The 69479-nt window shown below is 36.4% G+C and overlaps 9 protein-coding genes and 1 non-coding gene across 18 annotated transcripts in view; 6 read left to right on the top strand and 4 right to left on the bottom strand.

Annotated features, from left to right (window-relative positions):
* TRNAP-AGG lies at positions 2381 to 2452 on the bottom strand. The gene has a single exon. It is a non-coding gene; the product is annotated as a tRNA-Pro (tRNA).
* On the top strand, positions 8426 to 13459 carry LOC18771951 (MLO-like protein 3). Its single transcript, XM_007206603.2, has 15 exons — positions 8426 to 8802; positions 8917 to 8974; positions 9120 to 9331; positions 9486 to 9602; positions 10556 to 10616; positions 10779 to 10873; positions 10981 to 11055; positions 11154 to 11245; positions 11630 to 11679; positions 11764 to 11804; positions 11915 to 12088; positions 12194 to 12229; positions 12482 to 12549; positions 12675 to 12735; positions 12925 to 13459. Exons 1-15 carry the CDS (start codon positions 8668 to 8670, stop codon positions 13300 to 13302), a joined length of 1653 nt encoding a protein of 550 aa, XP_007206665.1. The 5' UTR covers positions 8426 to 8667; the 3' UTR covers positions 13303 to 13459.
* LOC18772269 (auxin response factor 4) lies at positions 21082 to 28128 on the top strand. 2 transcript variants are annotated; one of them, XM_020565141.1, is made up of 12 exons: positions 21082 to 22131; positions 22266 to 22322; positions 22563 to 22745; positions 22831 to 22915; positions 22992 to 23082; positions 23540 to 23704; positions 25192 to 25311; positions 25391 to 25460; positions 25955 to 26120; positions 26197 to 26942; positions 27029 to 27219; positions 27663 to 28128. In XM_020565141.1, the coding sequence occupies exons 1-12, from the start codon at positions 21784 to 21786 to the stop codon at positions 27844 to 27846; spliced, it is 2406 nt and encodes an 801-aa protein (XP_020420730.1). In that variant the 5' UTR covers positions 21082 to 21783; the 3' UTR covers positions 27847 to 28128. The 2 variants fall into 2 exon arrangements, with proteins under 2 accessions (XP_020420730.1, XP_007204943.1); XM_007204881.2 differs by having other exon boundaries at positions 21215 to 22131; positions 25385 to 25460.
* Positions 28761 to 35377, bottom strand: LOC18774142 (isovaleryl-CoA dehydrogenase, mitochondrial). The gene is made up of 14 exons (XM_007205217.2): positions 35129 to 35377; positions 34622 to 34763; positions 33938 to 34062; positions 33818 to 33862; positions 32737 to 32785; positions 32502 to 32611; positions 31611 to 31687; positions 30933 to 30983; positions 30770 to 30834; positions 30049 to 30203; positions 29910 to 29950; positions 29728 to 29782; positions 29550 to 29606; positions 28761 to 29352 (listed from the first exon to the last, which is right to left on the bottom strand). Exons 1-14 carry the CDS (start codon positions 35234 to 35236, stop codon positions 29206 to 29208), a joined length of 1227 nt encoding a protein of 408 aa, XP_007205279.1. The 5' UTR covers positions 35237 to 35377; the 3' UTR covers positions 28761 to 29205.
* LOC18773673 (transmembrane protein 209) lies at positions 37654 to 42159 on the top strand. Its single transcript, XM_007207171.2, has 7 exons — positions 37654 to 38028; positions 38560 to 38615; positions 38712 to 39583; positions 39794 to 39989; positions 40097 to 40282; positions 40986 to 41362; positions 41554 to 42159. The coding sequence occupies exons 1-7, from the start codon at positions 37850 to 37852 to the stop codon at positions 41692 to 41694; spliced, it is 2007 nt and encodes a 668-aa protein (XP_007207233.1). The 5' UTR covers positions 37654 to 37849; the 3' UTR covers positions 41695 to 42159.
* LOC18774799 (pentatricopeptide repeat-containing protein At1g09220, mitochondrial) lies at positions 42252 to 44425 on the top strand. The gene has a single exon (XM_007206696.2). The coding sequence runs from the start codon at positions 42468 to 42470 to the stop codon at positions 43956 to 43958; it is 1491 nt and encodes a 496-aa protein (XP_007206758.2). The 5' UTR covers positions 42252 to 42467; the 3' UTR covers positions 43959 to 44425.
* Positions 44966 to 48992, bottom strand: LOC18774344 (DEAD-box ATP-dependent RNA helicase 51). Its single transcript, XM_007207848.2, has 12 exons — positions 48609 to 48992; positions 48306 to 48491; positions 47823 to 48008; positions 47394 to 47477; positions 47105 to 47146; positions 46867 to 46935; positions 46397 to 46696; positions 46212 to 46250; positions 45947 to 46051; positions 45683 to 45751; positions 45467 to 45592; positions 44966 to 45310 (listed from the first exon to the last, which is right to left on the bottom strand). Exons 1-12 carry the CDS (start codon positions 48972 to 48974, stop codon positions 45128 to 45130), a joined length of 1755 nt encoding a protein of 584 aa, XP_007207910.1. The 5' UTR covers positions 48975 to 48992; the 3' UTR covers positions 44966 to 45127.
* On the top strand, positions 49212 to 55259 carry LOC18772247 (U11/U12 small nuclear ribonucleoprotein 65 kDa protein). 6 transcript variants are annotated; one of them, XM_020566752.1, is made up of 12 exons: positions 49212 to 49529; positions 49613 to 49684; positions 49787 to 50011; positions 50531 to 50612; positions 50749 to 50922; positions 51526 to 51702; positions 51793 to 51963; positions 52596 to 52683; positions 52952 to 53010; positions 53574 to 53639; positions 54353 to 54437; positions 54656 to 55259. In XM_020566752.1, exons 1-11 carry the CDS (start codon positions 49357 to 49359, stop codon positions 54434 to 54436), a joined length of 1371 nt encoding a protein of 456 aa, XP_020422341.1. In that variant the 5' UTR covers positions 49212 to 49356; the 3' UTR covers position 54437; positions 54656 to 55259. The 6 variants fall into 6 exon arrangements, 5 of the variants coding, with proteins under 5 accessions (XP_020422341.1, XP_020422342.1, XP_020422340.1 ...); XM_020566753.1 differs by having other exon boundaries at positions 54619 to 55259; XM_020566751.1 differs by having other exon boundaries at positions 54353 to 54464.
* LOC18774985 (general transcription factor IIH subunit 2) lies at positions 62822 to 65945 on the top strand. Its single transcript, XM_007205191.2, has 4 exons — positions 62822 to 63207; positions 63602 to 64063; positions 64359 to 64734; positions 65379 to 65945. Exons 1-4 carry the CDS (start codon positions 62932 to 62934, stop codon positions 65525 to 65527), a joined length of 1263 nt encoding a protein of 420 aa, XP_007205253.1. The 5' UTR covers positions 62822 to 62931; the 3' UTR covers positions 65528 to 65945.
* LOC18773843 (E3 SUMO-protein ligase SIZ1) overlaps positions 66354 to 69479 on the bottom strand; it is a 12841-nt gene continuing 9715 nt past the window's right edge. Inside the window, exons 16-18 of one of the 3 annotated variants that reach the window (XR_002272392.1) lie at positions 69082 to 69479; positions 66836 to 67304; positions 66354 to 66717 (exon numbers count right to left, since the gene is read on the bottom strand). The exon at positions 69082 to 69479 is cut by the window's right edge and continues 818 nt beyond it. Coding sequence is in view for 1 of the 3 variants with exons in the window: in XM_020567575.1 (XP_020423164.1) it covers positions 67162 to 67304; positions 69082 to 69479 (541 nt within the window). In the remaining 2 variants the exon portion in view is untranslated. Of the gene's footprint in view, positions 67305 to 67404; positions 67611 to 69081 lie in introns of all 3 variants that reach the window. The other 2 variants (XR_002272393.1, XM_020567575.1) reach the window with 2 other exon arrangements.

Raw genomic sequence — 69479 nt, 5'->3', positions numbered from 1 at the left:
GGTCCTTTTCAATTCAACTATAGTTTCCCATATCTTCCATCTGCTTGCTTCTCATATACTGTTGAGGACGGAGAAAATTACAAGAGTCGAACTCTTACTGTGAATAAAGACTCTGTCACGGCCGTGGGTCGCGGGGCTTAGATGTATAAAGCTATAAGTCTCCTGACATTGTCAATTATTTTTATATACTATGAATTATAGCTTGTTTTCCGTTTCAGAATTAATAAAGGATGTGGTGCACTATTAACTGCTTCTGCTCAATCAGAAAGAGCTATACGCGTACCATCCTAATTGTGAGCCACACAATCGTTGTCCTTGTCCCAAAAATTCAAGTTCTACTGGACCAAGAAATTAAAGTAGGGCTTTTTTCTTTCTGTTTACATTGGGAGGAAAGACAACCCACCATGGGAAAAGTGAAAAGGGGAAGTCACAAGTTCACAACCACTGTGGTGGAATGGAACCCATTGGCGCCGCAATAGGGCTTTCACCTTGCATATCCTTTGGCTTATGGCATTCTATGGTACTACGTCGAAACTTCATTAAATGTGCTGAAGCTGAAATGCTGATAACAGAAATTTGTACGTGGAATGGAAGAAAGCTCTTGTCAATATGAATGTGGACTGGAGTGGAGTGGAGTGTTATTTGGGCGTGGACATGGCGTCGCCTACAGGAAATTACCGGATGAGTTGTTGGTTTCGAACACATAACCTCTAAAATTCGAAGCTGTCAAAAATGGGTTAATAATGTATCTCAGAATTTAAATCATCCATGCAAGTGGGCAGTCCCGGAAAGATACTAGAGCAGATGCCATGGTCTTTTTATATGTTTATGATTTTCTTCAAGTAAATATTTTTATTCAAAATCACAATAAATTATCATCTATAAAATTTAAGCTCAAAATCATTCCAACAAGATATCACTTGACCAAGCAATCGTATAAGAAAATTAAGTAATAAAATAACCAAATTGTCTATGAGTTCATTCCAACAAGATATCACTTGACCAAGCAATCTTATAAGAAAATTAAGTAATAAAATAACCAAATTGTCTATGAGTTCTCCTCCTAACAGAACATCCGTTCTTTCTTAACGAATATATGGGTCAAGAGAAACTCCTTCTCACTCAGTTTTCCTAAGCTTTGATTTCATTTAGTTTCTGATGGGTTAAACATAAAATTGAAGTTGTGCCCTAAATAATCAATTATGTCATTCTATACTCATCAAATATGGGCTTGTTTAGGAGTGATTGTCGATAGACCAATAATCACTTTTATGGAAAATCACTTCTCCATATAATCACTTTTAGTGATTTTAAGTGATTTTATGGAGAAGCACATGGAGATAGGGCTAGGCATAAAAAAATGGAATACTGAAACCGAACCGAAACCATGCCAATCTCATGTCGTCCCGTTTGGTGTTGAAGTGTAAACGGGATGATACCGTGTCATCCCGTTACTGTTTGACACGACACCGGTTCCACATTTCTGATCCCGTTTGGTGCCATACCGTACCGAACAGTATTTTGTGAGTCGTGATATTTCCGTTAGGTTTTTTTTTTTTTTTTTGGGGTTTCTTTTCTTGGTTTGTAATTTAATTTGTAACCAGCATTAAGGGTTGCTGAGTTACTTTGATTTGTAAATTTTATTTAATTATATGAGATTTCCATTTTCTTGGTTTGTAATTAATATGGCAAGTCTTGATTCCATTTCTTGGTTTGTAATTAATTTGGTGGCAGGTCTTGATTGTTGGTACTTTGTTTGTAGTTTGTATGAGATTTTCCTTTCTTGGTTGGTCTTGAATCAAGACTCTTGATTGTTTGTTTTGTTGTATTAGGCTTGATTTGGAAAAGCCAATGTAAATGTATTCAATGTATCATATAATTTGGCAGGTCTTGAACAAGACTCTTGAATCTTAATTGTTTGTAAACTTTGTATCATGCTTGATTTATAAAAATTGCAAGATTTCAGAAATTTTGCAAGATTTTTTATGGTATCAACATTGATACCGAATCATATTGGTCCAGTTTGGGTTCGGTATGGTTTGAACGTGTTCTCAAAAACTCTCATCCCATAGTCATCCAGTCTCGATTCCCCTATCCGGAATTGACACCGGGATGACCTTCATCCCATATTATCCCGTACCGTACCCAACCCTACATAAAGATGCTTCTTTCCAAAAATAATTATGTCCCATTAAGAACCACTCCCAAACAGGCTTAAAGGTCCATTATATCAAAATGAAAGAGCACCACAAAAAAAAAAAAAAAAAAAAAGGGCATGTGTTTTGTGCCCATTATAACGATGCCGTTTGTTGTGTGACAAAAGAATGAAATGGGCCAAACATTGAAAAGTGCGCCCAATCAAAATGAAGACAAAACAAATGGGGCATTCCGAGAATTGAACTCGGGACCTCTCGCACCCTAAGCGAGAATCATACCACTAGACCAAATGCCCTTGTTGCTTTTTCACGCAAAGTAATATTATTATACTGGAATTTACTTTAATGGTCGTCTAAACAATGGCATTTTAATTATATTATCGAAGTAATATTCATTCGAGCGAGCGACCAAACAATAAAATAGTTTCATAATACGCGTGTTATGGGTTTATTATTTATTTTGTTTTTAGTTTTGTAAATTTTGAATAAATTTTCATTAGCATTTAGGAGTAATTGCTAAAATTTACGAAGTGGAGTTTCTTGGGGGTAATAGTTACTTACTAGGAAGTAGTATATGCTCTGCAAACCTGAGTTAGTGGAGTCTTGTTGCAGTCCTATTTTTCAGATTATTAGTTGTAAATGTATTTAAGGAGAAAATTTTACCTATATATCGGGATATCATTATGACGCTATTTCAAGTCAATCACCTATTATGTATTTTAACTTTTCGACATGACAATGTGTAATAGGCTTGAGATACCATCATAATGACATCCCTGATACATGTAAGTTCTTCTCCTCTTTAAGTCCATGTAGACTTGAATAAAGAGAATAAAGATAATTAGAATTGTTTAGTCAAATACTTTAGTTATTTGGAGGTCAAGAATTACTCCATAAAAGCCCAATTCCATAAAAATTCATTGTTTTTTCCTTACACCTTGGATTGGACTAATTTCATTGTTTTATCATTTGACCTTCGATTGGACTTGGGTTTCATCCTGACCTTGGAGTTGCTTGACCCCGACCTTGGCTTGGATTTTAGACCACACCCAAACACAAAGGGCTCGTTTGGTACACATGACTGTCTTGGCATGGACTATGCTTAGGGACTGGTTTGGCTTGGCTTTGCTTGGTCTAAGTTGGATAACACTTATCCTGCGTTTGGTGTATGTTTGGACTAGGACTATAATTTTTTTATTTTTTCAAAAATATCTATATATATGTATATATGTATTTTATAATATATATAATATATATGTATATATACATACATATAATATATATATATATATATATGTGTATATACATGTATATAAGTATATTATAATAATATTATATATTTTAAATAATATAAATCTACATACATATATATAAGTGTATATAGGTGTATATATGTATATTATAATATACATGGGTATAATACATATACATATATTTATATATATGTATGTATATTATAATATATAATATATATATGGGTATGTTATAATAATAATAATAATAATAATAATAATAATATACATGTATATACGTGTATATATGTATATATACATATACATTATATATATTATAAAATACATATGTATATATAATATATGTATAATATATGTATATATATTATATATTATAATATACGTATATACGTATATACATGTATATAATATATGTGTATATAGGTGTATCTATATATTATAATATATACATGGGTATAATACATATACATATATATGTATATTATAATAGATAATATATATGGGTATGTTATAATAATAATATACATGTATATACGTGTATGTATGTATATTATAATATACATATATACATATAGTATAAATATACAATGTATATGTGTATATACGTGTGTATATGTATATTATAATACATACATGGGTATATAATATATATATCACATATATACATGTATGCTATTATTATAATATTAATATGTATGTGTATATGGGTATATTATAATAATAATATATGTGTATATATCTATATGTATTTATATATATATATATTATATGTATATATGTGTTTATATATATATATATATACATATGTGTTTATATATATATACATGTAATAATAATAATAATAATAATAATAATAGTAATATATGTTATTAGTATTACAATATAATATATGCATCTTATACATTGGTGAACATAGGACTAGCTAATCCTCCCTTTCTACATGGGCTTAGTAGTCCCCTCCTAATGAGATGTTTTTGGTGGGCCCGGTATTAGCAATCCCATCTAAGACTAGAATTAAATGAAACAAACATGGTACTAAATTTAGTCCAAGCCAGTCCAAGCCAAAACTGTGTACCAAACGACCCCAAAGATTACTCCATAAAAGCCCAATTCCATAATTTCATTGTTTTTTCCTTAGTCTTCCCCTCTTGTCCCTATAATCGTGAGACATTGGTTCTAGATTGAAAGAAGTTTGCGATGGCCATCATTCATAGGAACGTGAACGAAAAGACATAAGCTATGAAAACATGAGGAAAAACCAACGAAAGCATCCAAAAATATGTATACACTAACTATTTTGAAGTATCAATAACAATTTTTAAAAAATAATCAATCAAATATAAAGTGGTTTCATTATTTTTTTTTTAAAAACTCTGATAGTAGTTAAAGTTACAATTAACAATCAATTCTACAGGGGGAAGCCACCTATGACAAGACCAAAATATAAAATCCTCCAATTATTAGTCGTGACTCGTGGATTGGAAGCATCCCCTTCTCCCAAAACATAAATTTCTTTAGTTTGGCCAATTAATCAAAAAGGTCATGTTCAATAATTAATATATGATAACACATCAAGGGGACTCCGAATCGAATTTGCCTTTCAAGAAGGCAACTTAATTGACTTGTTGAATTACAGTGATAAAAATCTCTACTCTTTAATTAGACGGAGTCTCATCAAGCCTTCACATATATAAATATATATATATATATATATATATACCTGATAATTAACCTAATGCGAGATTTGAACATTAATCATACTATTTGTACTATATTTATTGATTATTTAATTAGGAATACCACTGCGGCGCTATTCCGAGCCAATTACTAATTGCCATGTATTTTAAATTTTTGACATGGCAATATGTGATAGGCTTGGGATTCCGTCACGGTGACATTCCCGACGTTACATGTAAGTTCTTCTCATCTAATACAAATGGGCCCTACTCATATTAAAGAGATGATCAACAAGATGGTCAGTAAATGTGGTCCAAATGGCAACACTCTTTGAACATTCCTAATAAGACATCTTGGTTCTTCCAATATGGTTTGAGTTTATTACTATATAATAAGACATGTAGCTTTGTATCACATGAACTTTTCAAAATTTGAAAATATCCAAGCGTGACTTCTAAATGGTCTTTAGAATCATCACAACAAGCTTAAAGAATTAACTTTCAACAGCCTATAACAGGGACTTGCTTACACATATTAATAATATAATTACCAATAAGTATATATTTTTTATATTTGTCTAATTTTGTATGCCTGCATTAGCAGTACTAACTTCCCCAGTTAAACCCTTATGGAATTCTAGTTCAACGTTGGATGGCTGGTTCTGTATAGTGGTCGAGGTCACTGTGTGCGTGTGTCACCAATATTAATTCATAATAACACTTAATTAAATACTTAATCTTGTATAAATAATTATGATTAGGATCTTTTTGTGACACGTAGATGTTAATAGAACAAATAAATAAATTATAGGAAAGAACATAACTTAACTTTAGCCAACTCACTGACCAGTGTTTAACAACTTTGCTCATAATTAGACCAAAAATCCAATAAATAAAAGTATTTAAACCAATACGTTTCGTCTTTCCATTTTTTCCAATAAACGTGGACCAAGAGCACGATTAGATTATATAATTCAAGTTGAGGAAAATAGATTTGGTATTAACATCCCACAACCTACAGCCGGAAGGAATAATTCAATATTAGATAGCTGCATTTAGGGTAAAAATTGACAACATAACACCTACACAACAAATAAGAAAGAAAGAAAAAATTGTTTTCATGTCATTTTTTATAATATAGTTGATCGATTACCTTAACATAATAAGGTGGGAAAACTAGATTAATAATTTTAGGAGGACTTGGATTCTCTAGAAGAGTAAAGTTTTTATAAATCATGAACAGTTCAACTCTTTTATGGATCCCTTAATACTATCATTAAGTATAAATTTATGATTTAATTATAGGTATTGGTGTCTATTATCTATATGAAGATAGGAGAGTTGTATATGCAAAATTGCTTGTATTTGACCTGAGATTGGGCTAAAGGTCTTGAAGTGTGGCATGTTCTGATCAGCCGCCAGGAGTCGTAGTCTTTTGCTATCTTGACATTAAATGTATGACGTGACATTAATATTAAGAAGATCGGTGATTAATTTACTAAATCACAATTAATTTTTATAAAATAAGTATATATGATATGCACTTGCCCTCAGAACTTATATATCTTTTAAATAATCACGACAAGTGCTTGCCCTTTAGACCAAAGATTAATCAGCCGACTTCCGCTAATTAAGTCATTTGGGACGAAATCTTGTAGAGTTGCTTTTTCTAACTAAGCATATTGTGTCATTGTCATTATCTATTATGTCCTTAACTTTTCTGACTTGTCGTCGTATAAATTCTAGGGAGGAATTACAATATCTTTTTCTGAACTAAATATTTATTCTCTTTGAAAAGTCATCTAATGAAGAAAATCACAAAATATATTTAAGAATGGAGAAATTTCACATGAAATAAAACGGCGACTGAGAAGAACTAACGAAAGTGACAAATGCAGTGTATTCAAATGTAGTGAAGTTCAAACTCAGTTAGGTTTTTTCTATTTTGTTTGAATACTCGGCAGGCTTGGAATAAAAGGGCTTCAAATTAGGGGTCAATAACCATTTCTTCTGGTTGTTTTGGGTCTCCCATGCTCCCCAATTGCTCTTAAATTCCCTACCACTAGGCTAGGTTGATGTGTGCTAGCTGCTAGTTGTCAAAGTTTTCCTTGTTATGTGCTTTATTTTTCCCATTAAACTATAAATTCTAGCTTTGCTTCTTCCACAATTATGTAATTTTTTTTTATACGAGTATAAATTATTCTAAAATTAATATAATCTAAGAAAAGAGATATTCAAATTTGAGTGCAAAAAAAAGAATTCACTGTCTTAATCAACTGGCGTACATAACTCTCGTCTCATTTGCACAATCATGTATAGTTGTTGAAAAGCATTAGTACATGAGGAAGAAATGAACATCCCAGCCATGACTAACGAGTGAGGAGGGGCTTCTAGAGGAGAGTATCCAAAGAATTTTATTAGGCATTTAGTTGAGTTGAGGAGGGGCTTCTAGAGGAGAGAGGAGAGTATAAATTAATGTGTTTTGTAAAAGTCTGCATGGAAGTTATAAATCGCAACGCAAAAGTCACCATAAACGGAAAACAAAACAAAAGATGCAACGCAATGAGAATCACTTTCTCTTATATGGCAATATAAGAGAATCAGGCAGTCTCTTGTGTGCGGACCCAATTTAAATATGTTCAACAAAGTTCAAACCCCACAAAATTCAGACGGGAAGTTATAACTGTAGTCCTGCGCATGCATTAAATTGTGACTGTGAGGCCTTTTGCAAATTGATCGCTACAGTATTAATTTTGAAAAGAAAAAAAAAATTAGCCATAAAACTACCTGAATTTTCCACTCTTTCGTAATTACCTCCTCGTGGACTAAATTTTTTTTTTACAATTAATGAATCGAATTTCACGATGTCTTACAATTTGACATATACGTAAGTTCAAACTTTCATCTAACTTCTATTAATAATGGACAAGTTAAAGCCCATTTTCATTGAATTAGACTTCATTGACGGATCAGATAAGAGAAACACGAATATTGCAAAATATAATGCTTCTTCAATAAATAAATTCACACAAGTGTCAATCAAAGAAATAAGAGATAAGGGAAGAGGGACATGTAAATTGGGGATAGGAGATCCCGACTCGAAATATATGGACCAATTTGCTCTTCTAATCCGATTATCATCTTAGTCTGGTCAACAGAAGCGAATGCGTGACAACAATAATTTGACTGTCCTAAAGCATTCATGCAGTGATAAAGAAGGTTGCCCAAAATAAATGGAACCACCTGCTCTAACCACCCACATTTGGACGTTTGCGCATTGCGAAGTTATGGTTTTCAAATGGGACCAAAAACCGTGTCAAACCATGTTTAATAGATACGACCTTCACAGATGCAGGTTTTGCTTAGAACCTTTGGACTTGGAACGCCCAAAAAAAGTCACAGCAGCACAGAAGATTTGAACGTTTCATCTTTCAACTCTGATTGGTCCCCCCTCCTTGGCTTTGCTTCAAGTATTTCAATTCAAGCACCGTTCTCCGTGGGTTCTTCAGCTCATCTCTTCTTTCATTAATTCCTTTCCTCCGTTGATGCTGACTCTTTTTCCCTCAAGAACACATAGCAAGTATGGCTTCTGGAGGATCAGCATCAGCATCCAGCCGCTCACTTCAAGACACACCCACTTGGGCTTTGGCAACAGTTTGCCTCGTCTTCATTTTTCTCTCTATCTTTATAGAGCACTTGATCGATCTCCTTAGCCAAGTATGTATTTAATGACCCTTCGTAAGAAATTACCATCATATTTGTGTTGAAATTGATTTCACTAATTACACCCTCCCTTTTTTCTTCTTTTTGTTCATGTATTTGATGATGCAGTGGCTCAAAAAACGTAAAAAAAATGCCTTGTTCGAGGCCATAGAGAAGCTCAAATCAGGTAAGCAAAACCATCGAACCCATGACCTATCCTAATTCCGACCAATTTTCCCGAATGCCTCATCACTTGGACAATTTTGCAGAATGTATGTTCTAATTGATAAAATTTGCTGAATTAGTTTTTTTTTTGTGTTGGGTGCATGCAGTGCTTATGCTGCTGGGTTTCATGTCCCTAATTCTGACAGTGTCACAAAGGTCCATATCCAAAATATGCATACCCACCAAGATTGCATATACCATGCTTCCCTGTAGAAAAACTGCACCCACTAAAACCACCAAAGCACTTGGTTTAGAGCCCATTCAATTCATGGAAAGAAGACTAGCAGCAACTTCTTCTGTGGATCACTGTGAATCCCAGGTAAGTACATAATTTTTTGAAAAAGTTTTGGCTTTTTTTAAAAGTGAAAGTCTTTTTTGGGTAAAACCTAAATTTACTTTTTAATTATTTTGTTACTTTAATTTCATTAATTTATTTTTTTTATAATTCTATTAAAATTGAATTGAATTTGCAGGGGAAAACCTCGTTTATATCACAAGGGGGGCTCAACCAGCTTAACAATTTCATCTTTGTGTTAGCAGTTATGCAGATTGTGTATAGTGTTCTCACCATGGCTTTAGGAAGGGCCAAGGTATGCTTTTTTTTTTACTTTTTTTCTTTTGGTTGCTGTAATATATTTTGTGATTGGACAAAGTCTGATGGCTCTCACCCCACTAAACAATACAAAAGTATAACTTGGATGTATGCAATGCATTATGTTTATATAACAGGACTTCTAGATTTGTCTTTTTCGTTTGTCTGCTCGAAAGCTCGCAGTGGTCACGATAGTCGTTCGTCAAAGAATTATTCGTAGGAAACTAAAAACGCCTTTGGAACTGGGTGGGGTGTCCAGAGAAAAAAAAAAGTTGGGTGTGCTTAGAATCACCCAAAACAAATCTGCATAAGTCTCAGCCATATAGGTGATAAGCCCACCCCAGTGTAGTTAACTAACTGCGAATCATTATTTGATCCAACGATTGAGAGATAGGACATCATCTAATAAGACCCGCACTATAGAATTCTACTACTAACTACACCCCTATCAACAACCTCAACGACCATGTTTCAGCTAATGCAATATTGAAACTTCTAGAAACTGAATTTTTGAACCCTTTTGGAGTACCTTCCAACCTGAAGCATTTAACAGTGTTTTTGTTTACATTGAAAATGTTGCACTTGGGTGTGTGAAGTCAATTTACGCCACCCCATTGAAAAGTTAGATTAGTAGGTAACAGCCCAAAAAGATGCATTAAGATTCGGATCACACACCATTAGCCCAAGTGTCATTCCAAACTAGTCAAAGAAAAATAGTATGTTAAATTTTTAATTATTGCATGTAGGCTATTGGTTTGGTGTTACATATTATTTTATTACATGGTCATAAAATAATATGTGGTGGTCACTTGTGAGTTACACGATTTAAGAGCCACTTAATTTTTTTTATTACAAATTGTTCATCCAAATAAAAATTACAAATTTAACTCCAATGGTACAGCACTTCTATGCGTTAAATAATTTTTTTTTTTTTTTGTGATTTATTGACAGATGAGGCGTTGGGAAGCATGGGAAAAAGAAACTCAGACGGTGGAATACCAAGTCGCAAATGGTAATTTAAAATAATAGGAGAGGACGTTCGAATTTGAAACATCGTTTAACACTAATAACATATCGTTTAATTCAAACAAACAAATAGTTTTTCTGGCATTTATATTTCAATGTAATACAACAACTAATTCAACCTTTTCTCTCTTTCTTTTTTTTCCTATAGATCCTAATCGTTTTAGGTTTACAAGGCAGACCACATTTGGTCGTAGACATATGACTTCTCGTACAGGAACAGGGACATCTATTCAAATGTGGATTGTGAGTTTTTTTATTTTATTTATTTTATTAACATATATGCAGCTCTCATGAATCATGATCAGTTTTTATTATAATTAATTAATTATTTGTTAATTATATACATGCAGAGGTGCTTCTTCCGGCAATTCTTCCATTCAGTGGAAAAAGTTGATTATCTCACTTTACGCCACGGTTTCGTTTCAGTGAGTATAAATAAATAAATATATTTATACACAAATTAAAATATCTCATTTTTATTTTTCTTTCTACTTGTGATCATTGTTGATAACAAAATTTTCAGACTCATTTGTCCACAAACAAAAATGCATTCGATTTCCAAAACTACATTCAACGTTCGCTGGAGGATGATTTCAAAGCTGTTGTTGGCATCAGGTTGGCAATTCTATCCATAACCCTAAAATTATTTCTAACACATAATTCTGATCGCATCGTTCACATAAATATACGAATCCTACATTGCGTGAGATGCATAGTTACAATGTGATAAATTATAAATGTGACTGAGTTGTATATAAATCCACCGTATTACTGACTACATCTCTCCTAGAGATTAGATTCAACTTCTACGGTCTATCCCTATAAAGTTAAATCTAATTAGTAATGCGATCGGTAATTAAATTAAAATGATACATGTAGCGTTACTAGAATTATGATTTGTGCCCATATGAACCAATCTTACTCCTTTTATAACAACTTAATTACCATATTATTAAATTAATTCATGTTGGCTAATTGTGTGCGTACATCATTTGACAGCCCATTCATGTGGTTTATAGTCGTCATCTTCATCTTTCTGGACGTGCATGGTAAGTAATTAAGCACCATCCAAGTCATTTACTTCTTTAATTAATAAAAATAACTGAATTAATGGTATTAACTTAATTAAACAGGTTGGCAGGTGTATCTCTGGGTTTCATTCTTGCCACTAATTGTATGTACCAAGTCTAAAGCTTAACTAAACTCTCTCTTGCTCGTTCTGTTCTTACTTAATTACTATTTGTTCTCTTAATTAGTCGCTAATTATGTGTTATGTGTTGGTAGATAGTGCTGGTTCTTGGAACCAAACTTGAAGTAGTAGTTGCACAAATGGCTCATCAACTTCATGATCAGAATAACGTGATAAAAGGAACTCCTTTGGTGCAACCAAAGGACAGTCACTTCTGGTTCAGTCAACCACAGTTCGTCTTGACCCTTGTACATCTCACTTTGTTTATGGTATAATTGGTCTTCTTCGTGATTAACTCCATAACTAATGCTTGATTACCCTAAGTTAATTATTATGATCCGATCATCCGACTAATTTGCTTTCATTTTTTCCAGAATGCATTTGAACTTGCTTTCTTCATTTGGGTCACGGTGCGTCCCTATTTCAACTTGAACTAATCATGTTCGTTTTATTTAGTATTTTAAAATGTCCCTTTGCAAACATTATGTTATCATATTGTTAATTTGAACCAAACTATTAATCATGTGAATTTTTATATGAATTTATGTTCGGATTAACAATGTGACAACATAACACGTCAAATTGTTTATTAAAAGAACATTATTCGTGTTTAGTTCACTTAAAACATTTTCTTTACCTCTCTCTTTTCTTATTAACTTCAGCTACAATTTGGGATACACTCTTGCTACCATGAACACATACAGATTATCATTATACGGGTGGTCTTAGCGTAAGTGCCATGCTCATCTTCCATGGTGTGCTTTAATTACTCTTCATTTACATATGTTGCCACTACACAGATTTGGTAAAATTTTAAATCAAGCTGCCTAATTAATTGTTAACGAATTTCTGCAGGGTCACTGTTCAAGTGATGTGCAGTTACATTACTCTTCCACTCTATGCCCTAGTGACTCAGGTATGCATTCCTACAGACATGAACAAATAAGTTTTTTCTCTTGTCGGATAATATGTTACATTGTGTCCCCAAATGATTAATTTGAGCCTCACGTCCCAACAAGCCCTATATTGCCAATGGTTAAATTAATGGTTTCGATAACATAACATGTCAGATTGTCTGATAAGAAAGCGTTCTTATTTCCTGCAGATGGGATCAAATTTCAAGAGTGCAGCAGTGCTTGAAGAGCAAACAGCAAATGTTATGAAGCAGTGGCACGCTGAAGTGAAGAAAAAGAGGAAAAAGAAACAAGACTCTTCACAATCTGGCCATGACGAAGATTCTACTACTGTAGGAAGCAGTAGGGGAATCATGAACTCCCCGGACTCCTCTTCTCATCGCCGGCAGCTAACTTTTGCGGAACTCACCCAAAATTTTCCTGGAAAAACTGAGACTGTTGATGACAACCAAGAAATTGTGGAAGATCATCAACAAAGAGTAGGGCAAAATGAAATTGAACTAGCTAGTAATGTTTCATCTAGTGAGGTATATATGGAAATGCCGGAAGTGACCACAACACAAACTTGAACAAAAACTCTTTTTTTGTTGACAAAATACCCATATAAGCAAAACAAAAGCACATCAAAGCAAGTATGATAAATAGGATTATTCCATTAGAGTATTGAGATTTCTCATGTCAATTTGACCATACCTATATAATTGCTAATGTTTTTTTTTTTTTTTTCATATTTCGAGTAATTCATTATCTACATGTATATATTTTTTGTTATATTGAGAGGAAAGAAACCTTGGGGTTTCAATCTTGGATGCCAAGGGCGGAAGGAGGAGGGCCACAACAACTATGGTAACCCCCGTTCGACTTATCCATCTGTATCTTTTAATTGATGGCCGAGTCGGTAACTTTTATAAAATAAAATAAAAAATCTTTAAAAAAGAAGAAAAACTTTACTGCAGAAAAGAATTGTAATTTTTATCCTGGTTCAATGCAAAGAAATACATGAGCAATTGAGCATGTTGATGGGCTGGGCATCTTCCCACCAAATCAAACCAAGAAGAAGCCATAGAGTTAATTTTAGGGATTTTAGCTCATAAGACTGGATGAGCTTTGAATTTAAGATTACTGATCTGTAAATTATGGTCATTTTTCACTAGACTAGATCATGTCATGTTGACAATCAATTGATACAGTTTAAAAAAAAAGGTGTTTGATATTTATATATTAAAAAAGAAATGATAAGTAAATAAGATTAAAAATCTTCACAAAATTAATGACATTTGAAAAAGTGACCAAGGCAAGAAGCATCAATCTCAAAAAAGAAAGCTGCTAGAAGAATCAACATGCAAAGCAGTACAAGATATGAGACAAGAGCAGTGCCCATTTGCCCATTTGCCCATTTGCAGACAATCAATGGAGAGGCCCACAGGCCCAAAGGCAGATCGAAAGCACCAACCATTTTGGTGTGAAAATCAATCAATCAATCAATCAAATTTGGTGCGACAAAACATAGTTAAAGTTGGAGACCCACTTGTGAAGAAATTATTAAAAACATGTTGGAGCTTAGTTTTCAGCCTTATTTGACTCAGATTGTTCATGTTGGGGCACCCATTGCTGCGACAAACTTACCTTAAGCTTTGGTGGTCAGAAAGTTTAAGAAAATTGCAAGAGATAGCTTTTAAGTAATTGTCTCTTTTTTTGGTGTGTTTATTTTATCAACCAATATTTTAAAAAGTAAATAATAATTTAATTACTCTGCAGTCATACTTCTATTTCATTGCCAGTCATGGAGTTGAATGTGACTCCAAATTCAGGCACTGGAAAAACCTTGGTGTAAAGATAGGGATGGACAGTTGGGGAAGAGATTAGAGAAGTGGGGGTTTTTAAGACTTCTTTTAATCATTTGAGCTACGATTTCAAGTTTCTTGACAAATTAAAGTGATTTTAAAACTTAAAGATAGATGTTTAGATCTTTTAATGTTAGAGAGTGTGAAGACAAGAATTATAGCGTGCTCTGAACCTCTAATAAGAATCGACTGAGACAATCGCTTTAGATCAAACCCTATATATTGCCTCAAGTTTTAAACTAAACCCATCATCCAAATACTCCATAACTCTCTATTTTATAAAACTTCCAAATGATTCCATTTTATTTATGTGAATATGCGTGAGTCCATTTTAATTTTTTTTATCTATAAGACATCGATATCGATATTTTGTTCATTAAAAGATCATTGGAAATTTACATCTTCAAAAAGGATACATATTCCCAAAAATCTCGAAGGTGATCGACTCTAAAATAATCAAACTTTTGCTATAAAGATGGGAATAAGTATTCTAATGACTTGAGCTAGAAGTCTTCTACGAACATAATTTAACTACAAGCTTAGGATGTGTGAAATCGAACGAGAACATGCCATGTGATTCGAAGTACTTTTTGGATTTTCTTTAAAGCAGTTAATCTTCAATTCTAAATGAGATTTGTTGTTTCTAAATATATTCATGAATCATGACTGAGTCTCCCTCTCCTGCCCACACATCTCTCAAATCATGGTCGCATAAGAAAGGGCTCATTGGTTCCTACATGTCTGGTGAATTCCAAAACACACACATATATAATATATATATATATATATATATCGAAGCATAAATAATATTTATTTAGGGTTAATTTGTTAAGTACTATGTAAGGGAAAGGAAACAAATTCTTTATCATACCTTATATATGCTGGAGCATCGTACCAAAATGTGGCTTTTGGTTGCCTGCAGCAGACCGGACCAGCCAGACCAAATTGGCCCCTTGATTCAACCTTAATTAAACTCTTCCTCTAAAAATTATAAAAGGGATTAGCTGCCAACAGGCTGTCCTCTCTCATTTACTTTTTTTTTTTTTAAAATATCAAACTCTATACAATTTGCTGCTTGCCTGTTAGTTACTGATACATATGACAATTTTTTGAAGAAAAAAGAAAGAGAAACTTGGAAATTTGAGAGATCTTTTTCGGGAGAAAAATTTAGTTGTAACAATGGGGATAGCACACCCGACCGGTCAATAATGTTATGCCATGTTGGAAGTGCTATATGATGTGTGTCATAGCATTATTGATCGGGGATAACAAAATAATGTTATCTCCTCTTATGAAAGTCGTTTTTTTTTGTAGGAGGGTATGTGTCGATTAAAATAAAATAAAAATTAAAGAGAAGAGAAGTTATTACGACGTTGATTTTAGTTTTTGAGTTGCTGCACATCAAATTATATATCAATTTTCATCTACTACTACTCGTAGGTTTTGGAATCAGGTGATATAGATTGGGTGTAGGCCCTACTTGGCTCTTGTTTAATCTTTCTTTTATCAATCATCATTAAGTGATAATAGAGAGAGTCTAAACAAATCTTAGCTCCAAACAACAATATCTTCTTATCTATAATTGTGTTTTAATTAAATTTAGTATTATCCATAAAGTATGATGACTCTGTGGTCACCTTTTCTTTCTTTTTCGATTGTTATCCGTGACTCTTGTTGTGATGCCCAAAATGCAAGCTTGTAATCATGGCATGGGGATACCATTTGCCTCCCTAAACCCTTTTGTCTTTTGGATGGAGAAACGAACAAGTAATTAACCAACAGATCTCTAGCTAGAGCCCTTCAAAATATATAACATCTCCAACACCCAATATACATATTTTACCTTCTCTCTCTCTCTCTCTCTCTCTCTCTCTCTCTCTCTCAAACAAATGATTAAATGTCAAAAGTTAACAAATTAATACCAAGCAAATATAGCATACAAAATAATTTATAAATACTTACGTCAAACACATAATAAAAGTGTAACACATTAAAACAAAAAGCATATTTCATAAAAATAATATGCTACTATAACATGTTAAAACGTGATTGAAGAGTACAGTACGTAACATGACGCGTTAAGTTAACATAACATTGAAGGAATGTTAACCCAGATAGTTTTCCTTTCGCTTTTTGGATCAAAAGCTAATAGTATTCTAAAAACATGTTTTTAGTTTTACTTTAAGTACTTAATACAGTGAAGGAATGAGAAGGTAATTCGAATATTTCCGAAAGCGGAAAACCCCACCAATTTTGGTGGGCATGTCAACAAGCTCTCATCTTTGGCTGGCCCTTGCTAGCTACTAGCTGCTAGTAGGGTCACACCTGTGTCATTATAACAGAGAGAGAGAGAGAGAGAGAGAGAGAGAGAGAGAGAGCAGACATGGACATATGAGAAAAGGGTACGATGAATGCGGGAAACAAAGAAAGAAAGATGATGATCATGAGAAGCCAAAAAGCTAATTAAAGTTAAAAGAAAAGACCAACGACATCAACAGACAAACACAAATTGATTAAAGTCGAAAAACAAACAGTAACAGTACTGATGTGATGACCATACTGAGAGAAAGAAAAGAAAAGAAAAAAGATGTAATGGATGGAGTGAGTTAATTTGGTCAGTTTTTTTGAATCGTGAGTAGTACTTGTCAAGCTGTGAGTGGAAGCAGCAGAAAAAGCAACCGGCATGACTCTCGAGGGTTTCTTTTTTTCTTTCTGCAAATACAACAAGTAAATCGACTGCTGCCCTAGCAACTGATGAGATGAGCCTGCCTGATGACACACAAATATCAAACCCTAGAGGATGACACTTTGGCTGTGCCTTTTAATAAAGTCATTCTAATTATATTAAGCGACAAAACCCTCGCTTTGACATCTCAGTATCTGAATCATCATGTTATCCAGCTTTTCTTTTCTTTTCTTTTCTTCTTTTTCCTTTTTACACATTTAACACACTCACCATCTATATATTATTCTATCAATTAATCATCCTATTCCTAGCTACATGCTTTTTTTTATATAAAAGTAATGAGGTTTGGAGTTAGTATCTTAACCCTAAGGTATTCACCTAAAGTATACTTGTGCATTTGTTGTTAGTATTTTAACCCTAATGCTAAATGATGAATTCAAAACACGGCGCAAATAGTGTTAATTTATTAATATGCCACAGTAGCATGTCACGCGGTGCATCAAATACACTTAAATATTCTTCTAATTAACTTATGTAAAGTCAAATTCGACCAATTTGGCCAGTTTTCGGACCCAGATGCCCAGCCTAGTACAAACACATCAAACATTGGGCAAATCATGTGTAGCAATAATGGAGGATGGGGCAATCGTATACTCCGCCAGTGGAAATGATGGTTTTTTTTCCACAGTAGTTGTACATTTTTTATATTATCATAATCACCGTAGAAACGTAGGTCATGCAAACTCCTGATAAATTAAGCGGTTTATAATTGTATTTAGATCCACCTCAGGGTTCCAGATATAGTGCAAAAATATACAATCTGAAATTGACATATATGTACCTGCATCAAAGTTACAAAAGGTAAAGATCTGGCTGTAAATTTATTTTCCGTTTAAGGTTCTTTTGGCATATCCTAATTCGGACCAAGCCGAACAAGTCTGATATGTACATATTCCCAGCCCAAACGGAGAGACAAACAGTCTATGTGATGTCCATTTCAAAATTGTCTTTTATCCTTTTCTCAACACGTGAACCCATGAGAGAGAGCATCTCCTGACCTGAAAAAAAAAAAAAAGGAAAAAGAAAAATGGTAAGCTTCTCAAAGGCATTCAAGGATACACTAGTTTGATTATTCTTGTATATGGTTTTGTAATTTTTCCTCTTTCGTATTTTTCAGATTAAAACTCGACATGTTCGAAAATACAATCCGTCGAGGATCTTCTTCGCGATACCACTTTGTTGTTAAAAAAAAGGAACACATTTTGTTGATGCCTATACAAAAAAAGGGTTAGGTAACTTAGGTCCCAAAATGAAATGCATCATGCATCTCATCATACTTTGAGACAATGGAGTAAATACGAATGCCCATCTATTTTGAGATGCCTTAAATGCATGCATGCTATGGTTTCCACTGTTTTGGTAATAATTCTATTCTCAAAAAGGAAAAGAAGCTGTGGCTGCAATTTTTTTTGTCCATACTATTTTGTCACAGCACTGTATTTGTTGGCCAAGTTGCATTGCTACTTTCGCTACTCATGTACAAAATTCTCCGTCCACTTTTGGAATCTATTGAAGACATGTCAAATTCAATTTGGTAAAGCATGAATGGCAGCCCTTTGTCTAGGTTTAGGGTTGATTGAATCCTACATTTTATTTTCAAAAAGCTTATTGATGCATTTTTTATTATAGAAATAATAGGATATTTACATCGAGGTAATTCATCCTCAACAAAGTTTCGTCTGAAATTAAGGTAAAAATACAAGTGGAGAGTATGAATGATATATAATTTCTAATTTATTTGTTTATTTGTGTCTTCATTGATTTTAAGTAATTTTGTAAGAAAATAATAGTTGTAAGTAGAAATAACTAAATTATAAGTCACACGAATTAAAATAAAAATTATAGTCGTTTTTGAGATAATATATTCAAATTTATGACATATCTTTGAATGAGAACAATAAAAGTTTTATTATTATTAATTTGATTTTCTTTACCAGATAATACTCGACAATATACACAATATCTTGACCAACTGAACCGATTAATTTGATTGACTAAGTAAATGGGTGGTCTGAGCCTTCATAATCATATGCGGGAGAAGTCCATTGACAATACAATAGAGCTTCGTGACAAATGAACAGGGCCCGCCATGTCAGTGAGAAGAGCAGGGGGACAGCTTTGTAAATGCTCGTGCGCTGCACATGTCAGTTTCTCAGAAGTTTAACGGAGGAGCACTCGGTAAATACAAAAACCCCAGAGGACAAATTCGGTATATCAAAAATCGAGGCGTGTGAGAGAAAGAATGTATGTGTGGGGCAACGAAGCAGCGGCAAAGGCGCAGGCCAAAAGACATCGAAATCTCCCACACGCGCTCTTCTCTCAAGACCATGCGTCAGACTGAATAATCCATGATCGTGTAGCACACGCGCTAGAAGCAGAGTGAGATAAGGGGTTGGGTGTTGTGAGAAAAACAAGAGAGAAAGGGTTGATAAGACTTGAGATGGAAAAAAGGGTGTGTGGACTGAGCAGGGAGGGGGGTGTGATGAGTCAGTGAGTCCTAACAACTAACAATAACAACAACAACACTCCCACCATATTTGCTGCCAAAAGTCACAAGGGCCCCTCTCTCTCTCTCTCTCTCTCTCTCAACTTCTTTTTTGTTTTATTAATGGCCTCTTTCTGATATGGTACCTTAACCATAAACTGAATTAGTGAGTTATACATACAACATAAAACTGAAAAAAAAAAAAAAAAAAAAACTGAAAAGATCACCACTTAATTTGGGCTTTTTTGGACCATTTGCACCTCACTCTTGTATCTCAATACAGAACCTTTGAAAAGAAAAAAAGTAGTTTTCCCATCTCCCATTCTCTTGTTTCATCTTGTTTTAATTTTGACATTTACGAGCATGTAATTTATTTAAGAACATTAGCAAAAAAAAAAAAAAAAAGAGCATGTAATTTATTTGAATTTAAAATAATTTCTAATTAATTAAGTTGATAAAACAAATAGGTTAATAGAAAGATGACTTGGAGCGACATATGTTAAGAACGTACATATGTGAAGTAGACATTGTGGGTCAGTTTTTAAACACTTTGCATGTGACATGTTTAGCTCTATTAGGTCCAATTATTTATATGTTTAGCGCTATTTTGTTTAGTTTAAATATTTTGTTAAAATCTAACGGGTTTGTGTAGTGTGCATACAAAGTAGTTACTTTAACTTAAAAGAGTAAAGGGTAAGGTGGTTTAATTCCTTACTATACATGGTTTGGGACCTAACTTAAACTTAGAATTTTAATTTTGAGCTCATTTCTATTTTGTATCTCTTAAATCTATGAGGAGTTGAAAACAAGTAGAAATTAATTTAATTGGGAGCATATATTTGTGAGTGATATATATTATTTTCTCCATTCATAGATGTGATTAGTTTCATCTTTGTTTTATTTTTCTTAAGAAAAGAATGTATTAATTAAGAAATTCAAAGCTAATGTACATTGATCTTCAAGCACAGACGCTTGATTAAATTGAAGCTCCTCTTTTCAAAACAAAAAATATAAGAACAAAAATTGCAAATCTAGCAATTCTACCAACAACACAACAATTTGGCTTACAAGGTACTGTCATCTCTAATTTTTACTGATTTCTTTCACGTTTGTATAAAGAGGAAGAAGAAAAAAAGAAAGAAAAAGGAATGCAAACCCCTTTTTGTCTTTTCAATTCTTTTTTTTCTTACTAAACCTTCCTTTTGTCTTGGTGGAGGACCTACGTCCTACTGTGAAGGAAAATTACTAATTAAAAGGAAAAAAGATAAAGCTAAGAGGCAGAGCAAAAGCAGAGAGGAGAGAGAGAGAGAGAGAGAGAGAGAGAGAGAGAGCGGGAGAGAGGAGAGAGAGAGGGTGGAGAGTGTTGGTAATGTACTGTCCTAGACTGTCCCCCCCACCCAACACAGTCCCTCTCTCTCTCTCTCTGTTAAACAGTCGAAGTCGAAAAGCCCATCACCACATTGGCTTTTTCCGCCTTTTGTTTCTGTGTTCCTATGCAATTGTCTACGTCTGCTGCTTCTTCTGCTCCCTCTTCTCAGTACCTGCAAATGGGGGAGGAAATGGAATCATACTTTGAATTTCTTGTTATCATTTGATGCCCTCTTCTCTCCTTTTTTCCTTTCTCATCTTTCAGCCTTCTCTGCCTCAGTTCACTGACTACTGGGTTTTCCTGCAAACCAAATATGAATTTCTTCTTCTTTTCTCTTCATCTGCTCATACCACACATTCCTCTCCTGTTTTAGCTTTCTGGGTACCCCTCGAAGTATGAGAATTTCTTGACACGATTTGACCTCCTCATTCCAATTTTCTATTTTGCTTTGTGGTTACCCTTTACTTTTCCCGTTTGATTACTCGTTTTACTCTAATCCCCATCTTTTGTTGTTTTCAATTTCTTGCTACTTCTGCTGTTGGATTGTTTACTGGGTTGTGCTTTCTGTTGAGCAACTCTGGGGAACATAAATATTACTGGGTGTTCATGGAAATTGATCTGAACCATGCAGTGACTGAGGTGGAGAAGAGTGCTTATTGTAATGGGGATTGTGACAAGGTGGGTGGTGGTTGTGTTTATTGTTTGTCCTCTTCAACTTCTTCATCTTCTTCAAATTCATCTTCAGCTCCCGTGGCTTCTTCAATTTATTTGGAGCTTTGGCATGCTTGTGCTGGTCCACTCATCTCACTGCCCAAGAAAGGGAATGCGGTTGTCTACTTCCCACAAGGTCACTTGGAACAAGTTGCCTCATCCTCTCCTTTCTCTTCCATGGAGATGCCCACCTTTGATCTCCAGCCACAGATCTTCTGCAAGGTTGTGAATGTCCAGCTACTTGTAAGTACCAATGTCAATTCTTTATGCATACTTCCATATAGAATTTCCAACATTGTAATTTTTTTCTTCTTCCAAATATGCTTGCTTTTTTAGTTTGGTTATGAAATTTATTGGCTATTGAATTCTTGGGACAGGCTAACAAGGAAAATGATGAGGTCTATACGCATGTCACTTTGCTTCCTCAGCCAGAGGTATGATTCTTGATTGACATTGAAGGTACTTCATCTTGGTTAAGTAACTAAAAATTGATCATGTACTAGAAATTACATGTTTCCTGTTGGAAACTCGGAGTGACAGTGTTCTATGTGACTTCTTAAGTCTTTATCATTGTAGATTTAAAGTTTCTGTTAGAATGCATCTTTTCTTTAAGGCTGCTCAGTTTTATCTTTCTGTAATGGTTATAATGAGTGCCAATTCTGGGTATTCTACAGTTAGTAGGAACAAATTTAGACGGCAAAGAGCTTCAAGAGTTAGGAGTGGATGAGGGGGATGGAGGATCACCTACAAAATCAACCCCTCACATGTTCTGCAAAACACTTACAGCTTCCGACACCAGTACCCATGGAGGGTTCTCTGTTCCTCGCAGAGCTGCTGAGGACTGTTTTCCCCCTTTGGTACGAATCAATGCATTTATATTTCTCTGGTATTCAAAGAAGATATTTCTGTGTAACTTTAAACATATATTTTTATTTTCTGTAGGACTATAAGCAGCAGAGGCCCTCTCAAGAGCTTGTTGCAAAGGACCTGCATGGGGTGGAGTGGAGGTTTCGACATATTTATAGAGGTAAATTATTTATAACTCTCTGTGTAGTTTGATTGATGATTAAATTTGATACAATTCAATTTGTATTACTCATCAGGTCAGCCAAGGCGACACCTGCTCACTACAGGATGGAGTATTTTTATAAGCCAAAAGAATCTTGTCTCGGGGGATGCTGTGCTTTTTTTGAGGTAACTATGATTAATTTCCTATTTTAGTGACAATTGGCCAAGCCTTAGTTATCATTCAAATTTATATCTTTTCCAATTTGGAGGCTTTTTTTTTATCTTCAAAACGGTGAGAAGTAGCGAAAATATGTCATTTATATAAGTGACATTAATGCTTGATTGATTTAGGAGATTTCATTGTCAAGGAGTTATTTAATATTACTAAGGATGGTAAAGTGTTGATTCTCCGTATATTGGTTGAGTATATATGTATATTCAAATACTTAATGCCTCAAAGGCAAAAATGAGGTCTTCACACACGGTAGGATATTGACTTGTGTTTTGTGTATAATCATGAATAAGAATATTATGTCCTAGGAACAAGATTATTTTGATGTCTCTGTGGTGTTAAAAATTTGCTTGATTGTGTTCATTGTCTGGTAATCTTGATAGCATGAATCATTTATAATGTTCTTTGTAGGGGTGAAAATGGCGAGCTAAGGTTGGGAATTAGAAGAGCTGTTCGACCTAGAAATGGTCTTCCTGATTCAATTGTGGGCAACCAGAATTCTTATCCCAGTGTTCTTTCTCTTTTGGCTAATGCAATATCCACTAAGAGCATGTTTCATGTATTCTACAGCCCTAGGTACCACTACTATTTGGAAATTTTATCATGTTATTGTGTTTTTTATTTTATTATTCCACTTTACTTTTTGGAGATAATAGTATCAACTCTTTGGTGGTACTGGTTGGTGAAATCAATGGAAATATGATTCTATCAGTACCCTCACGGTATATTGTGTATCTTTATATGTAGCCTTTTTCATTAGATCACTAATTATTGTGTATCCTCCCAATAAGCCGAACCTAGTACTTAATATCTGAAAATGCATATTTTCCTTTACTCTTCAAATGTGTTTGTCTTGATCTTGTGTGCCAAAGATAATTGAAGTATGCTGCCACACAAAAGATAGAAAAGAAAACTTTACTTCCCTGAACGTCATAGGGGACTGAAGTATTGTAACATTATAAACTGTCAGGCTGAGGTTCCTTTATCAGGAAGTACACTAAAGAAATAGGAAATGGCCACAACTCATAAAACTTTACTTCTGTGAATGTCCTAGGGCATCCTGCTTATCATTGATGGTTCACATACAATGTTTCTGGCTTTGATTTTTACTAGACATCTAACAGTCTTTAGAAATGGGGAGACATGAGCATCAATAAAATGGTTAGCACTATGTTTTTTGTTTACTCTGCCAATAGACAGCAGAGTTGCTTGGAAACCTACCAAAAAACCTAGTAATCTATTAACTTCAGAATCTACCAAGTTGTTTTTCCTATGTTTTGTGCATATCGTTCTTTTAAGGATGATTCTCTCTTTATAGTTTATACGAGGCTTAGTTATGGTTCCTCTCGTTCCATTGCATGCTTAATGACGGTGATGTCTCTCTCAGATAGTTATTTAATTTTCCTTGGTTTCTTACATATAAAAATTTGATATTTCTTTTGCCAAATTTTTTTAACATGGAAGCACCCAATGGTGCAGTTCACTTGACATTCTTCAAGTCTTCTCTTTAACCTATGCACCTTTTTTCTTTAAAATGATTTCCGTGCCTAGCATTATAGTTATTCTCTTATTCATCATGTTTGAATTGGAGATATCTACTGGAGAAATATTTTTAAATTCCTCTGTTATGTTTATGAATTTATTTTATGTATTTAGGAGGCTATTATTTATCATTGCCTATAGAAGGGGCCAGGAGGGTTTAAGCAATTCATAAGGAGCTCCTAAGGTTACTGCCTATCATAGTTCACTATTAATTCATTACTAATCGGAACTACAAGTGATGGACTGCATGCATTATGAAAAGCAGTGGGGAAATGTTGCACCTGCAATGGGAGCACTCTAATGCAATGAAATGACGATTTACTAGGATTTCAAAAAGTAAAGGCAAAATTGTGGTTGTTACAATGATCACATGATGTCAGGCTTTTTAACTAAGCTGGGACTATTCATGTGTATAATAGCATCTTTTTTGTCACTTGATTCCTTGGAGATTTGTAAACATGCTAGGTTGGGCTTATGCATTGAACAGAACCTTTGAACTTGTTTAAATTGCGGTAATGCAGGGCAAGCCATGCAGAGTTTGTCATCCCCTACCAAAAGTATGTCAGAAGCATTGCTAATCCAGTGACCACTGGGACAAGATTCAAAATGAGATTTGATAGGGATGATTCACCGGAAAGAAGGTATTTATAAGTAGATTAAATGGCATAGCCAGCATATTTTCCTTGTTGAATTTTCTATTGATACAACTTGTAGGTGTAGTGGTGTAGTGACTGGCATCAGTGACTTGGATCCCTATGGATGGCCTAACTCCAAATGGAGATGCTTGATGGTATGCTTTGTATTTTATTCTCCTTTTTTTAAACAATAATGAACTGCACCCCAACTTCCCAATTCATTTTGAATGAAAATAGATGGAGAGAGAGAGAGAGAGAGAGAGAGAGAGAGAGAGAGAGAGAGAGAGAGAGAGAGAGAGAGAAGAATGAAAATTTACACTATACTGTTTGGGGCCAACTATCTGATGAACCTCACTGAGAAAATACCTTTTCTTCCCTTGGTACTTTTATTGGATTGATATTTTCTTTCATTTGAAGAAGTACTTGTCCATGGCACAAATGTTGATCCTTAGAATAACAAATGGGAAGATTATGGTTTCAAATGGATCCCATCAATTGACATTGCTGCTTTCTTATTTAGTTGTGTCTAACCGTGCACCACATATGCACTTCCTTTTGTGTAAAGAGACGACAACTTCAAGAGCTATGATTCTATTATTGCAGTGTTGCAGCAATTCTTGTACTCACCCCTTTATTTTACATTTACCAGGTCAGATGGGATGAAGATATAGGAAATGATCATCAAGAACGAGTCTCCCTGTGGGAGATTGATCCTTCCGTTTCTCTCCCACCTTTGAGCATTCAATCTTCTCCAAGATTGATGAAGAAACTGCGGACAAGTCTGCAGACAACTCCGCCCAACAACTCCATAACTGGTACAATACTTCCCAAACAGACCAAGAATTTTTCATTTATTCAACTTCTATCCTCAATGTGTCAATTTTCTTGCAGCTGGAGGGGGTGGGTTTATGGACTTTGAGGAATCAGTTAAATCCTCTAAGGTCTTGCAAGGTCAAGAAAATATAGGTTTCATATCACCCCTGTATGGATGTGATACTGTAAACCGCCCGCAAGATTTTGAGATGCAAGCTCCGGCACATCCAAGTCTTGCATTAAATGCAACACAGAAGGCTACTATTGGTGAGCTTATGAGGGCTCGCCACTCCACCTACACAGGATTTGCGGAATCTGATAGGTTTCCAAAAGTCTTGCAAGGTCAAGAAATATGCCCGTTGAGATCTTTGACAGGAAAAGCAAATTTCACCCTAGGTGATTGGGAATCCAACCTTGGTTGCACATCTTACAACATTTATCAAGCGCCCAAACCAAATTTTTTCTCTCTAGCTTCTGAATCCCTTCCAAATATATATTTTCCTTATGGCGACATTCGCAGAGCTGGCCAAGATCCGGTGATGTGCTCTAATGCTACTAATTTACCCAGGGAGAATATGAAAATCAACCCGTATTCTATGCAAATGGGAGTTGCACGAAATGAAGTTGGAAGGCCAAATAAACCTAGTGAGCATAAGCCGCAGGAGAGTAGCTCTGCTCCTCCCACTTTAGTGCAAAATCCAAGAAATCCCAATGATGAAGACTTTAATGGAACTGTTACTGGATGTAAACTTTTTGGGTTTTCCTTGACTGGGGAAAATCCCACTCCAAACTCTCAAAGTTCCAGTAAGAGGAGTTGTACAAAGGTAAGCTACAGTAGCCCTCAAGTTGGATTGTAACTTGCCATGTCTTGGACATCTTTGCCAACTGATGTTACATATATTGAGTGAAGGTTCACAAGCAAGGCAGCTTAGTGGGAAGAGCCATTGATCTCTCGAAACTGAATGGCTATGGTGACCTGCTGAGTGAACTAGAACGGCTATTTAGCATGGAAGGTCTTCTACGAGATTCTGATAAAGGATGGCGGATCTTGTACACTGACAGTGAGAATGATGTCATGGTTGTTGGGGATGACCCATGGCAGTAAGTGTCTCTCTCTCTCTCTCTCTCTCTCTCTCTCTCTCTCTGAATTAAACTTTTATGTTTGCCTAGTTCCTTTGAATGGTATACTCATGCATAGTCTTTTATGTCATAGGAAGCAATAGCATAAATGCAGCTCTAATTTCGGTTAACAATTGGGTTTTTAGGATACCAAACAAGGCAACAAGAAGATGTGCACTTAAAGAATTAATTTGTTCTTTTCATTTTTACCCTTTCTAGACAGAGATGCAATGTGTGTGCGTGTCCGTGCGTTTTTCTCTTCTTCTTTTTAGCCTGAATTATAAAATGCCATTTCATCTGAGCTTGGTTAACTGCAGAAGAATATGTTGTTTCGCTATCAGGAAATGTTGTTTTGGAGTTTTCTGAACAATCCATATGAACATTTTTTTATATGACCTTTTGAAAATGATGGGTTCTTGATGCAGCGAGTTTTGCAATGTGGTCTCCAAAATTCATATATATACCCAGGAAGAAGTGGAGAAGATGACCATTGGAATGATCAGTGACGATACTCAAAGTTGTTTGGAACAAGCCCCAGTCATGCTGGAAATGTCAAAGTCCTCATCAGTGAGCCAGCCAGATTCTTCCCCAACAGTAATCAGGGTCTAAAAAGAATAAAATCCAGGGTTGTCATTATGTTGTTGTAACTTCATCTGCTTATGCAAATAATGCACACAAGAACCTAGTTATGTACTTTCCGGATTTCCTAGCCCAAACACATCTAGAAAATGAAACGTGTTTGGCCTTCTAGAGATTGAACTCTTTCCCATTGAAGTTAAATATGTAGTACTGTGACTTCTTGAGTATAAATTGTTGGATATGTTCTCTTAAGTAGTGGAGAAGATGAAAGAATTTCAAGTTTGGTGTTTAGGATGCTGACCACCATATAAATTTGTTCCTGTGAGTTGAAGGAGATCTTTTAAGTTTGAATTTGTTCCTGACTTGCCTCAAACTCTACTGTGTGGACAAATGAGGGATATAAACTCGGAATTAAGGTAAAAGTCAGAATATCTAAATTGACACGCATCAATTCCCTTGTTTGGATTCATAAACAAAGAAATTTAAAATTTTCATGTGAAAAAAACCTTGGAACAGAAAACAAACATGTAAGCTGCCATTGCCACCATCTCTACTACCACCACATTGCCCTAGATGATGCCACCATCACCGCTGCCACCTCTATTACTACCACATTACAATGACCATCGCCACCACTACTACCAGCACCTATACTACCAACATATGACCATCGCCACCACCACACCCCGACCCATCTTACCACCAGCATCACACATGACATGAGGGTACCACCGCCATTAACACATCCTAACCACCTCTCATTTATAAATTGATACCCTCTAAAATAATAAACGTCAAATCCATGTTTTAAATCTCATTATATTTCAAGTTAGCCAAACAAAAAACAGAGGCAAAGTCCAGATCTTACTAATCAAACCTCAATCATACAGTAGGATTTCAAACCCTAGATCTTTTGGTTTATTTCTCCGGCCTTCAACGGTGTGTTCAAAGCAAAGTCACCGTGGAACCCTTATTCATTACTCGGCCAAAAAGTACTCCTGACAACCACCAAACAAGGCTTCTCTTTTATTTCCGACCATGGTTTAGACTTTATACATACAATTGAGTATGATTTTCCAGCAAGAGTGAAAAAATGAAATTCAATTTCTGAATTTAGTTTCTTAATCACCAGAAGAAAACTCTGATTCTCGTCCAATGCCAGGAAGATCAATCTACTTAAAGATGACCAACCAAGTAAGATCAGTCAGCCATTTTTTCTGCTATCATGGACAAACCAGTGTACATTTGGGTTCGATCCTTTCTTGTTTCTGTATTCTGAAATATGTGTGTGAAGTAAACTTAAATGATTGACTGCAACATCAGGTGTATCCTGGATACACTGCTCCAGTACTGCGGATTATCGCAGTTCAGCAACTGGACATGAGTCTCTCACTGCTCCTTAAATAGCGCACGACCAATTATCATCCTTCTGATCTCACTAGTCCCTGCTCCAATCTCATATAGTTTGGCATCTCGAAGGAAACGACCAGTTGAGTACTCATTTACATAACCATTACCGCCTAAGCATTGTATTGCCTGCAACATTCAAAATAGACTTAACCATGTGAATGGAAATAATGAACTATACTATGCCATGCCATTCAAGCAATATGTAGAATATGATTTGTATAATCAACTAAGACCAAATTGGTTAGCCTGACTGGAGTTTATGTTTAAAAATTCCTCATTTGCAAAAATAAGAGATAGAATGGAATTTATCCAGGATCTTTTACCTGCAAAGCTACCTGTGTGGCTCTTTCAGCCGTACAGAGTATAACTCCAGCACAATCCTGAAAATTTGTATCAAGAAGAGTTATTATTTGCCTAAGCCAAAGCTTTTTTTGCCAAATGCTAAAACTGATAAAATTATAATTTAAGTGAAGGAAAAAAATTCAGAAACCCCAACAGCACCTTCGAGTCAACTTTTCCATTGTCACACTCCCTTGCAACAGAATACACATAGGACCTGAAAATGAAGGAGGAAAGGGGGGGGTGGTTGACAAAAAGAGAGAAATGGTTAACTCTGCTACCAGGTGAATATTACAAGAAATAAACAAAGAAAAGCGGTGATAAAGGAATAAAAATCTTTTTACCTTGATGATTGCAAAGAAGTATACATGTCAGCAATTTTCCCCTGTAATTTGCAAGTTCGTTAACAACATAAAGGCTACAATTTAAGTACAAACAGGAGCTAGAAACATCAACTTAAGTTGTGTAAATACAACAATAAACCTGTATAAGCTGAAACTCTCCAATTGGACGGCCAAACTGCTCTCTCTGTCGAACATAAGGAAGGACAACATCCATACATGCCTGCATAATGCCCAGGGGTCCAGCTGCTAAAACAAGCCTCTCCAAATCCAATCCGGACATCATCACATAGACACCTGAAAGAAAGGGCAAAAACAATGTAGGTTGAACCAGAATCACGACAGCATAAGACGCTTATGCTACCCACACTAAGTACATAGGATAAATGACCCCAAAAAAGAACTCCTAAAGATTCCAATTGTTATTCCAATATCAATGGTATCTACATTCCCTCAACAAGAATTTCCCCGGGAAGAAATTAGTTTCAAGATTCAAAGCGTTACCATCTTATCACTCAAATTAGGATTAGAAAGTCCTTCTAACTGCTTTAGGTGACACTATGGGAGGTCAGTGCTATAACAGAAAACTCTTGGCATAGCTATTCATCTTATGTTACCAAAACGAGTATGGCTGAGCAGTTACAGTGACGGAAGAATAAGCCCAAAAGCAACTTTGTTCTGCTCTAACAGTGAGTTCTGACACCCGTAATAGTAAAGAGCAGCTCAGAAGGTTCAAATTAAAGCCATAAGATAGATGAGCAATCAAAACTATGTAACATATGCTTGCTAAGTAATATAACATGCAACGTATCCAAATGATCTCCTTCCAATAACGAAAGTTGTAAATATAATTATCACTACACCTTTTCCTTCCTGCCCAAGAACATTTTCTTCTGGAACAAAGCAATTCTCAAAGACAAGTTCACATCTGCTCAGACCATTGCCACTATTAGTAGAAAAAGAGAGAACGAAGAAGGGAATGTACTCCCAAACTAGACAACTTCACTTAAAACATTCTGGACGTACGTATCACTTCCTCGCATGCCGAGTTTGTCTAACTTCTGAGCAGTACTGAACCTGCATTGAGGCATAAATAACTTCATAAAAGTGAGGGAATTCAAACTATTCGTCATGCATTTTGTCATTATGGTTTGATTTTATGCATTGCAAGTAGGCTTCATTTTCTTCTCTTCTGCTTACATCTTTTGGGATCATTTAGGGCTGCGATGTCGCCTAAGAGCACTATAGAGTTATATGTAGTGCTTCTATTCCACCCACTTCTACTAAAATGCTTAATTAAGTTTATCCTTTACATATCTTGTTTCTACATTATTTTAAATTCATCATTGATCTTGTTTCCACCCTATATATATGAATGTAAAATGGATATGTAGAATGAAAGTAAAGTATTTTAAACTTTAAGTAAATGTAGTAGTAATTATGTTTAATGCTTCAACATTATAATAGTGCTAGCAGAACTTTTTGAAAAATGTACAAGCAACCTATAAAATGGGCAAACAAATTACTGAAGGAGGGACCTAACTAAAATTTAGAGAAAAGATAGTCATTGTACTTGATCTAATAAATGTTATGGATCCAAAAATTCCTTAAGTTTCTAAATTGTAAAATATATGGGTTAACACAAACAACTTGATCAATAAACAGGTCGGGTTCGTATTAGAGTCGTCTGACACAATTAATTACCCGGGTGTTCCTTTCTCAATGATGAATGCTGTAATTCCTTTTGAGCCCGCTGTTATGTCTGTTTTTGCATAAACAACCTGATTCAACTCTAAATATCAGGTAAATGAGATGATAAATTCACATGTGCATACATATATGTATGAACACGCTACAGAAATATTAGATATGATATAGCGATACAAAGCCTTTAGTACTGTCAAAATGAAATAGTACGCTAAAGACACTGCTTTGAAAATGCAGTACTAGTATAACCACTAAAACATAACTCCTAATGAATGTGGGCCAACGTAAATGTTTATAATTATAGGCTGACATAGGCATGCATATCATTGAGAGCTGCACCTGACAGCAATCATTAGTAATAAAACTTGGTCCTTCACATGTGTAAGTTAAAACATTGCGATATTAAACAAAGAAAGTCCACATCTGCTGCAATTCAATGATGACAGAATCATCCTCGAGATTATTCATGGAAATGGTTCTCAATGGTCATCTAGAGACTGCATCAGGAGACATCTTGTGCATTAGCCTATTCTATAGGTTCCCAGAGTAAGCTGTACGAAATCTTAAACCTCTCACATTCCTGGGAAAAGATGCTGTAAGCACAAACTACATAAAAATAATATATATGTACATGTCAGACAAATTCTACTCTTGCATATACATATTAGACAGTTTTCATTATGGCTACAAAAAGTAAATTTGACAAATATCCAACGTTTCAGAGCATACAATACAAGCAACAGATGAGTGCACTTACACCCCCACGTACATAGAGAGAGAGAGAGAGAGAGAGAGAGAGAGAGAGAGAGAGAGAGAGAGAGAGAGAGAGAGAGAAGCATATGGGTAGTAATATCCATGCTTAGCTAAAGCAATTCTAACAAAACATACCAACGTTTGAGCAACTGGGCCGTTGGTACACCACATCTTGTTCCCGTTTAAGACATAACCCCCATCTACACGATCAGCCTTGCACTTCATGCTAACAACGTCAGAACCAGCTGGAGAGAGAGAGAGATAGAGAGAGAGAGAGAGAGAGGGATATCAGCCTAATTACCTTAAATGAACCCAGATAATACTCAGAATTTAAGTGCGAGATGAAAGAAGTGTAATGCACATAAATTACAATTGGGTTCACTCATTGCAAGAGCCCCCACATGCTCGCCACTGATAAGCTACAGAATGAAAGATGAGACTTTGTCAATCAAAAAGGAAAGAAATTGAAAATTAATTAATTAAGAAAGACTCTAGAACAGAAGAAATATGATTTCATGTGGCATAAATAATACCTACTTAATGGGTTGGTAAATAAGAGAGGAAGGAAAAAGGTACATCAAGCTACCCAGGAAGTTTTCTGATCAGTATTTTATTAATAAAATCACTAAAGTTTTATTTAATTAGTATAGCCCACACAAAAACTGTTTAAAATTTATTCAAAACCAAATAATTAGCGGACTGCATGATTAAATTCTCCTAACACTCCTCAGGATATGTATGTCACATGCCATAGTATATTAGTGACTATGAGCCATACTCAAGTAATCTAACTTTTTTTCTTCTCCAGAAAGATAGATACTTTTGACGGGTTCCTAAAATTTTGTTCAACTAAACTATCCAGCCATCCTTACAGAATTTACAAGCACAGCATTAGGCCACATCATCTTCCCTTCCTCTCCTTCCCCCATAAAACTTGAGAGAACAACAAATGAAAGATATGGCAAATCTGACTACAGAGTGATGACAATGAATGACAATAAGTGCAATTAGAACACACAAATATGAAAAAGCGCTCGTCCACCTAGTAGATGAAAAGTAAGAGTCCAAACATATAGGAAACCATTGCAAACTTCTGGGTCAGAAATCATTGATCATCTCATGCTTAATTGGCTGAAGCAGCTTAAATAAATTAGTGCTTGAAGATGTAACGGCAACCGAAATAGTAAGCAATAACACATGAGGAACAAAGTTCTACAAAAGAAATTCAGTTTGACGATGAAGAGAGATGTCAAAATTCTCCACATGCTATGCTAATGATTGCAATGCACATTTTGGATAAATAATCATCATTCTCATTACAAATAATAAGATAATCATCATAGCAGAGATAAGTGGAATCCGCCAGAACTCTTCATCTCTAATTAAGCATGCCTGTAAAATTGTAAATACTGCACTGGTATGCATAAAATTGAATCAAACGAAGGTGGAACCTTTGGCAAATACTTCTGTTTCTGAGTAGGGTTTCCATGCCTCACCTACCAAATAAAAAAGTACAAGTTTATCAGATATGCTCAAATGCTGTCACAGATGAACTCAGTTCGTTTGTTTACCAATTGATTGATGCACAGATTAGAATGAGCACCATATGAGAGACCAACAGACCCTGAAGCACGACTTATTTCTTCCATAGCTATACAGTGATACAAGTAACCAAGACCAAGCCCTCCATATTCCTCTACAAGACAACCCATGGTCAAGTTTCTAAACCCATGAAACTGCAGATTATTGAATCAAATTGCATAAAAAAAGAAGAAGAGGTTTATAGTTTCTAACAAGACAACTGCATCCTGCATGAATTGCAAATATCTTTGATCATAGCCTTGGAATAGTAATTCCATCTTCCAATTCAAAAAAGGTTGGTGAGGGGGCCAACACGTGCTACATATTAAGATGTTCTTGGAACATTTTATTTCTCTATCTTACTGCATGCTAGATTACAAAATTATAATAGCTAAAAAATTGTCATGTAAGTAAGAACTTGTGACTTGTGATCCTAACAACCGAGGCCCAAAAATATCGCGGGTAGAAGCACATCCAAACAAAAAATTTATATTATTTTCAATTAAAAAATGGGAAGCTTCCTAAAACAAAGAGCAACACATTCACACCAAAAATTGCCTCTGTACACAAACACGAATTAAAACAAAAACGATAAGACACTCAAACCCCAATAGAGTTTAAATTTAAACTAACTGTAGTTAGAAAAGCTCTTACATAACATGATGAAAGTCTACCTGGTGCAGTAATTCCATGAAGATTAAAATCTCCCATGAGTTTCCATAAGTTCACCTCCTGAGGGAAATAATTTGTGTGGTCTATTTTTGACGCATGAGGGGCAATGTGTTCTTGTGCAAACTGAGAAACACTTTCTTTAAACTGCATTTATGCCAACAAACAAAAAAAAAACAGAAAATTGTCTCAGTGCTAAAGAACACTACGGAGTACTTTAAATCGTCAAAATGGGCCCGGCAACTATTTTATCTGGGACCAGTCTGATTTCATTCTGCACCTGCTCTAAATTTCTCACTTCAATTGAAAGGAAAAACCTTTTGCTAATATGACTGGAAATTAATTACTTCATTCATTTTAGAAATTAAATATTATTAATAATATAAAATTTCCAACATATTGTTCTCCAAAATTTCGCAAAAAAATGTAATCAACATAAATACTTCTACTTGCAAACTTGATTCATATATATATATATATACATAGAGAGAGAGAGAGAGAGAGAGAGAGACCTGAATCTGAGTATCATCGAAGAGTAAAGCGGTAGAAAAAGAAGCACACTTTCTCCGATTTTTGAAAATTGCAGAGCATTGAGACCTCGCAGCAAATAGTCTTTGCATATTCACTTTTATGTTTTCGTTTTAGAAAGAGATAATATATATAGAGATAATATATTTATAGAGAGAGTTTCAGAGTTTCAGACCAAGACGACGATATCTGGCATTGACAGTAGCTGTGCCAACGAGAGCCAATATTGGTGTCGCTTATAATAGCTTTATATAGACTAATTAGGGAATTTCCGTTATAATTAAACTTTGTGGGCCCTTTTGGTGTGGCAGCGTGTGATTGGAGAAATTATAGAATAGTACGGATGTACCATGTCAACGTATGATACTCCCATTCAAATTTTAACACGTGTCCATTTTTGAAAAGAAATTAATTACTTTATTACAGACTTACTTAACTTTTATCTTTTAAAATAAAATTAGAAAAGTCTTTAAAAAGAAAATTAAAGAATTTTCCAACCCTCCGTCTCCAACTCAAACCTGCGCCACCCCTAGCCCTTGCTCTTCCTGTCAAATTCCTAGGGTGACGTCTGTAGCACCTTTTAGAGTATGCTTCAACTCAATCCACATCGGCTGTGCCTTCCATTGATTTGTGTGTTGCAGAGTGAGTGTACTAGAGAGTGTGTTTGTAGCAAATTCAATGGTGCAAGTGAACAAAGATGTGTTGTGTTTGGGATTTGTGGATGCTGGGCTGTGCCCAAGTAACCCAAGGTGCTGCCATTGTGATCAGAGTGCATCAATTGGAGGACAATCTTCTTCAATTTGATTTGGCTAATAAAAGACTTGGGTTCAAAATCGGATTCTAAGGTGAATTGTCTGCTGAGCATCCGATTTTGAAGAGGAAGAGCAAGGAGAGGGGTGGCACAAGTTGGCGGTTATGGGTGTTCGGGTTGGGGACGAAGGGTTGTTGGAAAATTCTTTCTTTCTTTATTTTTTATTTTTCTAATTTTATTTTAAAAGATAAAGGTTAAGTAAGTCCAGCTATAATAAAGTAATTAATTTCTTTTTAAAGATAAACACATGTCGAAATTTGAATGGGAGTATCATACGCTGACATGGTACATCCGTACTATTCTATAATTGGTGCTTTGAGGAGATAGCCAATCAGATTTCAAAGAGGTAGTTGAGCTCAGTGGACTTGAGTGCAGACTAGTTTTTCAGAGTGGAGTTTGAGCTTATCAATATTGGGCATGGGGTGTTTTCAGGGACAGACAAAGTTTATCCATTTTCATCATGTCATGCTGGCTACATTATCTCTGGGATTTTAAATAGGAATGAATAGGATTAGGCTAGTAGATAAAATTTTTGGTTGTGATTGTGGCACTCTTACCAGGCCACAACAAGACAACCTAGGTTCCATTCGGATGAAGTGGTTCCAAATTTATAGATTTACAATTTAGATGATGTTGGAAAATTGTTTGCATAGACTATAACAATGCGTGTGCGTTAAGATTTAGACAAGAAAAATAAAAACAAATGAATTTTAAATATAATGATTCTTGTTTTCATAGCAAATTTAGCTTTATGGTCAAATCCAAATCCTTCCATCGAAACGGATTAGATATATCTCCACACCAAATTAGCCAAGAAAGCTTGATTTTCATTGCCTCATACCATCTCCCAAGTAACCAAATAGATTTTCCTATTTTCCTCATAGCCAAGAGAAACCTTTGTGCAGGCAATCCAAACTTTACAGACTGAAGAAGTTAAACTTGACCAATTGCCTAGAGCTGACTCGTTGAGTTACCTAGCTTAGAGATAGAGGCTTACTCATTGCCTTTAACAAGAGGGAAGCCTCTGGTGGACTTTGCCAATCACCTTTTGGTAAGCTACGTACACTTTTTGCTACATGTGTGTCTATTGGTTGCACCACCAAATTTCATGGTGCGCTTTTATGCGTTCTTTTTCTCATCACCATACTTGTATTTTTTCACAATTTTAATTACAACTATCTCTAATCATCTCGTAAATAATTCTCAAATTTAAAAATAAAAAAATATTAGACAATAGAGCGTGTCATTAATAACTTCCCTAAAACTTTCCCCAAACCTAGTAGGAAGGATAGGACTCCCAAACACTTTCTCAACCCAATCTCATTATTGGAGAGCTCCTCCCTAAACTTGACTACTAAGGAAATAATTATAGGGAAAGTGTTTGGACTACTAATGCGATTAGGTCACGTTGGACTACCAATGCGATAAGGTCACGAGAGAAATAGACTTATTGGTGTATCCCAAAATCTACCTTATTATGGTATATTATACAATCTTACATAGATCCGTAGTATATTTATTAGTATTGAACTTTGGCGCCCATACAACAAAGAAGTTAAATGCCAAGCAAGTTTGTTTCCTTTTTTGTGTTTTTTTAAAAAGGACGTTCTAACTGTTACCCAAAAAAGAAAAGGAAAAAAAAACATTTTCTTTTACTTATTTATTTTTATAAACCCTTTTTCTTTTTCAAACCCCAGCAAAACCGGGAGAGGCCAGTGGCAGTGACTATATACCGCCCAAAACCCACGAAGCTCAACAATGCCAAAACGAATAGAGAGATTGAAACAGTCTCTCTTGTTAATTCCGCTCTGTGGGAACTAACATATTCGAAGTTTCCCTCAGTACCTGGACCCGGACCCGGACCCAAGCAACGACAAGCAGCATTGCTCCAGCCATGGAATCAAGAGACAAAGCCTCGCCTCCACCAAAGCCCGCCAAGTTCTCAGTGTACCAGAACCCATCCTTGTCCGCCGCCCTCACCGCCAATAGCCTCCGGCCTTCGAAGCATGCACTCCTCTGTATCTTCTTTCTCTCCTCCGCCTCCGCCGTCGCCTTCATGGCCATGTTTTCCAGGTACCCAATTGCTCAATTTGAAAAGCTAGGGTTTTAAGAGGGTTTAAGCGAAGATTTTATTTATTGGGTTCTTTTGTGTGTGTTTAATATGGGAATTTCGCTCTGTTTGATTGTTGAGAAAAGGAAGGAAGAAAGAATGGGGATAGAAGCTTGAGTTGAATTTATCAGTGTTTGGTTTATGGGAAACAAAAACCCTTTATTACTTGCTATGAAAGTGTATAAAAGGAAGAAGGAAAAACAAAAACATAAAAAGACTTTCAAATTTATAGTTTGGAGCTTATTTTTCGTTTGGGTTTTTTTGGGTCCTTTTAAGACCTGAATGAACAAACTAAATTTGCATAGCATGTTTGAGCTTATTTATTGACCAACAGGAAATTCAAGGATTTAATTATTCATATTAAGTTTTGTTATTTATTAAAGAACGAATTTAAATTAGAAGAATATGTTTTTAGATCTTTGGTTATGGAAATTGGATTTGGCTATATATTATTACGTGTGGCTAACGAAATAAACTGCCTTGAATTGTTGAAGGGAAAATGGGATTATTGACAATTTGAAGCTCAAAAATCTTTCCCAAGAGGCAGCCTGTAAGTTGTTAAATTCAATCCAGAAAACTTTGATTGGCTTGAACTTGATGCTTTGATTGATATAGTTTGTTTTGAACATCTTGTTTTGTCCTTCAGATTTGTTTTCCAAAGCAATACAGACCTTCATGGGCTTGATATTTTTGGGTACTCTATTTGCACTATTTAGAGCCATCTCACTGAGAAATGCCGCACCCTCAAAAGGAAATAGTGACAAACCATGCCTTACAAATCGTCAACTAGGACTTTTGGGAATTAAGCCAAAGGTTGAGCAAGTCGTATCAGAGTCTTCAAAGAAACCTCCCAAGTCTAAACCCCACATGTCTTCCCCTTCGGATGTACTTGTTCCACTTCATCAGCCAATCACCAGTTCAAATCGTTTGTCTCGAATCAGCGCGAATAAGTCAAACATCAGTGGAGGAACTAAGATGGGATCTATCAGTAGCCCTTCTAAATCACCCGGTTCTACATCTTCTTTGTATCTTGTGTCGGGAGGTGTTTCACCACTCTCTTCTGTTCAGAATTCTCCTGGAGTAGATTCAGCGGTCTCCACCCCTTGGTCAAGCAAGCGAGCATCTACAAGAGAGATAATGTCAGAAGAAAAGTTTGAAAGGTTCTTGGCAGAGGTGGATGAAAAAATCACAGAATCAGCGGGGAAACTGGCAACTCCACCACCCACCATTAGAGGCTTTGGTGCAGCCAGTCCAAGTTCAGCTAACACATCTGGAACTACTAGGAGTACACCATTGAGGCCTGTGAGGATGTCTCCAGGTTCTCAGAAGTTCACAACTCCCCCAAAGAAAGGAGAGGGCGAGCTTCCTCCACCTATGTCCATGGAAGAATCTATTCATGCATTTGAGCGTTTGGGCATCTATCCTCAAATTGAGCAGTGGCGTGACAGCCTCAGGCAATGGTTTTCTTCGGTTTTGCTTAATCCTCTACTTGACAAGATTGAAACCAGTCATATTCAGGTTTGTCTTCACCACTTCCACCTCCTCTAAGTCATCTTCTTTGTCTTCATATGTTTAACATGAGCTATGGCTGCTTTGTGGTTGGTAAAAGAGTGTTATGTTTCAACTGCAGAGGAAAAATCTGATGGCATGATATGTGTAGTAGTGCAAGTTTCTGTATAGAGTGTATTCCATCAATACTAAGTCAGTATAAAATTACTAAATTTATAGGTAATCCAAGCAGCTGCCAAACTTGGGATGTCAATTTCAATTAGTCAAGTTGGAAGTGATTTACCAACTGCTAGAACTGCTACAGTGTCTTCAAATGATAGGACTAAGGAATGGCAGCCAACATTAACTCTTGATGAAGATGGACTTATGCATCAATTACGAGCTACTCTCGTCCAGGCTATTGATGCTTCGGCCTGTAAGTGCTCTTCACTTATGAACATATTTCATTTAAAACTCTTTTTGGATTGTTTTAGCAAAAGATATGTGCTGATGTTTTAATGCAATGCTTCTCATCATATGCAGCCAAGCTGCCTCAAGCCAATCTGCAACAAACCCCACAGCAGAATCCGTTGGTCCCTATTATGCAGGAGTGTGTGGATGCAATCACTGAACACCAGAGGCTTCATGCATTGATGAAGGGAGAGTTAGTTAAAGGTCTTCTACCGCAAAGCAGCATTCGAGCAGAATATACAGTACAAAGGATTCGAGGTGCTTAAAATCTTGATTTTTCACTATGTATCACCTTATGCAGGCATCTCATGTAAGATATCTAGGGGAATAGTTTTCAGATTGTGGGTTTGTAGTCTTAGTGTTCTGAATAATGGGAGTTTTTGAAATTAGGATTTGACTATTTAAGAAAGATTGATTAACCTGAATTAACTCATCCCAGTAGATTTCTTGGATCACTCTCCTAAGATAGAAGACCACGCTTTCTAGGGTTTGAGAGAGCTCAAGTGGCTGCAAACCAAAATCAATCTTCATTTGGTGTACGCATTACAAAGCTTATATAGGTATCTGCCATGACTTGACCTTAATACAGTAATCTAAACCCCTGAAATAAAACAAATCTAATGGTTATATTTAATAAAACATAATCAAAAGACAATTTTTATTAAATGGGCCCACAATAAAATACCAAATTTTTGTTAAATGAACTATACATACTCAAATTACAGTACTATGAACAGTAGCTTGCAGTAAAAATAAAAAGTCCCATGTCAGGCCGATCAGAACTATCCACCAAATTTCAAGGGCTTATTTTTACCAGTCTATTCATGAGAATAATTAGGTTATGTATTTTTACCAGTCTATTCATGAGAATAATTAGGTTATGTTAATGGGCAATATATATTCTATGTATATCCTTTGCCTCTGTAATCTAAACTTGGTTTCTCCCTGGGGAGTTTAACAGAGCTTGCTGAAGGAACCTGTTTGAAGAATTATGAATATCTTGGAAGTGGAGAAGTATATGATAAAAAGCACAATAAGTGGACTCTTGAGCTGCCAACTGATTCTCACTTGCTCTTGTATTTGTTCTGTGCTTTCCTGGAGCATCCAAAGTGGATGTTGCATGTGGATCCTGCATCCTATGCTGAAGCTCGTTCTAGCAAAAATCCCCTATTCTTGGGAGTCCTACCTCCAAAAGAAAGGTTTCCTGAGAAGTACATAGCTGTCGTATCTGGTGTCCCTTCTGCTCTCCACCCTGGAGCGTCTGTACTTGTTGTTGGAAGGCAAAGCCCCCCAGTTTTTGCCTTGTATTGGGATAAGAAATTGCAGTTTTCTCTTCAGGTAAGTACTTACCACTTGCCACACTTATGCCAAATTAATTTTCTCTAGATTGCTGGTTGTCCAATCTTTATTGTGCCTGCAGTATTGTTTTTTACTCACATCTTACATCTTAAAATATTGACAAAATCCCTGGAAATGGGATATGCTGTTGTATTGGTTAAATTGACAAAGAGGTTTCATCTTTAATTCAGGGAATGACGGCACTGTGGGATTCGATTTTGCTTCTGTGCCACAGGATTAAGGTTGAATATGGGGGGATTGTTCGGGGAATGCATCTTAGTTCTTCAGCCCTGAGCATCCTCCCTGTTCTGGAATCAGAAGCTGAGGACTGACTGAACCAAAATACCCCCTTGCAATTGCCTTCTTATGGCATACATCATCAACAGGTCCCCTGAACCAGCATATCAACAGTTCATCAAGGAATTTGTTTCATTGCTGAACTTGCCAGACGGCGTAGGATCTTTTCTTTCTGATAAGAGGACTGTTCAAAGCTCAGGTTCCATTTGACGGGATAGGATTATTCTGGAGATGATTGACTTGGACTATCCTGAAGATTATTCTGCCTGTCTGCAGATCCAGTATCTCCCTAGTCATAAGTTAAGGGTCCATTTGGATGGGATAATGTAGAACGATTTGGATTTTGACAATATGAATAGATTAGTTTTAAAAAAAGACACTGGAAACACCAATTTGTAACTTGAATTACTAGTACAACCTAATGTTTTCCAGTTCGGACTAAACGAGTCATTTGTAATGCCATTTCTTTTTCTTTTTATAAAATTGAGTTGTTATTACCATTATATAGTTAAATTGCGTAATTGGACTATTACTGTCAATCCATATATTAACATGCAATTTCCTTCTACGGACATGTCAATAACAATTAGACGAAAAGAAAAGAAAAAAAAGATATGCCGATAACAATCTTTCTTACAAAGAATTTGTCTTTGACAAGTTGCCCCCCGAGCTCAGTTGGTAGAGCGCAAGGCTCTTGACCTTGGTATTCAAACTTCAAATTCTAAAACCTCGACAACCAAACCTCGACTCTTAACTCGAGAGTTTTTCCTTCATTTGAACATGGTGAGCAAGCCAAATACAACAGTCCATGGCGAGGCTGAGTTCCAAGGGACATTCCCTTCTCTACTTTGTAACTCAAATTCCAACTCTAGCCCTCTGCTTTTCCTCATCTTCTTCATTGTCTTCAGCACCAATCCAGATCAAGCATCCAAGGCACTTGGCCTCTATCTTGCTCAAAAACCCAACAAGTCGCTCAGCCACCCAACAAATCCACTCTCACATTCTCACCTCTGGCTTTCTCCTCCATCACTCCATTTCCACTGCCCATCTTCTCCTCTTCAACACTTTGCTTCGTTGCTATTCCTTTGGCCCCTTCCCTCGTGACGCTTTCACTTTCTATAAACACCTCCAACATTGTTCCCTTTCCTTCGACTCCTTCACCTACTCCTTCCTTCTCCACGCCTCTATTGCCTTAAACTCTACCAACCCAGGTGCCCAAATCCATGCCCTCACTCACAAACTCGGTTTCCATTTCCATGTCTATGTTCAAACTGCCTTGCTTAATATGTATGCCGCATGTGGCTCTTTGCTCCTTGCTCTCCACGTGTTCTACGAAATGCCTGAGAGGAATTCTGTCACTTGGAATGTCATGATAACTAGTTTGGCGAAATGGGGTGAGCTTAAATTGGCTCGGTCTCTCTTTGATCAGATGCCAGCCCCTACTGTTGTGTCCTGTACTGCCATTATTGACGGGTATTCACGTAAAAATCAGCCCCGTGATGCTGTTGCTTTGTTTCGAAGAATGGTTGTTGAAGATCACGTTGAACCTACTGAGGTTACACTTTTGGCCATATTTCCAGCCGTTTCGGTTCTTGGAGCTCTTAAAATTTGTCAATCACTTCATGCTTACGGTGAGAAGAGAGGATTTAATGCATCTGACATACGTGTCACCAATTCCCTATTGGATTCTTATGCAAAATGTGGCTGCATAGATAGTGCATCGAGATTGTTTGAGGAGATACCTGTTGAGAGGAAGAATTTGGTGTCATGGACATCCATAATCTCTGGGTTTGCAATGCATGGAATGGGGAAAGAAGCGGTCGAGTATTTTAATAGTATGGAGAACGTTGGTCTCAAACCAAATCGAGTGACATTCTTGAGTATTTTCAATGCTTGTAGTCATGGACGATTAATTGATGAGGGGCTGAACTTCTTTGGGAAGATGGTCGACGAGTATGAAATCGCACTGGATATCAAGCACTATGGATGCTTAATAGATATGCTAGGGAGGGCAGGGAGATTAGAAGAAGCAGAAAATATGGCTTTGGAGATTCCTTCCAATATCGTTAACGTTGTGATTTGGAGGACGCTGTTGGGTGCTTGTAGCTTTCATGGTAATGTGGAGATGGGTGAGAGGGTGACAAAGAAGATACTGGAGATGGAGAGAGGATATGGCGGTGACTACGTGCTTATGTCCAACATCTTTGCTGGGGTTGGAAGGTTTAGTGATGCCGAGAGAATGAGAAGCTTGCTGGATGAGAGGAATGCCTTCAAACTTCCAGGGCATAGTTTGGTCTAACTGGTGGTGAAGATGGGCAACTATGATGGTTGCCAGAGATTATGAATGCCTGATGATTTCTAGATAATCTTAAGTTTGAGAAAACAAGGCCAAGATCCTGTGAACAAGCTTCTGAGGTCAGCAATAGCTATGTAATTAATGCTCATAGAACACATGGTGGTTAGAATTCAGTTTCTTCTTGAGCTCTGGCTGGTCCCGTAGGGAGTGAAAGACACATTCCCGTGGTGTTAGATGATATGATCTAGCATTTGAGATTGCAGAATTAAGGGTTTGCAGTTGAAATGAACATTCAGAATACTCTTGACTGCAAGAATGCGGAAGATAGCTGGTGTCTGACTCTGAGAGAGTGAATGAATTAGTGACTTTATACTGCACATAGAAAAATGTACAGGGAAATATGACATTCATTTTTTCTTTCATCGATATGCTTCAGTGGAAATTAGAGCAAAATGAAACTTATATCCCAAGGCACTCATTGGTACATTCTCCTTTAAGTCTCTTGGTTATTCTAGTCTTTGATGCCTTGTTATCAGCCTGATCCTAACATTTCTGATGTCCTCAAATGGAGGCCTTCTTCTGCTGGTTCCATTTACCACTGCTTCCACTTGGAATAAAAAATGCGTTGAATAAAAGCATGGTAATGGCTTCTGCAAGTGGATGCAGTTGAAGGGCCAATTTCCAAGTAGACCTTTCTCGCCTCATTTCAAGCTCAATTGCACAATCATCTTTTCTTCTTCTTCTTCACTCTTTCTCACATCAATTCAGAAACTTAAGAACTCGTTATAAGAAGCAACTACCGTTAGGAAAATGTTAATAAAATATGTAAAAGACCCCCTTTTCCCCAATTCTTGATCAGCCAAGGTGGCTTAGGCTGTTTTCGGACTTTAAATGGAAACAATATGTAACCAGAGTCGTACTAGGCACGAAGAAGAAGAAAAAAGTTTGAGAAAGGGTGTTAATGACAGCAGGTATGGAAAACATCAATGAGGAGAGAGAAAACATAAGGAGATTGTTAATTAAAATTTTATTTAATTATTTAATTAATGAGACTTAATCTCAACCATTCAATACATTCTAATCTAATGGTTAAAAAATTGTTTTAAAAATTGTGCAAAAAATATAGTGCTACGGATCTGCCCCCTATATATAATACACTGCACGCAGGCTCCTTAATGCTTCACAAATTGTCGAATTTCATCTCTACCTTTTCGCATTCCATAAGGATTGCTCTCGCTGAATCCATTTCTACTTCCTCCTACTTTGTGCATCTTCTTCCGGAACTTTGATGCACTGCTGTTTAAGTTCAAATTCACCTTGGGAAGACTTGAAAAGCAAAATGAAGCTGCGACCGCCTGTAGGTCCAAGTTCAACAGCACTTTGCAATTAATTGGCAGAATAAATGCTGATACATAACCATGCTACATTTCATATTTTGACATCCCAACAACAACAGCAGAAATTAAAAGATAAATAATTTCCTTTACAATATCAAGAAAAAGTTTGGGTACCTGCAGATCGAGACGGTGAACATTAAAGATGTCCTTCATAGAGTGTGAATTATACGCTAATAGATAAGATTTATATGCTTCTTTTGCCGCTTGGCGCAGATAGTAGTTGCCCTCAACCATCTTTTCCTGCATCAGTCACGGCAATACATAAGGTTCCTCGGAACCAGTTACTGTGTAGTAATAGGTAACAACTGAAGCCTGAAAACAGGAAATTACCAGTTGAGACTGCACATTTTTCAGCTTATTCTTATTAATTTGTTGCTCTTCAACGGGGACTTTTTCAGCCTGAAAACAGAATAAAATAAAGAATTGAAATGGAGAACAAGCACCGCATGTAGCAACCTAAAAAAAAGTGATTTGTGCTTGCTCTAAATACAGACACCCTTCCGGAAAGCATGGCACTTTTGTTGTGTGTGTGTGGGGGTGGGGTGCTGGGGTTTCGCTGCTCCTGTTTATTTTTTCTTCTTGACTAAATCATACCTTCAAATAGCGAATAAATTGCATCTCTTCGGGTATGAGGAAAAGAAATGCCTTTCCTTTTCCACCTTCCCCTCGAGCTGTTCGACCAACTCTGTGGATATATTCCTGCAAGCAGATATCCCATTGTTGTGAAAGCATTTAAGAATAGGAAAAAGAAACAGAACTCGGGAATGGATAAATTCTTCATGCTACAAAATGGATATAGAAGAACTACTTGATACAAAAATTAGTTGAAATATGTCAGTAAAGAGGGAAAATTAGACACCTTGGGATCATCTGGAGGATCAAACTGCACAATCACGTCCTACAAGCAAAGAAAAAACAAGCATTAGATTTACCACAAGCATTTGCTTATTGTGATACTGCTATAATGTGACAAAGAAGTGTATTGGCATAACATGATGTTCAAAAAAAGTTTAGAAAAATTGCAAAAAGAAAGAGGAAGCATACCACAGCAGGAATATCCAGGCCACGAGCAGCAACATCAGTACAGAGTAAGATTCCTTTCTCTGCTTTGCAGAAGTCAAAAAAAGTTTTTGTCCTCCTCTGCTGCTTTTGCTTTCCATGGATATCAAAGCAATCCACATTAACGTATCTAAGAAGGTCAGAGTGGAATTTGACTGAGTTACAAGAAGAGAAGAAGACCATCACTTTCTTAGACCGAATCGCCACCAGAAAAGAATATAGGAGAATAAATCTCTCCTCACTAGGCACAATAAAATAGCCTTGTTTCAGCCCTTCATTGGTGACCTGTATATATTGCACACAATGTCAGATTTTAGAGATTAGGGTTAAATCAAAACGAAAAGAAAAAACATATAAGAATATAAGAATATGAAGTCGATTTAATTTCAAAATAGACATGATGAACACAAAATAAATGTAAAAGGAGGAATACATAAAACCAGATGGATTCCTACCTTAGTTCTTCCACCATCAACATCAATCAAGTGATGTTCTTTCAACGACAATCTAGCAAGATCGTGAACCTACAGGTTTAATAGGAAAAGTATTTTCAGAGCAAAATCATGGGAACACACACAGACGCGTAGACTCAAAGCATTAAAAGTTAGTGAACTATTGAACTGTGCGTAGCGTATCAATTTATGCTAAAGATATTTAAAAACAATGCAGAAAGCAAGAGACTACGGCACAAACCTTTGTAGTTTGGGTTGCTGAAAATAAAGCTGTTTGCCTTTTCTGCACATCCATTAGCAACTCAGTCAGCCACAGGACATAACCGTATAAAATCCATATGAAATTGTAACTAAAACCTTAAACTTAATGCATCTAGGCCGAATGCCGAATATAATCACACAGTTAACAAAACTCCAAGCTGCTCCTATTAAAAGAAAATCACAAAGATATGTTGCAAGTTGGATGCATCTACTGTCTGCAGCCTAGAGTCTTTGTAACACAACATAGATTATTAACTCAAATACTGTACCTTGGGTAGAAGCTTAATAATCTGTTTCATTTCTTCCTCAAAGTTTGCTTCCAAAATCCTATCAGCTTCATCAATTATGAGGCACTGCAAATCCAAGAGAACAATCAAACTAAGGATCGTCAAATGATGTGATGTCGTGATACAAGCTTTCATCTCAATCAAACATATGTAGCTCAACCACACAAACAAGATAAATTTCGTCTCTAACACAACAATCAAAATTGCAAAAGGACTCCAAACTACACTCCAGTATCTCGGCCAAAGGATTAATAACCACAAAGAATATTCAAAAGTCAGGGAAACATTACGTAGAATTTTCTTTCAATAAGAAAGCCATCTGAAGCAATATGCAACATTTCAGAAAACAACCAGTTACAAATACTTTTGAAAAAACTACAACAAAATTGCCGAAGAATAGATGAGAATGACCTTCAAGTTCTTATATATGAATCCCTTGGTATTCTGGAGATGGTCAAGAAGTCGACCAGGGGTTGCAACCAATAGATTTACTCCTTTTACAAGACGTTCTGCTTCACCTCTCCTAGCTGCACCACCGATAACCAAGTCAACAGTATGTGAGTGGTACTTCAGAAGGTCCTTTGCCACGGCATAGGTCTGAATTATTTGAAAGGAAAAGTAGTCAGGGTAGAAAGAAGGGGATCAACTGTAAATCTCAGAATACAACAGCAGAACAAGTAATAAAGCACAATTTCTTTCATCTTAAAAGGCATAAATTTTTACACACATTTCCATTTTCGGCTTCATTATCTTTAGGCAAAAATTAAAACTTAACCTAGATACGTCAAATTTGTTGAGGCATCAAAAAGATGTGTTCTTGAATTGGAGCGAGCTCAATATAAGAAGAATGTAACATTGCAAAACAAATAACGAGAATATGCCAGGGTTTCTCACCTGAATTGCAAGTTCCCGTGTTGGGCAAATGACAACAACACCTGTTCCATTACGAGGAGTAAACTTTGTGTGATATAGCAACTCCAAAGCTGGTATAAGAAAAGCAAGAGTCTTCCCGGATCCTGTCCTAGCAGCTCCGAGGACATCTTTTCCGATCAATAGTGATGGGATTGCTCTGGCTTGAATCTGCAGGTGTAAATATTTTCCTATCAATACTATAAAAGGCCAAAGCCTTGATTATTAGAAACTTATAAACCCTGTAAATTAGGAGCTAATAAAATCAAGTTCAACCAGAAAATTTACCTGAGTCATATACTGAAAGTTGAGTTCCTGAATGGCCTTGAAAGTGTTGGCAGACAAATTCAATGAACCAAAGGAGTCTCTGCTCATAATCCCAGACCCTCCACCACTTTTGACCTTCTTCTTCCTCTTATTCTCCTCCTCCACCCCCTCTGCGTTGGCCTCTGCTTCCTCTCCCTTCATTTTCTTCGTCTTCTTTTCCTTCTTATTGTCATCATCACCTTCTCCTTTCTCCTCTTCTTCGTTTTGTTGGGCCTGATAAGGGTTTCGAGGCTCTGATTCTTCCGACGGTTTATTCCCTCTCTTTCTCTTGTGCGTCGTCTTCTTCGTCTCGTCGTCCGGAGATGCGTAACGGATTGGGTCTGTCATGGCGACTAGTTCTCAGACGCTGAGGAATAAGACGAGCTCTCTCGCAGAAACTCTGAGAATGCAGCTGTGAATTGAGGGTTTAAGGTTTAGTTTTGGTCAACATGAGGGTTTAAGGTTTGATCGCTAAACCCTAAGCTAAGCCAACCGTGGTGGATAGTCTGTTTGGGTTTGGGCCCACCCGAATTCCACTTAAAAAGATATATTAATCTCCGCCCAATTAACAAAGGGCCGTTCTGGTTTAGAAATACTTTTTCCCAGAATTCTCACCCTTCCGGTCCGCCAAAAGAAAGAGTTATACAGTGAGTCTATAGACTCGGGACTCTCAGACAGGTACTGGGCGAACCAAGAAATTTTGGCTGCTACAGTCGGTATAGTGGCTGAGATGCAGCAGCAACAACAACAACAGCTGGGTTTTGAAGAATCATCAAATATTGGTAGCAATAGGGTGAGTCTATTGATTCGTCACCTTCCAGAAGGCATTCCTGAGGAGACCCTGTTTCGGCTGTTGTCCCACTATGGTGCTTCTTCTGTGCGCTCTTGCTCTGCTACTGGCCGGTCAATGCTCTCTCCTCTTCCTTTTCAATTGTTTGCCTGTTTCCTTTTGCCCCCCTCACTTTGATCTGTGTATATGAATATAGGTTGAGGAACTGCGCATTTGTAGATTTCCAAAATGAAGGCTTGGCTTACCAAGCACAGCGTCAGTTGAACGGGTATTGCCATATCTATTTTACTCTCTTGATTCAAGCAAAAATGTCATATTCTAATTTTCTGTTAATAATTGAGTTGGTGGCTGTGTTTTCTTTGTTTGGTAGGCTGAGGTTTCTTGGTAAGGTCTTAAAAGTGGAGAGGGCGACCGCTAATAATGATAAGCCATCGCAGGCTGCTAACAAGGATTCTCTTTCTATAACCGCCACTTCCAAATCATCTTTGGTCCACAATCCTATCATCAATAGAGATATTCAAGAAACTGAAGTCTCAAGATCAGAGCCCATTGCCCCTAGGCTTGGTGTAGACTATCCCTTTCCTCCTCACCTTGAGTATGTTATACCTTTTCAATTTCTTTAAACTCGTGAGACATTTGTTATGAGGATGTCTTTTTTATGAGTATTACATACATATGTTTTGTCTATTCTTCATGTGATCGTCTGATGTATATTTTTTTTCTTTTCTTTCTTATTCTTCTAGAGATTATAAACTATCATCAATACTTGTTACTATATTTTCAAGTATGTTCTGAATTCATATTACAAGAGTTCCTTTGATGATCCTATTGTCTTTGGCCCTTAGTGGCCGGAAAGGAGTCTCTCAATTTCAACCAAACTATAGCTATCTTAATACAAGGCTTAGAAGATATGGTTTGCTGAAATGAATGAGGCTAGAGTGGCTTAAAGTTTCAGCTTCTTGTTACATAAAACAATTACCCAGTTACCTTTGGCCTCCCTTGACGTATTATCTCATATTTTGTTATGAATGGCATGCTAAATCTCTGTTATGAATGTCTAATGGGTTGACATTGCTCTGTTATGAATGTCCAATCGGCTTATCTTTCATTACAGGTATGCTTACCCGCCACCGGATGGAAATATACTGACCAACATTGTAAATGCTCTTATCGCCGTTCCTCGATTTTATACACAGGTTCTCTCTAATCTCATGCTAAGCTAATGTTACTATACTTTGGCTCCCCTAATTTGAATTTCTACTTCGTTTTGTCTAGTCAACTAGACATATTATTGCAGCCATATCAATTAAGACTTAGAATAATCAACTGTAGGTTTTGCACTTGATGAACAAAATGAATATACCAGCTCCATTTCGTATGGCTCTTCCCTCTCCACCGCTACCACCTTCAGTACCCGTGCCACCACCACCTCCCCCTCCTCTAGCTGCAAAGCCTCCCTCAGCAGATTTATCAAGTGAAGAGTCAGAAATGGAGTCTTCAGACGAGGTAACTACTTGCCTTTAGATTGCTAAACGCTCATTAGATAACATTTGTATGTGAGAGAGAGGATAGAGACGAGGGAAATGAAAGAGAAGAGGGGTAGTATGGTTTTATCTAATTATTTATTTAAAAAAACTGAGAACAATTTATAAAAAAACAAACAAACAAAAACCATTTTATTTGTAAACCATTGTTTCTATTCTTTCATTCATCTCTCTCTTTAAAGAACAAAAGAAAATACTGAAAATTTTACCAGACAAGCACCAATGCATCTGGACCACATCGATCATTTCTTTGTGTGTGCAATCTACAAATACCATGTGCAAAGAATACTTTCTTCCTCCCTAATTCTGGAGATTTAGAACCAGAGGCATGCCAGCTTTTGCTTGCCAGTCCTCAAAAAAGTTCAGTTGCAAATTTTTTCTTTTAAAATAAGTTTTCAAGAAGGATAATTTTTAATTCATCTGCATATCTACACATTTGTATAACATGGGGAAATTATTTCGTGTTTCTCCAATTTGATATGCGACAAGCAATTAGTTACACTGACTGTTTAATTATTGTAGTTGCTTTATACATTCTTTGAGACTTTGGATTGAATGTTATTAGGAGATTGATGGAAAACCCTCGAGCGGAACTTCAAGAGGACAGAAGCGTGTCAAACGAGAAGCTATTGTTGGTCCCGCAGTTGATAAAGATGTAGCTCATGAAGATGTTGGATTGAAACCCGCTATTCTGGTCCCTAAAGAGAGGCCAATGATAAAAAAGAAGAACCCTATCGTACAGGTGATTTACTTTTCAAGATGAATGATCGTATTTGTAGTATGATCTCTTATCTTCAAGCAATTTTTGATATATTTTCTTACTTTGTTTCAGATAAAAATTGCCCCCAAAGTTGTTAACAATGAACATAAAGATGATAGTATTACCAAAGACTCAGAGCATCCAAAAAATGAGAGTTCAGATATTAATTCTTTTGCAACTCCAGAAGAACTAGAAAGAGGAAAGTTGCCTCCAGAAGAAATATTATCGCTGCCGATGTTTAAGGTAATATCAAAAAATTTGCTTTATTTTGGTAAAATGAGCATGCGACACAATCAAATTTACTAATTTCTCTGTGGAAGGATCAAACATGTATTAACCCAAATTCTTATCATGATAATATGACAGTCTTAAGATATAATTCAACAAAATTTTAAGTTATTTTTCTTAGTTGTTTTCATAGTATGTTTCCTCGTTTTAGTCACTAGTTTTAATTTTTAAAATTTGTTTTTGTTTTCTGGTATTAAAAACAATAAAAAAACGTGACTTTATTAGAAAATTTGTCACCATTGATTAGCATGAAACCAGAATTAACTTTTAAAAGTCCATGGCAATGGAAAAGAGGATTTTTGTGTCTGCGGTTAACTTTTTGCAAGCAAACTTGTTTACTATTCTAATTTTGCTTAGTCTGTATTTTGTACCGGGTTGTTTGTGGAATTCAATTGCTTTGTGCCTATTACATATTATACAAGGTTGGTAGGTGGGGGCTGGCATCAGAGTCTGAGGAGGTGCCTTGTAGCCAGCAAAAATATATATGAATTTTGAGGAACTTTTTCTTAATAAAAATAGCTGACAAAATTAAGATTTAGCTGACTTCCGAAAAAAAATAATATGAAAATCTTATTTGGAGTCTTCAGAACTATGCAGCTGGGAATCCTGCCTCTGTGTTGTATATAAAGAACCTGGCAAAGGACATCGTTGCTGATGACTTCTACTACATATTTGGTGAGCTCACAATCCTGATGAATTTTATATCATTCATTTAATCTTCTTTTACAGTAGGTTCGGAATCTTAGTTTCTTCTGCATGTTTTTTGTTTTGAGATTTCTAAGAGTAGACTGTTGAGCAAGTGATTTCTTTACACTTCATTTCTCTTCATATCTCTCTTGTTTTTGGTGTCCAGTCAGGAGATATGGCTCCAATTCTCCTTGTCCAAGAACTGTCAAACTGGTTAACCTTTCTACCTACAGTAATGCTTATATTGTGCTTGTAGGGTCATTATTTGGAAGCGTTGATGCAGCCAAATCTGGTCTCAGTCTAAAGCTTATGCAGGTAAGGTCTCTTGATCAACCTCTATGTTTCCAAGTGAAGCTTTGCATATTTGATTCAGTTTGATGTCTTAAGTTGTTTTTTAGATGCACCACTTTTGAGATAGTCTTTTAAAGTACAATAGCAAACAACATTTTGTTGTCTTTTGTAATTAAGTATGTTGGCGGAGCCTTGCTACTCTTAGTAAAAGGATACGGAACACAACTGTCAAATGAGAAAATTGTGAGAACCTCTCTTTGTCCATCAACTTCTGACGGACCAGACAAAAATAGGTGGAAAAAGAGAAGATTATGAGGTGTTATGAGCCCAAATTGAGAGGAATATGGTGGACTATAAGGTTGAACGAGACTTTTACCTTGCCTTATGAAGAAAGGATCTCAGAGTCCATTTATAAATTTGAATGCCTTGATGAAGACTACTTTTGTCAAGATTTCATTCTTTATATATAGTCTCTGGCATGATATATATAGTACTGAAAGCCAATTGCAATTTTTTACTGATCTTTGCATCCGCATCAAGTGACAGTTTCCTACTCGCATAAGCTGATAGTAATATTTTCATGTCAGGAAGGAAGAATGAGGGGCCAAGCTTTCGTGACATTTCCATCAGTTGAACTAGCCCATTATGCTTTGGTACGTCTCTTGCCAATTCATATAATAATTGTTCTATAATTTAGTACCATGGCGGTCTTGGAGGCTTGCCTGCAAGTTTTATGGTCGTATGGGGCAGGGGGAAGTGTGCTTCAACCTTATAGGGCTGCTTGGTGCAGTCTGTATTTTGGAACATAGTGCTGGAGCGTAACAGGAGGATTTTTTTATGAGTATGAGGGATTGGGTGTCGGTGAATATGGGATAGAGTTAAAATTTGGGCAGCTTTATGGGCTTCTGTCACTTCAGTTCAAAGACTCTTCTTATTCCACTATATTGAGGGATATGGCTGCTGCTGTTATGTGAAGTGTTTTTTTGCGTCTGTTTATTTTTTGGCTTTTGGCTGGATCTTGTTCGATTCTTTCTGGCTCACTTCCTTTGGTCCTTTTGGTGTTGCGGACTCTAAGTAGTTTGGCTGGTGCCTTTGTTTTAGTGTCTGTTTTCGTCTGTTATTATGTTGTTGCTCGTTTGGCTTGTGGATGCCTTATCCACTTGTTGTTCCTTTTCAGTTCTTTCAATAAATTTTGTTTCTATTCAAACATATATATATATATATATAGGTTTTTGGATTACATATTGGATTATACGGTTTTGCTTATCATTCAAGAAGATCTCTCTAGTTCTTGTGTTATCTTGCTTTTGAGTTGGAGGAGGTATAAAAGTTCTCACTTGTTGTGCATTATAAACCTTGGTTGCAGAATCTTGTGAATGGGTATGTATTCAAAGGCAAACCAATGATCATCCAGTTTGGCCGGAATCCTGCAGCGGGCAAAGCAAATTAAGGTCGACTATCAGCGGAAAGTTCTAGACGTTAGATTTTGTTTCTTTCTCTTGCCTTGTATTTATAAGCAAGCTGCTAATACTCACTTTTTTTTAGTATTATCATTTGAATTTCTAATGACATATTGCTCCTCAGTCAACCATTTATCAGTTTACTAACATCAATAGACGTTCTGTGGTGCAGTCCAATCATGTTGTTTTCTTTTTTAATAAATGGCTAGGGGTGGGGTTTTCTCCAGAACTCATAAAGCTTGAATGTCCTGTGGCGCGGTAGAGAGACTTTTATATAGTACTACCACACATGGAGCAAAAGGTGGACTGAGAGCTGGTGCTAAAAAGGTTGAAGATACATAACCAGAGGATCTCAACAAGGCAATTCCTGCATCAATTCAGAAGTTCTAAAAGTACTGCATCGGAAGGCATAGTTTTGTTTCATTGATCCATGTTGTCTCCAAGACCTGGCCAATTAATTGACCGTACGATTCGACTTGTGGAGTCGCTGATGCAGGGTACCAATTGTGGCATTCCACTTCCCGTTGTCCATATTGTCTTTTTTTCAATTTTATATGGAAATGAAAATTTTTTTGGGGGTTATATTTTTCAGTTGTAGGCTTAAAAGATACAAAGATGAGAAGCTTGTAAAGGCGGAAATAAACAAGCAAATCGACTATTTTAATTTCATGATTTAAAGGGTGGATTCGGATGAAAGGATTTAGATTTGAGTTTCATATGTAAATTGCTTAATTGAACCTTAGATTTGGGATACTTTTCTCTTTGAGTATCAAACATTTGATTGTAAAGTAACAAAAAAAGTTTATTTAAAAAACAAGTAATCATTTTTAGGATTTTGGGGACTAATTTGGAAATCTCAACAAGCCAGAGAGACCAAAAAGTATCAATTAGCCCAAAATGAATGAGACCACCAATTCAAGGTCCAAGGAGAAAAGCCATTTAGCTAAGAGATGAAAAATGTTTGCCTCAGGAAAAATGTCAGAATTGAATCTGAATTATTGAGTTATTGTTTGCAAGAGACCAAATTTTAAAGTAAATTTTTTAAGCTCCAAGGGATTTTAGATAACGAGAAATTTTTGTATGCACAAAAATAAAATATTTTCATTTGTCTTATTTATATTGAATGGTAGACATACAAAAATTACTCCATCTCCACAGAACATAAATCTTCGTCACAAAAATGCTAGGAGAAGTTGTAAATAGTAGCCTTGTTCAACGTTAATTGATGAACAAAGCTCTAAAGAACTGAAGAAGACAACCCATTATAATGTATAAGGAATTGTTTCATCAAAGTTGAGTTTTTTTTTCCCCAACTTACATATTGCAATTTTGCTGTTCATATCATCATATCATTCTTCCCCTGTCTTGGCCAAGACCAAGAAGTAGAGAAAGTCGGTTTTAAAAGTTAAAGAAAAGTGGATTGCTTTCTTTTTTTAATGAATCAGAAAATAGTTATCCTGTTATAAAAATAACATGGAATATGTACGAATATTGAGCTGCACGAAAAGTAGATGAGACACAGCATTTAACGAGGTTCGGCTATGCCTACGTCCTCGGAGAGCAACAGCAGTAACTTTTTCACTATATGAAATAATAGGGCTACAACTTTAGAGTTTACAATATGTGAGGCTCACTGAATTTTCTCTCTCTTTTCTTTCTTCTTTTTCTCTTCTTTTCTTTCTTCTTTTCTCTTCTTCTTCTCTCTTCTTTTTCTCTTCTCCCCTTTCTTTCTTTTCTCCGTTGGTCACACTCCCCTTTACAATTGGTATGCCTATTTATAGGCTAATGTTTAGGCAAAATACAGGGAAGGGAAGGTTCCTGGAAGATGCAAGGAAACTTCCTGAATTGATAAATACAGGGAAGGAAAGTTCCTGGAAGATGCAAGGAAACTTCCTGAATTGATAAATACAGGGAAGGGAAAGTTCCTGGAAGATGCAAGGAAACTTCCTCTGTGGGCTCCACCTTCAAACTTTTACAACACTCCCCCTTGGAGACCACAAATGATATGGAATATGCCTCATTAAAAACCTTGCCAGTAAAAACCCAGTAGGACAAAAACTGGTCGAAGGAAAAAAGAGTACATAATCACGTGTAACATAAAATTCTGTGTATATTGACGCGCGTGCGACACTGCCTCGTTAAAACCTTGCCAGGAAAAATCCAGTGGGATAAAAACCTGGACGAAGGAAAAAGAGTACAGTGTGTAAGGGTCTGTATTGACAGCACGCTCCCCCTGATGCTTGGCAAAATATCTTTAAGCCATACTGTTGATCATCTGTCTGAATATCATAGTTGACACTGCTGCTGTGAGTCAATAGTGTATGAAGGTCTTTATTAATACCATGCTCCCCCTAATGAATATCTCCCCCTGAAAACTTCATGACTAGCTTTTTCCAGTAAGCGACCATAGAGATTTCCTGAGTCCGCATATCTTAGAACACTTGGGCTATTTATAAGTTCACTAAAAAAATATGCCCGTATATGGTGTTATGCTTAGATAGCATCAAATATACCTCACATCATCCCAAAATGATGGTGATGGAGTTGAGCCCTATCTGGAAAATATGATGTCCGGTCCAATATACTTCCGGAAAATCATTAAAGTGTCCAACGGATAATCCTCATAAAAATACTTTAATACTTTCTTAGTATAAGCAAGAATCTCGTTGGCATAATGCTCGATCGAGACAAATATTTCATGAATTCTGCAGAAGCTTTAATGTGTTGCAATCACATTATAATCAATGTACTCACTGAGGTAATTTATGCATATTAATATTGAGTACAAATTTTGTGCTTCAAGCACATGTCCTTTAGGGACTTGCTTTATGCAATATCAATCCTCTCAACGGATTTTGTCTAAAAGGGATTAAGCTTTATGACACATTATATAGCTTTTACCCAGCTATTTATACATCTTTAGGAAATCGCTTCTGGCGATATGCTCCGTGCATTTAATAACCCTTAAAGATAATATGTTGGTCTCCGTAATTGTGTAATAAGGGGGGGCACAATTGAATCTGTAAATATGGAGAAAACCCAACATTCCTTGTTTCTGCCAGAAACAATGTGTCATACAAAGTAGGTATATTCCCTTTTATTCCGAACACCCAAGTATAACTTTCAGTATTAACAAATTTTGGGGTTCGTATTGTGGGTTTGTTCTTTCACGTTCATTCTCATTTATAATGGAATTACCTCGTTCCATTTTGGCCAGTGATATTGTCGACATTTAATAATTGAACGTGGTTCCAATCAACACAGCCCATTGATGATTTGAGTAGCTACTCCAAAACTAAAAATTGTCATTCATCAATTCATAATCCCACCATTCTCATGTGCATGCGCATGCATCAATTATAAGCATTTCTTTGCTTTTGGGTACCCAAGCCACTTCAGGGGGCTTTTATTATGTGAGAATGTGGATTATAACCTCCATCGGAGCATTATTTAGTAGTAGGGCGTGGATAATCTCCATTTAGGGAGTTGGAACATTGAGAACCCATATATCTGTCATGCTGCAGGCATGCCACAGATTAATACATACATGTCAATTAATTTCTGGGACTTTAACCCATATTATGGGACTTTAACCCATATAATTTGCTACGCATTAGGCGTGCATAATATCAATATTGACATGTCAAAGGATTGTCCTTTCGGGACTTCAATCCATATCATTTGCTACGCAACAGGCGTGCACCCATATTGATCACTGCTATACCCATATTCTGTTCTTATGGGACTTTAATATGTGCAGTGTATTATCAATGTATCCATTTTACAATCTGTGAAATTTGTATTAATAATTCATGGATACATACAAGCCATTCTTTTGGAACGGACTTATCTCCCAATTTGGTTACCTTTCAAGATAAAATATCAAATAGGTATATAAGCATGAAATAACACAAGTATTGCTTACATCCTTAGGTGGGAGAAACTTTTCTCAAGTATCATTCAAGCTCATATCAGCCCAGTAAATATAATGTAGCGCTTGATGATCTAGTTATATCCTGCAAGAGCAAAAATCACAACTCTTTTGCCTCTGTCAAAACAAATAACCCTCATAGTTAGGATTACTTCATGGATTCATTCTTCAGATGTTCATTCTAAAGAAATAAAATCTCTTATGAACAGAGAGTTATAAAAAGAGAAAAAATGCAAAAATAATGTGATATTGATTGCAAGAGAAGGTAAGCAATCAGGGAAGGAAGCTGGTGGGAGCAGACAATAAGCTCTCATATCTCCTAGTCTAGAAGGACTTCCGGAGATTAGAGCATAAGATCGCCTTCACAGTTTCCTGATGTAGTGGAAACGTGATCAGGGATAGTCTTGCTTCCTGAATGGATGATCAGAGATAGTCTTACTTCTCAGGCATATTAAGTGCTCACTGATTAGAAAAATAAGTAGATATCGCATCACTAGGTATGGAGAAAACTGGATGTCGTTTGCAAAGAAAATTTCGTTAGTAACACATTTATACACAAATACAATGAATAGGTAGAACCGGTGAATTTCAAATTAACCATAGGAAAATTGCGAGATTCTCGGGATACTTTTGAAAAAGTAGTTCCGTGAAATCCGTAAAGCAAGATCGGCTTTGAAAATAATACTTTGAAAAACGCCGAAAGTGCCGACAGGCATTATTAGAGGCCACGTGAAGTTTTGGACTCTGGGAAAGAAAAAGATAATATGGGGATTCGAGAAGATATTGGGGTCCTGAAAAGTTGCCACATTTTCGTCTATAGATATTGCCTTTGCAAACTGCGTTTCAACTCAACTTCCTTCATTTTCCGAGCCTTTAGTTTTTCTAAGACTTTCTTCGAAACCTTCTTAAAAAAAAAAGGCTTCCTCTTCTACCTGCCCAAATTATTTCAATTTAAATGATGCTCCCACAACTACCAGTGACGCCCAAGTTTGGCGTCCATCCTTTGTATCCAAAAATCGTCATCTCACAGTTAATGATTCTGTGATGATGAATGATGCTACTGCTGTCATAGTAGCTAGGAATTTCATTACTCCAATGGATGAAATGTTGTTGACGGGGAGATCAGAGGAAGAGGCTATTGATGACTCAATGACTTTTAGCATTCAGAGTGCTGTTTCTGTTTCTAACATGGCTGATCGTTTGCGTGCCAGAGCAAACGAGGTTGAGAATTTAACAACTGAAAATTCGTCTCTCCAAAGAATGCTTCATGAGTCTCAACAGGAGGTTGAGAAACTTAAAGGAGAGAATAATGCCTTGTTGAAACTGGTGAGTTCGTACTCTGTTGATACACTGAGAAGGCTAGACATGCTGCAGGTCTCGAATGAAAGAATTTTGGGAGACCATGAGAAGCTCATGGCTAAGCTTAAGAGGCGCCGTCATCTTCCTTCAGAGGCTTCCAGAACATAATGTAATTTTTATAGATTTTACAGGGCCTGCACCTTCATTGCAGGAAAAAATCTATCTGTTGTATGCCCCTTTTCTGTTATAATAATTGCGCATATTCTTAAACTTGCACCTGTGGTTTTTACGTCTTTTCAAAATGACGATTTGGAACCTTGTGCCTTATAGGTTCAAATAACCACATTGTCTCTCCCAAATTTCATATTTTATCGCATGGTAGCCCGGAACTTTTGGCCTGGGCACAAACTCAGAATTTATTTGCCCTTTTCAAATGGACATGAAATATGAATTGAGTAAAAGCCATGATAATATCGCAATATAGTAGTGAAGAGCATTAACTACTATATACCCACAACTTCAAGTTCAGGATCTCTCATATATTTGGATCCATGGGCTTCCGGCCCAGATATAACAAAATATGTGGGGAGCCTCAATTCATTATTTGAGGTTTATATTAATATTATCCATTTCGCAGTGTATTCTTAACAACCGGAATTCACAAAATATATTTCTTCCTTGAGGTGTCGATTATAACAAAATTGAACTTTATTAAATTCATCATCTTCTTATGCCAAAGAAATATGTGGCATACCACAATTTGCAATAATACCTCAAGGGTTGTCCATTTAATTGTTGGAACTTCAGGTTCTCAACACTGTAAATTTTGAACTTCAGGCCAAAGCCACATATTCTCATGGTATGGACATTTTTATAATTTTCTGTACATATTTCTGGACTTCAAGTCCTTACATAATTGTCCATATCTTGAGGAACTTCTGGCATCTCATTTAATTGTTCATCCATGAGTTTAAGGAACTGCAGGTTCCCTTTTGTATATAGTGACGGTTTACCCAAAACGGTTAATATTTATGCATACGTCACTATTCATGTGAATAGTACTATTCATCAAGTCATGAATACGTATCTATTCATCTGCCAGTACAGTTATCATCCATGTGTACGGCACCATGAAACTGCAGGTTCCCTTTTGTATATAGTGACGGTTTACCCAAAATGGTTAATATTTATGCATACGTCACTATTCATGTGAATAGTACTATTCATCAAGTCATGAATACGTATCTATTCATCAAGTCATGAATACGTATCTATTCATCTGCCAGTACAGTTATCATTAATGTGTACGGCACCATGAACCAATACGGTACTGTTACATCATTAAGGAACTCTAGGTCCTTATTTACATGTCAGGGATCAAGGACCCTTAAGTCCGATCACATGTTTACAAATACAGTACCGGAGAGACTGCCAGCTCTCATATTAATATCATCATCAAGGATCTTCAAGTCCTGATGTAATTGTATGATGAGGATCAAGGAACTTCTGGTCCTGATCTGCATACTGTAAAAACTCATCATACAGCACATTTAATCCATAAAATAAATTGCTGGTAAATAAATTACTGGTATGGACGATAAACCCGCACCACACTTTAAATAAATGTAAATGTGCGGTAAATTAAATTCATAAAGTTAAGGTGTTTGTATGGGCATTAATTCTGCTACATACATTTAAATAAAAGTAAAGGCGTGGACGATAAACCCGCACCACCCTTTTAAATAAATGTAAATGTGCGGTAAATTAAATTCATAAATTAAATTGCTTGCTGTATGGACGTTAATCCCGCACCATACTTTAAATAAAATTAAATGTGCGGTAAAGTAAATTGTGCTTGTATGGGCACTAATTCTGCTCCATACATTTAAATAAAAGTAAAGGCGTGGACGATAAACCCGCACCACCCTTTTAAATAAATACTGTTGTATGGGTAATAAACCTACACCATACAGTAAATAAAATAAATATGCGGTAAAATAAATTTGCGATAAAGTAAAGGTGCATGTATGGGTAATAAACCTACACCATACAGTAAATAAATGTGGGGTTAAAACCACCACCGAATAAAATAAGAAAAAAGTTAGTATTAGTAACGGTCTCCCACTGATAATATGTTTAGTATTACCAAGGGTCCATGTTTGTTAGTGGTTAGTAGTATAGATAATAGTGCAGCACAAAAATTATACCTGAGAGCTTCTCGTGCTGATAACGTGTTATAAAAATAACATGGAATATGTACGAATATTGAGCTGCACGAAAAGTAGATGAGACACAGCATTTAACGAGGTTCGGCTATGCCTACGTCCTCGGAGAGCAACAGCAGTAACTTTTTCACTATATGAAATAATAGGGCTACAACTTTAGAGTTTACAATATGTGAGGCTCACTGAATTTTCTCTTTCTTTCTTCTTCTCTCTTTTCTTTCTTCTTTTTCTCTTCTTTTCTTTCTTCTTTTCTCTTCTTCTTCTCTCTTCTTTTTCTCTTCTCCCCTTTCTTTCTTTTCTCCGTTGGTCACACTCCCCTTTACAATTGGTATTCCTATTTATAGGCTAATGTTTAGGCAAAATACAGGGAAGGGAAGGTTCCTAGAAGATGCAAGGAAACTTCCTGAATTGATAAATACAGGGAAGGAAAGTTCCTGGAAGATGCAAGGAAACTTCCTGAATTGATAAATACAGGGAAGGGAAAGTTCCTGGAAGATGCAAGGAAACTTCCTCTGTGGGCTCCACCTTCAAACTTTTACAACATATCCTTTTTTTTCTTTTTTTTGGTCTCAGAAAATAGTTATATGTGCTATATCATTAAAGAGAACCCTCTTTCCTCAATGATAGAGGTGTGAAACTCATTGAAAGCATTTTGTGGTTAGGGATGAGCCGAATTCCGAGCGGGGATATCCTTTGGATGTGGCAACACATCGTGGTATTTACCAAAAAAAAAAAAAACTCTCCTTGTTAATCAAAGATGATTTAAAAAAAAAACAATTTAAACCTTTTTATATTAAATAATTTTAATAATTAAAGGTGATAATGTAATTTTAACATTCTAATCTTCCATTAAAAAAAACTAAAGAAATAACTTTGTATTTAATTTGTTTGGAGAAAGAATATTTAGTTAAAAGAAAAAAAGAAAAGAAAAAGAAAAACCTAGGAAAATCTCGGTACATTATGAACTGGTCTGTGGCTCTGTGTTCTGGGTCTCACTCCAAGAGCCACAGCAATCCTGGTCAATCGAAACATGAACAACGGCGAGCAAAGACGCTTAAATGGAGAGGCAGAGGAAGACGAAGAGGAAGACGATGCAAACAATGGAGGCCTCGCTGCTTGGGAACGAGCCTACGCTGATGAGAGGTCATGGGAGTCACTGCAAGAGGACGAGTCTGGGCTTCTTCAGCCCATTGACAACCAGAGCCTTAAACATGCTCAGTACCGTCGTCGCCTTCGTGCTGCCTCCACTGCTCGAATTCAAAAGGGTCTTATTCGTTATGTTTACATTGTTATCGACCTCTCTAAGGTATTTGATTCCCATTTGCTTAATACCCTTTTGAGCTCTAAGGAAATTTTGTTCAATTTTGGTTATGGGTCTGTCTGTTTGTGTTTAGAGAGAGAGAATTTAGCTTATTTTTCTTTGGTTTGATCTTATGGGATTGGTTTTTCTGGAATCTTTTGTTTAGTAAAGTTTGGAACTTCAAATTGATTTGAAGTACATTGACTTTATTCTGGGTTGAAGAATGGTTAGAGCTGAGTGAGGACAACCAAGGACATTGGTTTATATCATCTTCAATCAATAATGAAAATGATATATTAAGATACATGGATGCAGAAGTTCTTTGATAGTTCTGGGTGATATTTATCTACTTAATTTGTGATTCCAAATTGTTGCCTTTGGTTTCTTTTAATATTTGTAGGCTGCTGCGGAAATGGATTTTCGACCAAGCCGAATGGGCGTGGTTGCAAAACATGTTGAGGCTTTCATTATAGAGTTTTTTTACCAGAATCCGCTTAGTCAAGTTGGCCTGGTGACTATAAAAGACGGTGTTGCTCATTGCTTAACGGATCTTGGTGGCAGTCCCAATTCTCATGTTAAAGCTTTGATGGGTAAGCTGGAATGCTCAGGTGACTCGTCCCTACAGAACGCATTGGATCTTGTACATGGGTATCTGGAACAGATTCCATCATATGGTCATAGAGAAGTTCTGATCTTATATTCAGCTCTCAGTACCTGTGATCCAGGAGATATAATGGAAACTATCCAGAAATGTAAGAAATCCAAAATTAGGTGCTCAGTTATTGGTCTCTCAGCAGAAATTTTCATATGCAAACATCTATGCCAGGAAACTGGTGGCTTGTACTATATTGCATTGGATGAGGTGAGTTCAACTAAGTAACCCTACACTACTAAAATAACATGAATTCTGGTTTTTCAAGGCATTTGAGCACAAATTCTATCATCTGGATGAAACGTTTCTCAAGAATGACCTTGATGATAACCCAAAATAAGAAACAGTGTTGTCATAGAGACTGGAAAGTGGTCTTTAGTCTCACACTTAAAAGATTTAACATTTATTTATTTTGGAGCCTGATGTTCATCCAGAGTTATTTATTAGATTTAACCGACAAGTTTGTTTTTAAAACATTCATTCTGATATGTATCTCCTTGCATAGCCACACTTAAAAGAGTTAATCTTGGAACATGCACCTCCACCACCAGCAATAGCAGAATTTGCAATTGCTAATTTGATAAAGATGGGCTTCCCACAAAGAGCGGCAGAGGGCTCTGTGGCAATTTGTTCATGTCACAAGGAGGCAAAGGTCGGAGGTGGATACACTTGTCCAAGGTGCAAGGCACGTGTATGTGACCTACCTACTGAATGTCGCATTTGTGGGTTGACGCTTATTTCTTCTCCTCATTTGGCAAGGTCTTATCATCATCTTTTCCCCATTGTGCCATTTGATGAGGTCTCTCCGTCACTACTAATTGATCAACAAAACAAGTTTCCTAGAGCTTGTTTTGGCTGCCAACAGAGTCTTCTCAATCCCGGTAAGTATTTATGTACATAAAATAGATCATTTGGAGCTTTTGCAATAAATTTGATCATACATGCATTTGAATGGCATTTCTACTGGTCATCTGTGTTTTTGTTTGGTTATGAAATGTTGTAGATGTAGATCAGTCATGTTTTCTATGATTGTGTCTGTCAACATTAAAACTTCTGCAGGTCCAATAAGGAAGCTGGGGAGCTTAGTGATTCTTTGCCATAATGCAATTGTTCCCCAACATGTTAGCAGATGCTCCCTTAGGAAGCAGCATCTAGCTGCTTTTGAGTGTAATAATGATAAGACTACTTAAGAGGAGAAGAGTCTAAATTGGAATAGGTTAGATGATGAGAGAATGAGAGGCATCTTATCCCCTCCAAAAAGAGGCAGTAATAGAAAAGTGAAGGAAGAGAAAAGGCAATTAAAGTGAAAAGGTGAACTAGAAATTTGGCTCAACCCTTAATTATAAAAATCACAGGGAAAGAGTAGGAGCACCTCCCAAATAAAACTAAGTTATTCATTGATGTCATATATAAACCTTGCCTATGTTTTCAGCTTTTTACCGGTTGCATATGTGGAATGTCTTTGCCTATGTAACAGGTGGCATCACTTCCCTGGCTTACTTCCTTTTCTCTGCTTATGACACAGGAAACAAACCCAGCCTTCGTGTTGCTTGTCCAAAATGCAAACAGCACTTCTGCCTTGATTGTGACATTTATATTCATGACAGCTTGCATAACTGCCCAGGTTGTGAGAGCGCCAGCCATTCCAAGATACCAAATGCTAACAAAGGATGAGTACTGCTGCCTCCCCATATGTGGTTGTCTCTCATGACTGTTTGTACTACCCGAACTTATGACCTGGCTACTGTCACATGTGGCAGTGTTCAATCGGAGCTGCTGCGTTTCTCTGATGTTCTTCATCAAGCCTTACAAAAGAAAACACAGTAATTGACGGTACATTGATGAATCCAAGTTTCCAAATTGCCATAAACGATAGTTTAAGAAACCGAGGAATTTTTTTCCTTGTTTGTTGCCGATACCATTGCAGCTGAGGATTTGTTAGTCATAACTTCATAGAGGAGGGATTTGCATTTGAAAATGCAGATATGGTAGCCTTAGTACTGTGAATTTGGATAGATATGTTGTCTTAATACAAGTTTTGCTCCGTTTGCTTTGGTTTTGCTTGGAATTGAATGACATTTTTTGCTCTGTTTGTTGATGGCGTCACATATAATGCAAGATTTATCTTTCATCTCAAGTAATCAAATTTGCTAATGTAAATTATGTAAACGTAAGACAGATTAAAAAGTTTTATTTATAGAATCATGTATTAATGTCTTCGTAAGGGTGTCCGAGTAATGGGAAATTTTCAGACCAAAAATAATTTTATAAGAGACTTAGCTTTAAAACATTGAATCTTCATCCAATGCATCACACCACATCAATGGCTGGGTGTCTGGAATATTGTGGGGGTCTGAATTTTTCCACGATATTTTACTGTCCTTTATTTGAAGGAAAATCAATGACAGGCTCGTGCCAAAAACACTCGGCTTAAAATTTGAAACATTTTATGTCTGGAGGAGCATGATCATAAGCTCAAAAGTCAGAAGTCTCATGAAACTCAATTGGAAACGCATAAAACTAATATAATTTCCACGTTGCCCCGCCATCGGAGGTGCAAGGGCCTTGCTGTCCTTCAAATGGATCTCTACACGTTACTACAAATATCATGCCCGAGTAATGGGCACAAAAAATTCATTAAAACCATGCCAGACTATAAAGAGAAAAACATCCATTTTGACAAAAAATGATTTCTCTATAAACAACTGAATCTGAGTGAATATTTACAGGCTATTGCTTCTCGCTATAAAACCGAGACAAGGCAGCTATCTTGTATTTCTGTGATGGGGTTCCCCCAACTACATCCAAATATTTGAATTGATGGATTCAAATCACATATCTCCTGTACAATACCAGCACGGGACCTGCAGATCATTAAAGACTTGAACAAGCCTGTTTCTGTTAAGTCAAACAGGCATCACGAACACAGCTGAAACGTGAACAGGATACTGAAAAATGATAAAAGGCCTCAAGCTTACAAACCAAGGGAAAATTTTTGCAGGCGCCAGCAAAAGTTTTGCAATCATGCAGTCTATTTGGATGCCTTGTGTATTAAATCGCTTTGTTCTACCCCGGGTGCCTTGTGCCGCATCTAACACTTTGTTCTCCCCGAGGTGCCTTGTGCCGCATCTAACACTTCTTCTCTTGTCAGGGACCAAATGTCTGTCAGCATTCTTTAAATTATAAACCCAAAACTAGATTCTCTGAGTCAATCATAAGATTACTCCAGGATATGCTTTCCATCCCAGGGAAATAAAATTAAAAAAAGCCCAAAAGATAGTTCTCATAAAGAAAAAGTTCCAGTTCCTCTATTCAGAGTCCGAGTCAATAGAAAGATACAACCGCGGCCTGACAGAACGTTTTTGGCGAGGAAATGAGAAAGGACTATTTGATCTCTGCCTACTTGTCTTGTCAGATCTGCTACCGTCATTCATACCGAGAAGCAAAGAAGCTGCATAAGGTACAACAGTGATGAGCCTAATGATCATTAAACTGCAAAGATTTCCAAAAAGGGAATGACAACAATACAATGGCTGGGACAATTTCCACACCCTTATATTGCTATAGCCAGTCTCTTTAATAAGGTTATTGTCTTTTCAACTCTTTCTATGCAGATTTCCTAAAAGAGAGATATTTTATAGATGAAGGCACAGAAGCATTCCTTCAGTTCTCTGTTAACCTCTATATTCTGGTCTCTGAAGAGGCTCACAAAGAATCTGCCTCTCTTCATCGTGCCTTGGTGAACATGGTTCAATTCCTGTTTTGCAAAGAAGCTAGAGTAAACTAGGATGTACATGAGGCAGAAATGAGAAGAGCTTTAAAAGGTTGCACTTGGAGTACAGCAACAAGCTTGGAAGAGTTACAGGTTGGGCAGTGTCCTACTGAATTGCATATTTTAGTCCCATGGAGTTCATGAACTTGAATATGTGATTCCACATGAGTTTGAGCTTGAAGAAGCTCAGTAATGCTCACTTCATTACTCAATCTCACGAGATAGCACTCACTTGTACAAGTAAAACTTACTGCCAAAAAGGAGATATCGCTCGCTCATACAACCCATAAGTTGTTCAAAGAAGAAAAACAAATTTGACTATGTCTCACATTTTAAGCATGTTTATAATCTATTCTCTTTTAGTTCCTTCTACCTTTTTCCATGGTCATGAATCAAAAATTTGTGACATCATCACACCAATCTAATAATTAAGTAAAAACAAAAAACAATTTCTAATTGTGCTCAACGACAGAGCTAAGGCGTGCAATACAGTTTTGCTGGGTTGAACTCAACTGGTTACCCATTCAATCACACGACTGAATTATGAAAAGGAAGATGTCAACCAGACTTCTAACCACTAGAAAATGGTGAGAACTCTACAACTCAGTTTTACTTAAAACCTTCAACTATTAGCATGGTACTCTAGAAGCATTAAACTTTATAGAGAGACTTAAACTAGATTAAACAATTTAAGCTTGGCCACCTAATTGAAATAAATCAAAATATACACAAAACTATCATCACTGGCTTGCAAATATTCTGGAACTTGATGTGTTTTATTGTTTGTTTAATATTAAAAATAACCAAATTGGTTTTTTTCCCTTTCTAATCTATTTCTTTGGTTTAAAGACTTTAAGCTTCAAAAGCTTTAAATAAGAAAATAACATATTTACTTTTTTTTTATAGAGGCTTGGCCACGGAATTCAACACTATTTGAGAAAAAACTAATGATACTAATTAAACAGGCAGAAGCTTAGCCATGTAAGGGCTAAGAGATAATTGGGAGCAAATGTCATATGCTATCAACTTTTGTTTCTCAATAGTAGAATTAAAGTTATAAATATTACTCTCTTTCTTATAAGAAACTTGCGAAATAGTTGAAAAGTCAATAACCTGATTAAAGATGTTGTGGCTATAGCAATATAAGGATGTGGAAATAGCACCTGCCTGAACTATGTATACTGAAGGTGTTGCAACTGGAGAAAAGGAAAAATAAACACAACCCATTTCCTCCCACCCTCAAACCTTTTTTCATATCCAGTACAAGTTAAAAGGTAAAAAGGTAAATATTTTGATCACCAATAGAGTAAAACCAGTTCTCAAACAAAACCTTCACAATGAAATCAGAGGTGATGTATATTAAACCATTAGCATAAACAACCATCAAGCTACCTTTAATGCCAATCATGAACCGATCTAAAACTCATTGTAGCAATTCTGTCGAAAGAGAACGAACCTGTGTCAGCCAAAGAATCCATGGCACCATCTCTGGATGGCATTTGCATTCTCGAATTTAATCCATTTGGAGTTGCAGGCGCACCATTAATGCCACTGGCATCACCCCCAAGCCTCAGAGAAATCCAATCATCAGTAGGGACACCATTTGACATATCAGCCTGATCTCTCAAATCAGAATGCACTGATGCATCTGATGGTCTTGTGGGAAGAAATATTTGAAGAGAGGGATCATCACCAGCAAAAGCCAATGGATTATCAACTAAGCCATCATTCATGTCAGCATCTGAACGACCAACAGAAGAATCAGGTACTAGGGTAGCAGATCCCATGCCAGTTTCTGAAGCCAAGGTGTATCCATTCATAGATGTGGAACAATTGATGGAACCATGAGGCAGA

The sequence above is a fragment of the Prunus persica genome, chromosome G6 (assembly GCF_000346465.2).
Source record: "Prunus persica cultivar Lovell chromosome G6, Prunus_persica_NCBIv2, whole genome shotgun sequence".
Classification (NCBI taxonomy): domain Eukaryota; kingdom Viridiplantae; phylum Streptophyta; class Magnoliopsida; order Rosales; family Rosaceae; genus Prunus; species Prunus persica.
The sequence above is the reverse complement of the archived record's forward strand: the minus strand, read 5'-3'. Positions and strand labels throughout refer to the sequence as shown.

Coding starts and splice junctions, on each gene's coding strand:
- LOC18771951 (XM_007206603.2), top strand. CDS start 8,668: ATGGCTTCTGGAGGATCAGCATCAGCATCCAGCCGCTCACTTCAAGAC. Junction 10,617..10,778: donor GGAATACCAAGTCGCAAATG/GTAATTTAAAAT, acceptor TTTTTCCTATAG/ATCCTAATCGTTTTAGGTTT. Junction 12,230..12,481: donor CTTTCTTCATTTGGGTCACG/GTGCGTCCCTAT, acceptor TATTAACTTCAG/CTACAATTTGGGATACACTC.
- LOC18772269 (XM_007204881.2), top strand. CDS start 21,784: ATGGAAATTGATCTGAACCATGCAGTGACTGAGGTGGAGAAGAGTGCT. Junction 22,746..22,830: donor AGGACTGTTTTCCCCCTTTG/GTACGAATCAAT, acceptor TATTTTCTGTAG/GACTATAAGCAGCAGAGGCC. Junction 27,220..27,662: donor GTTGGGGATGACCCATGGCA/GTAAGTGTCTCT, acceptor TTCTTGATGCAG/CGAGTTTTGCAATGTGGTCT.
- LOC18774142 (XM_007205217.2), bottom strand. CDS start 35,236: ATGCAAAGACTATTTGCTGCGAGGTCTCAATGCTCTGCAATTTTCAAA. Junction 30,835..30,932: donor GGCATGCGAGGAAGTGATAC/GTACGTCCAGAA, acceptor TGGTCTGAGCAG/ATGTGAACTTGTCTTTGAGA. Junction 30,204..30,769: donor TCTTGGGCAGGAAGGAAAAG/GTGTAGTGATAA, acceptor CCTTTCTTTCAG/GTGTCTATGTGATGATGTCC.
- LOC18773673 (XM_007207171.2), top strand. CDS start 37,850: ATGGAATCAAGAGACAAAGCCTCGCCTCCACCAAAGCCCGCCAAGTTC. Junction 38,029..38,559: donor TTCATGGCCATGTTTTCCAG/GTACCCAATTGC, acceptor GAATTGTTGAAG/GGAAAATGGGATTATTGACA. Junction 41,363..41,553: donor AATTGCAGTTTTCTCTTCAG/GTAAGTACTTAC, acceptor TCTTTAATTCAG/GGAATGACGGCACTGTGGGA.
- LOC18774799 (XM_007206696.2), top strand. CDS start 42,468: ATGGCGAGGCTGAGTTCCAAGGGACATTCCCTTCTCTACTTTGTAACT.
- LOC18774344 (XM_007207848.2), bottom strand. CDS start 48,974: ATGACAGACCCAATCCGTTACGCATCTCCGGACGACGAGACGAAGAAG. Junction 48,009..48,305: donor CACGGGAACTTGCAATTCAG/GTGAGAAACCCT, acceptor CAAATAATTCAG/ACCTATGCCGTGGCAAAGGA. Junction 46,936..47,104: donor CAGCAACCCAAACTACAAAG/GTTTGTGCCGTA, acceptor TTAAACCTGTAG/GTTCACGATCTTGCTAGATT.
- LOC18772247 (XM_020566752.1), top strand. CDS start 49,357: ATGCAGCAGCAACAACAACAACAGCTGGGTTTTGAAGAATCATCAAAT. Junction 50,613..50,748: donor TTCCTCGATTTTATACACAG/GTTCTCTCTAAT, acceptor AATCAACTGTAG/GTTTTGCACTTGATGAACAA. Junction 51,703..51,792: donor AGAAGAACCCTATCGTACAG/GTGATTTACTTT, acceptor ACTTTGTTTCAG/ATAAAAATTGCCCCCAAAGT.
- LOC18774985 (XM_007205191.2), top strand. CDS start 62,932: ATGAACAACGGCGAGCAAAGACGCTTAAATGGAGAGGCAGAGGAAGAC. Junction 64,064..64,358: donor ACTATATTGCATTGGATGAG/GTGAGTTCAACT, acceptor CTCCTTGCATAG/CCACACTTAAAAGAGTTAAT. Junction 64,735..65,378: donor ACAGAGTCTTCTCAATCCCG/GTAAGTATTTAT, acceptor CTTATGACACAG/GAAACAAACCCAGCCTTCGT.